This window comes from Oreochromis niloticus, linkage group LG3, assembly GCF_001858045.2.
Source record: "Oreochromis niloticus isolate F11D_XX linkage group LG3, O_niloticus_UMD_NMBU, whole genome shotgun sequence".
Taxonomy (NCBI): domain Eukaryota; kingdom Metazoa; phylum Chordata; class Actinopteri; order Cichliformes; family Cichlidae; genus Oreochromis; species Oreochromis niloticus.
In genome coordinates this window covers 8,141,969-8,201,625 of record NC_031967.2, presented here as the reverse complement: position 1 = coordinate 8,201,625, position 59,657 = coordinate 8,141,969, and the positions used below count along the sequence as shown (strand labels likewise).

The following is a 59,657-nucleotide window of genomic DNA, read 5'->3' as shown; positions in this document are numbered from 1 at the left end:
TCACCTCTCTCACTATTCTCCTGGTCAGCACAGGTGTCACTTTTGGCTTCCGACAACGTCCTCTGAGATTTTCCACAGTGCGGAACATCTTGTATTTTTAATAATACTTTGCACTGTAGCCACTGGAACTTGAAAACATTTGGATATGGCCTTGTAGCCCATTCTCACTTGTGAGCAGCCACAATGCACAGCTGCAGGTCCCACTGAGTTCCTTTGTCTTAGCCATGAATGTCCACAGACCACCTGCAGAGAGCTGTTTTTCACCTGTTGAGTTGATCAAAACAGCTATTTCCAATAATCAGGGTAATTAGATGCTTTAGAACACTTTGACTATTGGAATGGTATGGAACTTTGGATTTTCCCAGAGATACTTTTTGCTCAAATGTAAATAAAAGCTGAGAAATTTTTTTTCCACAATGATCGTCTTGTACATCATCTTATTATCTTTTGTGAGATGCCTGTGTCATTTCCAGTCAAAAATAACTTGCTAGTTGAATAAAAGTAACTTTAAGTCAAAATTTGCCAGGGGTATGAATAATTATGGCTTAACTGTAGCTAAGCCGGTGTTTCTCTGGATCATTCCTCCTGTGCGTTTGCGCAAAGCAGTAGTAAATGCTGGCAACTGTGACGGATTGATCAGCAAGCGAGTAGATCATAAGACAGCTACAGCGCGACCATCTCTGTTTAACTCCAGCATTGCGGAGAGAGTGCTTGAGTTATCTTCACCAGTGAGAGTATAGCGCCTCTGGTCCTGGGGGTTTGATTGCTGCCTTCACATCTCCGTGGCAAACTGCCCGACCTTAATCGGAAGAGTGAAACGCCTTTTCTGCCGCTGTTGTGAGGGCTCCTCCTTGGTGGAGCCTGCTGCCTTGTCTTGTCGTGAAACTGTTTTTATTAACTAGGCTTACCTTTTCTGGTTCGCCTGGTTTTGTTTTATTTTATTCTGGATTGTTGCTTGTACCCACGCCTCTGTGATCGGGCTGGAGCGATCCTCTGCCCGAGTGTCGTGCTGGGAATCTTAACTGCCTCAGTTGCCGATCTCAGCCTGTGGGAAGCCAGACCGGCTTGTGATCGAGGCCTGGACAGTTATCACCAGCAGGAGTTGTAGTTGACTCGTGGGGCTAAGCCTTCCAGTGTGTGTGTGTGTGTGTGTGTGTGTGTGTGTGTGTTAGGTTGGTTTAGCTATAGGCCTTGATGTGTTTGTAATTGTAGAGGTAGGGGAATTTATTGACAGTGGGGGTCTGCCTGTCAGGAAAGCAATAGGAAGAATAGTATGGACAAAATAGGGTAAAACAGACAGATGTCATGAGCATACAATATTGAAGTAAAATGTTGGTTACATGAATGTTTTTTTCTCATTACTGATCATGTGCCATGATCAACAGATCAACATCAACTTTGCACATGCTTATGTAGCATATATACATACACAGACACACACACCACACACACACAACACACACACACACACACACAACACACACACACACACACAACCACTCTGGCCATGAGTTGTTGTTTTTACCATATAAGGGAATCCCCAGGGTTTTATAGCATGTTTTGAAGCTCATGGGGACCTCCCCATAGTGTAAGGCTGAATGTATGTATGTGTAGTGTCAGAGACAAACGACCACAGGTCCAAGTGCGTCAAAACAATGATTTTATTAAACCACGTGTGGAGGAATTACACCGTCACAATCCTCAGCATAAAATCCCCCAGAAAGCATACTGAAAATGTTTTTATACGTCAGGGTATTATAACGCCCCCTCATGCGTCAAAGCAGATACATAACATGCATAAGTTACAAAACCACAACTCAGGGGTGGCTGTGGCTCAGGTGGTAGAGCAGATCAGCTACTGATTGGAAGGTTGGTGGTTCGATCCTTGGCTTCCCCAGTCTGCATGCCAATATCGCTTATCTCTGGAACATCAGAAGCACATCCTACACAAATTGTCACTTATGCAGGCACAAATGCAGTTGCGAGCAAAATATGTCTGAACTCTTACCTAGAAATGAGTCTATATACTATGTGTGTGTGTGTAGTAAACTGTGTGTCTTGACCTCAGTGCACTCTGTCTCACCTCTCACCTTGCCAACTAAACTTATAACCTCTTACCAGACAGAAGGCCAACTCTAATATGTGTAATAACATAATTGAACCTATATGTGTAATGTATTGAATAAACACTTTAATCAAATGCCACTACTCAAAAAGCTTAATAAAAAGGATATAAACGAATAAAAGGATATGAATGAATAACATGATTTTTTTTTTAAAATGATATAATCCCAACACTCCTTCTCTTTGGCCTTCGAAGAAGGCCAACATCCTTTCTATTGTCTCACTCCTCGGTCCATTCAGCCACCTCTATCAACGGCATCATAGACCCTGGACCATTTGGCCCCGAATCCATAGCCCTCTCTATCAGTTTCCCCAGCACTCGTCTGGCACAAGGAATGAGACAACAACTGTAACCAATATTCCTAGGAAAGTAACAGAGAAAACATGGCAGACATAAACACACCCTTCCATTGCCCAAACACAGATGTCATCCAATTCTCCAGCACATTATGGACTCCCGAATGTTCATTCATAGTTTTGGATAAAGTTCTCAAACCCTCCAGAGCTCTGGTTACAGAGCCATCTGGAGCAGTGTTGTTGGGAATGAAGTACAACACATATCACCAAACATGGCACATACACCTCCTTTCTCGGCCAACAACATATCCAGGGCCATTCGATTTTGCACTCCCACTAGCGATGTCGGTCCCAGTTGCTCCTCAATCCTTCCATGGCAGCCCTGGTCAGGTTAGAGAGCCTCAGCAAATTATAATGGACATAATTAATGTGATCAACAATTTTATTTGGAGTTATCCATATTAACACACTTTCAAATCCTCCAGCTATTTGGTCAACTATGCCCAAACCGGAAGGGCAAAACTCCCCCCCACCATACTATTCCGGTTGGACTAGTCCACCACAGTTATGGCAGGTCTGCACAAACAAATACTGCTTGGTGATCATTTAACCAATGATCTACATCCTCCCCATTTAGCTGGTAGCACCTAACAAAACTAATTCACTCACAAGTTTCTAAACAGTGCTTCTGAACACAACTTTAACTTAACAATGTTTATGCTTGGAGTAACCCCACACCTTAACATAACAGCAATTATCAAAAATGCAAATAGCCAGCAAGCATCATATTTCAACATACTGACAACAAACTGATTACACATGAGGCATCCTAGTGTTTTCCATTTACATGTATCTTGGGTTGGGTCTGCAGATGCGACCTGCACGTGTAGTGTATGGTGTCTGGTTCACAATGTTCTGGCCGGGCACCTGCACAGCAGGTTGGGGCTGAGGAGAGGATGTGTTTTGTGAATCTTCGTTTGAGCGTGTGTGTGATTGCGGTGTGAGTGTGGAACTGTCCATTGTAGAATGGTTAGTGTCCTGGCACTCAGGGTCATAGTCATGGAGTGGTGGCGGCGGCGGTTCTGCCACTGGGAGGATGTGCGGCGATTCCTCCTGTAGGTTCTTCCATTGACCTGAATGATGTAGGATCGTGGCTCCTTGCTCTTCCTTTCACAATTCCCAGCTTGTCGTAGCCTTTCTCTGTCTGCACGTGGACCACTTGTCCTTCTTGCAACGACTGTAGCATGCGACTGGACTTATCATACTGACGCTTCAGTCTGAGTCTTTTGTCACGAAGTCGGTCACAGATCTGTCCTGTGTTTTTTGCGATGGGCGCCAACAGCTTGCTGCACACGGAATGCCCACGCGTGTCTGACGAGACATGAGGCGTTCAGCAGGGAGCCTAGTTGTGTGAATGTGTGGGAATGTTTCTAAGGTTTAGGAGGTCAAGAAACACATCGGTTCCATCTCTGTGTGATTTTCCATGAGCAGTTTTGCACTGCGCACCGCTCTCTCTGCAAGACCATTTGACTGTGGAAACTCTGGGCTGCTGGTTAAATGGGTGAAGTCCCATTGCTTTGCGAAATTGATAAACTGTTGACTAGTGTATTGTCTGCCATTGTCAGTGAGGAGCGTGTGCGGTGTGCCATGAACTGAAAAGTGTCTCTTTAGCTTGGAGATGACCTGCTGTGGTCAAGTCACGGAGAAGGTCAATCTCGATCCATCCTGAATAGGAATCTACAAGAACCTGGTATTGTTTTCCATGCCAGGTTGTCAGGAGTTTATTTTTAATAAGACATTCTTCAGGCTGAATAAAGACACTCAGACAGTTAGAATATAATAACAGCGACGTGCACGGGTGAGAACTCTGGCGAGACACACCCTGACTGCAGCCGACAGTTCTTTATTTATAGGTTACATCGCGTATGCAAACACATCACATTTTCTTTAAGCAAGTTCCTCTAAACCAACGGTTGTGTGTGGGTGTGTGTGAGTCAGATGTGTGTATGGCTGTGCACTTTTGAACTCTTGTGGTTTAGGTGTTGCATTTGTTTTCTGCTTAGATAGTTTGTGTTGCAGGGTTCACTGTCAGTTCACATGGCAGTGAAATGGGGAAGTACAGCAAATTTTGTGAAATATATAAACACTTTACAATATGCTTGAAAATTAAAGATAACTAAACAACAAATAAAACACATAAAACATAAAATCTTACAACACAGGTAAAAATGTCAGCGGCCACCGTTGACCATGGGAGGTCTGGAACAGGGTGCAGTTGTAGTGGTTCTCTCTGCTTATGTGTCTTAGTGCTGTTACACACAGTGCAAGAGAGCAGCTCTTCTGTGATGTCTTTTGACATTGCTGGCCAAAAGATGACACTCCTAGCTCTGCGCTTGGTTGCTTCGGTACCTGGATGACCTTTGTGTACGATGTTAATGTACTCTTTGTGCAGTGACTGGGGAATGACAGTTTTGTGGCTTTTCATGATGATCCCATCCTCCATACTGAGTTCATCTCTATATGGAAAAAACAGAGCTAGAGCAGGCTGTACTTGGCTCTCTCTGCTGGGCCATCCTCGCTGGATGACTGTGCTGAGCGCTCGTAGCAGATCATCTTGTGCTGTGTGCTGTCTTAGCTCCTCCAGGTGAGCAGTGGAGATGTAGCTCACTGTCATCACTTGTCGGGGAAAATTCCCAAATAGAAGGCTGCCAAGTAAAACAGAGACACAGTGAGACAATATAATCAATCACATGTACATGGGTGAACGTCTCGAGAGAGAGTCACCCAGTACACTTCTTTATTGCAGGTTATATAGGCATGTAGGTTACACAACAGGGCGGAGGCAGTCTCCGCCTGTTCTCAGAATATAGATTGCTTAACTGACAAATGAATATATCTTGCTAAACATTCTGTCCGTACTATACTAAACGTCTGCTTAAGTGGCACTTTCCGTTCCTCTTTACACAGGAACTTGTCTTCACAGGCATTTGATAAGCATAGGCAAGGCTTCATGTTTATCAGGGTGAATCGTCATTCAGAGTTTACACAATCACAAGCAAAGCATATTTGAATAATAAACAAAATCTTTTCACATCACTTCATAATCAGTGTGTTCAACCGGGCAGTGTGACAGCGGGGCGAGCGGGGCTCTTGAAAGGGTGTCGGCTAGAAACATGTGTTTCCCCTTTTTGTAGACCAGACTCATGTCATAACTCTGTAGTCGCAGTAACATCCTCTGGAGCCGGGCAGGGGCGGCATGGATGGGCTTTTTCATTATGGTCACCAGGGGCTGGTGGTCGGTTTCAATGATTGTTGCTTTGCCATAGACAAAATCTTTGAACTTCGTGCACGCAAACACCACGGCGAGGAGCTCCTTCTCTATCTGAGCATATCGCGTCTCTGTGTCAGTGAGAGCACGCGAGGCGAAGGCTACTGGTCTGCCATTTTGCAAACATGTGGCACCTAGTCCATAGCATGATGCATCACATGTCAGTGTGACTGGCTCCTTGACGTTGTAATACGCCAATACGTGCGAGCTGGAGAGGCATGATTTGAGGTGGTCGAAAGCCTCCTGGTGCTGTGGGAACCAGCACCACACAGTCTCCTTGTGGGTTAGTGTCCTTAGGGTGCGGCAATCTCACTAAGGTTCGGTATGTGTTTCCCAAGGTAATTAACCATACCGAGGAAGCGCTGTAGCAACGTGACATCCGTAGGCACCGGCATTGCTCCTATTGCTGTGGTTTTGGAGGGGTCTGCTTTTAGACCGTCCTTTGTGAAGATGTGGCCCACATATGACACTTGATCTAGGCGAAATTTGCACTTGTCAGGGTTTAACCTGAGTTTGATCTCTCGAGCACGTGTCAGCACTTTCTTCAGGTTGGCATCATGTTCGGCCACTCCGTGTCCTCCAATGATGATGTCATCCATGATGACAGAGCACAGGTAACCGGCAAACAGCTGTTCCATGGAGCGCTGAAACACCTCACTTGCAGAGTTGATGCCAAAGGGCATCCGTAGAAACCTGTATCGCCCAAATGGGGTGCTGAATGTGGTCAGCATTGAGGATTTCTCGTCAAGCCGTATTTGCCAGGAGTTTTTCGCATCTAGCACTAAGAACACTGTCGCTCCTGACATCTGTAATGCCACTTCCTCAACGCTGCGCATTGGGTGATGGGGTCTTTTCAGTGCTGTGTTGAGATCTTTTGGATTTATGCACAGTCTGATCTCATGCTTGTCTTACTTGTGTGCTGCCAGCATTGAGGACACCCAGTCAGTAGGCTCGGTGACTGGTGTTACAACCCCGATGTGTTGCATGCGTTCAAGTTCAGCTTTGACTCTTTCTTGCATCGCGACGGGGATGCGGTGAGCTGGACGGACCACAGGCTGTACATCAGGGTCTAGCATCATTGAGTATGTGACTGGAAATTCCCCCAGTTCGTCACTCAACAGGTCATGGTATTGTGTGAATATGTGCTTTCTGTGCTGATCTGGTGGACCTCAGGGCTCATTTTCACAATGCCCATTGGAGGATGGAGCGATGGTTCCACGGAGCGCTTATTTACACGATGCTGGTCATAAACTATGGAACTCCAAAGTGTTCAAAATTAAATAAATAAATAGGACATGATGAAATAAATAACTATGTGAATAAATAAGACACAGATATGTAATGTGAGAATGATATTGTGAAATAATAGAACACATTTTGAAAAGAAAGGTTATTATTGATAAATATGTTACATTCTTCTATATAAATTTACTTATTATTGTGAAATATTATTTCATAGTCATTATTTTTCACAATAACAGAGCTTATTCCTGAGCCATTTTATTTATTTCCAGCCCTTTTTAATCCAAAATGTCCTTTTTTCACAGTCAGTCTTTATTTCAAAATCCCGTTTTTCCCAATGGCCTATTTATTAATTAAGTGTGCCTATGCCAAGAGGCACACTTATTACTATTCCTTGGATTTATTCTTCTTCTTCTTATTATTATTATTCTCAATCAAATATTAATATTTTAGTGCAAATTTTCCCGCGCTTATCTGCCGCACAGTTTTGAGACAAGGGTTACATATGTTATATCATTTTGTGCGGCTGGATCTCGGCCCATTTCTAGGCCCAAGATTCATCTTTTGGCCCCATAGAAACAGACTTCATTTGTGGTGTGTTGGCTCTCTCTAGTGGTATACCAGGAATAGTGCATCTTGTTCACATTGAACAAGATGCAACCAGAGCAGCCTGGCTCTACAAGTCCGAGTTACTTTCAAAGTATGAGACAAGAAAGGCAGTAGTCCTGCAAATGGACTTGCGAGAAAATATTGTGGATCAACAGAGTTCACTTATCTCCCTCTACAAAGCCCAAGGGTATTGTGGGCGGGCCCTGTCAGATGCAAACTGCAAGGTATTGTTTCTGTATTGGGAAAACAATAGAAATCCAGTGATTGACTAATCCAAAACTTCAAGTTTTTGGTTTTTTTTCTTCTTCCTTTTAGGGGATGTTGCTGTTGGAGAAGGGGTGAAGAGATTCTTCTTCTCAAAGGCAGTTTCTCTAGTACAGTCTGGTTTTCATTTGAATTTTGGTATGTATGTATGAAACTAGACTGGGCACATGTATAGTGGATTAAATAATTTAAATAATGTAATCATGTAAAGAAAATGTGTTTGTTATGTAAATGAGTTAATTGTGTTAAAATTACTGCCTGGATTTCTCATACGCATCATAACCTAGCTGTACTCTTTTCAGGGAACACAGATCTTACAAGACTGTTTGATGGTGAGCCAGAACACTTGACTCCATCCACTTCTCAGACTTTGCTTGAAAGTGATATGTTTTTGGTGGCAGGTAAGAAAGTTATGTACAGAAATAAGAGGAAGAGTAATTTAAAATAATACATATGCAGCACTAAAGGCAACAGCATTACTTCTGTTACATTATCCTAACTGTAACCATAAAGATGAAAAATAGATTGAATACAGTTACAAAACTGTTTGTTTGTACCCCCATGCAATGTTAGGCTAAGTGAATTTATTATGTTTGATCTTAGGAAGAATAATGGGACATTCATTCATTCATGGTGGACCGTGTGTGTCTGGTATAAGTCCTGCAATCATCCATGTCCTTTTTGGTGGCTCACCTGAAACAGCTACAGTTCAGATTGAGGATTGCCCTGATATTGATATCCGCAGCACTATTTAGCTGGTTTGCATTTTTGTACCATTATTTTAAAGAATTACCATCTCACTAAATATTGAATTTAGAGACATGATTGAATAGCCATCAGTACCTACTTTTTTTCCTCTGTCCTAGCTTGATGGCACTGCTGAATTAACAGAACTGGAACGAAGAAATGTTCTCGAGCTAGCCCTGACTTGGGACCTGCCAGGTGTCACACAAACCAATAGAAAGTGGCTGTATGAACGTCTGCTATTCCACGCTGTGAGTACTGACTTACTCTCCCCAATAAATGTACATTTTAAATAGAAAAGCACATCAAACCTTCGGATGTGAATAAGTACATTTTTCATATACATTAAAAAAAAATCTCTTTGGAGGCCATTTGAAATGCTTTTACCAGTACAGTGGATGTTCTTTAAGTATTTAACATTTAAAGTGTGTCACTTTACGGACTCCAACTTCAGTTTTGGTTTGGTCTCACCGTTGTAGGTCATAACACGAACAAGCCGTCAAGTCAAGCAGCTGAGGAAAGGGCTTAAGGAGACCATGGTATGGCAGCTTCTGACAGAAAGATTAGACATCATTCCTCTTTTCTTACCAAGGGAATCAGAGACTGATCCCTGTTGTGAGGTATGGTCAGGTCACATCTTTTAACATCTGAATAGTAAAGGTATTTGGTTAATTTATGAAGGATGCACATTAATTGTTTACACAAAACATCAATATACTATTTTGTATGCTTGGGCTAGTTCAGGGGTCGGCAACCCGGAGCTCCGGAGCCGCATGCGGCTCTTTAGTCCTTATACTGCGGCTCCGCGTGGTTTGGGCAAATAAATTAGAAGTATTTAGCTGAAGTGTATTTTATTTATGTTAGTTCTTTTTAACTCGTAGTTCTAAATTGGAAGATTATTGTGATATTGAAATATAAAAATAAAATTATATTCTATTATTTTTTCATCGCTCAAATAAGAGTCACACTCACGGAAGCCGGTATACCCGCCGAAACGCCGTGCATTTATCGAGACTTTCAACCCCAGATAGGCCAATTATGGATTTTCGGATCCACATTATGTCAGCAGCTGTTCTCCACCGTGAACTATGTTAAAGACGAACACCGTGAGTAAACTGACTTCCTATAGCCCCGATTTGCGGACTCTGTGCGCAGAGGTTCAGGAGCAGAAGTCCCATTGTAAACAAATCACGGCAGACCCAACGATGTTTCCATGAACATGCTTTTGAGCATCTCTTTATTGAGCACTTTTCACACACGGTTGCTGTACGCATACAGCCGGCTGTAGCTTTTCAGCTCACAGCCCGACATACACCACCAACAACACAACAGCACAGATAGCGCAGACGTAAAGGCAGCGGGGCGTGATTGCGGGTGTCGCTCAGGTGCGTCCGCCTCCCCTGCAGCGGCGCTGCAAACCACGCCCCGCCGCACGCATTAACCAGGTAAAATACATATTTAGGCAGAATTTTGCAAATATCTATTTTTCATTTTTCAGCAGCATAGTGCTTTTTTCCAATTATTTTTTAAGAGTCAGGTCAAGGCTCCAACAGCCCAAAGGCGATATAAGAGTGGCGGCTGACAACAGTTTTTGTTTGCTACATGGATCATTTTAGTTCAGGTTGGTGTCTTTCCTTTTTTTATATTTCTTTAAGAGTTCAAAATGTGTTGATTACGTAAATATAATTTAATTTTCTCTGTAGCACTTCATGGATTTCATAAGCAGCACACCTTAGTTGTTCACACAAAGCACAAAGATAAAAAACAATATATACAGTGTTATCTTCATTTTAGATGTCAAAAAGTATTTGCGGCTCCCAGTGTTTTCTTTTGCGTGGAAACCGGGTCCAAGTGGCTCTTTGGGTGTAAAAGGTTGCAGACCCCTGGGCTAGTTGAACAGCTGGGTTACATTTAATAAAAATACACCTGATGTTGCTGACGCTCTTGAGACTACGAGTAAAGACATAAAATGACAAATTAAGCTTATTTTATCTTGTAGCATTTAAGAGAAACATTTATCCAAGGTAAACTGTTTTATGCAGTCTATTCTAGAAAGGATAGTGTGGCCTGCCACAGAAGATGAAGATGAGGAGAAAGAGGAATGCTCTCTTGAGGATAAATGCAGAGTGACAGGCTACCTTCGGTCCTTCATTGAAAATGGTAAGTCTGCTGCTATAGGTATTTTGCTATTGGTTTTCTCTGATTATACTTTGGTAAATTACATACAGTCCAGTGATCTCGGGTCATTAACAAAGTACACTATAGCAGAGGTTCCCAAAGTGTGGGGCCCGCCCCCTAGGGGGGGCGCAGAGCCATTGCAGGGGGGGCGCGGTATGAAAAGGGGAAAAAAAAAAAGAAGAGCGCTTGGACACTGTGGACAGGTTTTTGACGGGGCTCCCACATAAACGCAAAGCAGGAGATGAAGCATCGCCAAATATGTTTCCAAACCAACTTCCTTCCAAGCCAAAGACAGGAAAATATGGTGAAGCATATCTTCCCTTTGGCTTCACCTGCACAAGTGCCAAGGTAGCTCTCCCCTGCAAAATTAGTTTCCCTGCGTCGGGAGCACGCGCTGGGCTCTCCAAATCACGGACAAACAGTATCCCACATTCTTGATTTTTAGTTCACAAACACTTCTTGTAATAACTAACTACTCCTGACATTTTGGACATGTTAGCTCTTTCTGCAGTAAAGTTACAGTGGGATACAAATAATATCAGGCTGATCCTGCCGTAATTTGTTCCCCCGGTTCAAATCACGGACAAACAGTATCCCACAGCTGTTTATCTGTTTAAACCCATTTTGCACAGAGAGACATTTTTTGAAAAATGTATTGATAGCAATGTTGAATATCATTACACAGGAAAAAAAACAACTACACATAAAATAATTACACCGTGACGCCTCTGCCTTTCTAAATGGAGGGACAGTAACTGCGTGTGTGTATGTAAGCGTGTAAAACCTGAAGATAGTCAGATTAACAGTATTTTGTCTCTATCTGCCATTCTGCAATTCATCTCATGTAAACAATAACGTGGCTCACAGAGTGACGTGAAAAGAGGCACATACCTTTGACGTTGCGTGACTAACTCTGTATTCCTCGTCCACACGTAAACGCAAAAAAGGAGTTTTAAATAATCTCCATTTTCGGTGAATCGCAACGCCGTTTACGTGTTGACGAAAAGCCCAAACGCATAGAAACAGCTGAGTTTTCAAAAATACCGGTGTAGGTGTGGACGTAGTGTAAAAGAGTTAGTAGTATATTTTATTACTACCTGTAATTTATTGCCGTTTACTTGTATTTGCTTAATTGTTTAGTAAATGTTTGAGGTGTGAAATAAACCGCAATGGAGTTTGTAAACAAAATATGGGTTTGGAGGATGTGTTTGTGCGGGGGTGGGGGGTTAGGTGGTGGGGGGGCGCGAACATTTTTCTTGTAAAAAAAGGGGGCCTGGCAAAAAAAGTTTGGGAACCACTGCACTATAGTATAATTTTGTTTTTTTATTTGCTCCATACTGCCTCCATGCAATACATAAAAACAGAGTGGTGGCATTTTCAGTTGCACTATAATTGTATGTAGACTACTTTTAGCTTTGTTAACATAAAAATATCTAGAACGGCTGCAACAGCAATTTGAGTGGGGCAAAAATGTCTTGTGCTCTGTATGTAAGTGTTCATCTTTTATGGTATTTCTCCATAAAAGATTCAAAATAATGAATATAGGCTGTCATTATAGCTCAAAACAATGTTCCGTTGTAGCGTCTTGTGCACAACGAAAAGCCCTCTTCAAGTTTTGGACAGGATGGGAAGTCTTGCCAAGAGAAATGACCATGGAAGTGGTCAACAGCAGTCTTCCAAAGTCTTCCACCTGTTTTGAAGTACTACGTCTTCCTGCACACTACTGTCCTATGAGTCATTTCTGATGGACATTGAAGTGTGTCTCAAATCTACTGACTCAGGTTTTGGTCTGGTTTAGGATTGATTTCATAACCACATGGTAAAATTAGACCATTTTTTCTTTCTTGCATTACATTACTGTCCTCAGTGTTCAAAGAAACTGACAATCTAATGAGTTCTAGTTCCTTTAATACACTTGACACTGAAAAAATACACAGTACAGGTGAGCATTTATGGCTTTTTTTTTTTAAATATAAACCTGCAAAGAGTTCAGAAAACAAAATCAGTTGTTCACTGTACATTATAAATTACACAGTATGTTTAGTTTATTCTCGCTACTGGAAAAATGATTTGCTTTAAGATGTTATACTACTGTACTGTGTGCATTGTATTAAATCTGCTGAGAGTTGACATGTACTGTACATCCAAGAAATGAATATCATTAAAGTGACAGCTGTGTAAAACAAATCCTGTTTTATAGCCACTCACTGTTTTGTTTTGTTGAAAATGAAATTGGTTATGCTGTTTTGAGTCAGTATTAGCTACAAAGCCATAGATGTAGAAACTTAAAAAAGGGGTGTGAACATATTGCACCTGCTTACTTTGAAGAGTTAAGGTGTGGTATCAAACATAAGTTTGAGTGACTGAACAGTTTCATAGTAGGTATCCAAAGCTTGACTGAGTGAAACTTTGTTGTTTGGTAGCACAGCAAGCTCTCGTTCATTCAGTGCGCGTGGGAGCTAAATCTCAGGAATGGTGATCTTATTTGATGGGCGGTGATTATGTGGTCCTGTCCAGTCCACACCATAATCCTCATCAACCTGAAAGAGCAGGCACATCTTAAATCTAAACTGAAGTGGTGCTTCCTGCAGCTGTTCCTAGATGGACTTATTGAGTCTGTCAGGGCCTATGTGAGTTTCTTAGGCATTGGCTACCAACTAATTATTCATTCACCCATTCTAAGTCAGGATTGGTTCTCTTCAGGTATAACAAATTTAACTTTGTTTAAAGTATTGCCATCTATACCTGACAGATGGGATAAAAGGAGAGAATGGCTTGGGAGACATTTCCACTTACAGGAAAAATATTTGGTACACCAACTTGCACAGTAGAAATAAACTCATCACTACAGATAGCAGAGTTTTACATACAAAAACAAATACGGATTAAATAGTCATGTACCTGTGACAAATCTTGTCTCTCCTTTCTGTGCAGCAACCAGAGTTGCAGAGGTGCATGGTTGTTTGCTGTTCTGAGTCCGTGCTGATTCCATGCTTCCTGGAATGACTGAAGATGATGTTGAATGTGATGCAAAAAGCATCTGTGCAGTGCAAACAAGTCAATTTCTTCACAAGGGTTGAGCAGTCCTTGAATCTCCAGCTGGGTGAAGATTATGTAGAAAAGGTCAAGGACGTTTTCATATACATCCCTCCACAGGCGCTCAATGCTGTAAGACACAGTGAGGGAAATTGTTCATTTATGGTTTTTCAGGTATTCCTACGTCAACAGCCTTCTAAGTCAATTATTAGTGTAGTGTTAATGTGCTGTGAAACCAGTCAATTATGCTCAGAAACCATTTGTTTTATTACAATTGCATGTGTGAAAAAAATGTAAGACAGGCCATCAATTTACTTGTCCTTACCGCTGGTTGTGAACACTTCTGCCTGTAATGTGAGAGTTCCTGTTCTCCCCCATTGTCTGCACCATGAAATGTGCAACCTTCACATTCTGCTGACAGACCAGTCTCTCAAAGCACTTCATCACTACAGGTGTAAGTGCAACAGGCCTGTAATCATTTGGGCTGACCACAGCTGTCTTCTTGGCGATGGGGATGATGGTGGAGGTTTTGAGGCAGGGCGGGACGGTGTTTAATGACAAGGAAAGGTTGAAGATTTTAGTGAAGACTCCGGTCAGTTCGTCAGCACATGCTCTGAGAACCTTTCAAAGTATTCCATCAGGACCTGCCGCCTTCCTGGGATTCACTGACCTTAGAACACACCTCACTTGATGCTTCCTAAGTGTTAGTGTGCCGGTGCTGGGGGCGGGTGGAAGTGGTGTGACAGCTGAGGGCCTGGTCGTCTCAAAGCGGGCGAAGAAACGATTTAGATCCTCAGCCAGCGAGGCATCAATCCTAGATGTCGCCTGGTTATTGCTTCTGTAGTTGGTAATGTGATTGATCCCCTGCCACATTTTTCTGGGGTCGTTGTCAGCAAAGTGATCTTCAATCTTTCTCCTATAGGCAGCCTTAGCTTTCCTGATGCCTCTACTCAGGTCTGCCCTGGCCGCCTTATACGCAGCCCTGTCCCCTGACTTGAAGGCAGTGTTAATCAGCAGTTGTGGCCTATAACAGCGTAACTAAAGGATGGGACAGGGTCAGCTGATCCAGCTGTAGCTATAAGGCTGATCAAAAAGGAAAGTTATGAGTTTGATGTAAAAAGAGAGCGTTTCTGGTTAAACAGGACAGGGACAGGAAAGCTGAAGGCTCAGCCTCCCATTAGACTCATTAGACCTCACCAGAGTGAACAACTTTCTCTGCAGCAACACAACTCATAACTTTTATTCACACCGTGTCCTGATACTTCTGTTTCATCTGCTATAAACAATAACCATACACTATTATTGCAATCTAGACTACAGCTCAAAAGTTTGTAGAGAAGTGGAAATGTCTTATTTTCTGACAACAGTAAAAATCTTTTTGATGTTTTACTAAATTATTCAGAAGCGTAAAGAAATATAAATAATTAATGGTAACATTTATCATAAATCACAAATGAGATTTAGTGGAATATCTACTAAGTGTTGTTGAGACAACGTCGATCTCTCCGATTCTTTTTGTCTTGGTAGAGATCAGAGATGTTTCCAAATTTCACACAATCCTTTTATTCCTTTTCCTTACAGATGCATCTAGAGATCAGCACACTGCATCCTGTGCAGTCCTACTCTAAAGGCTGATCTGAAGAGTTTCACACAACAGTTACAGTTATTGTCACGGTTCTAGGTCTTTCTGACCCAGCTTTTTGAATTCTTGCGTTTTTATAGTATGGTTTATGTTTTCAGTCCTTTGTTGTACTGTCTTTGTTATTTCCCTAGGTTTCAATTATGGTTATCAAAAGCTTAGTTCTTAAGTTTTGTCATATGGCTTCCATGTGTGTTCTATGTTGCCTACTGTGCCTTTCTGTACCATGTTTCAGGTTCTTATGTTCTGTCTCCCTAGTTTCTGTTAAGTTTACATGTCTAGAGTTCAGTCAGTGTGTTTCCTGTTTTACTTTGAAGGTCTGTGTCTCATGTCAGTGTTTGTAGTTTTGCTTCCCTTGTCTCGTCCAGCCTGATTCCTCCCAGCTGTGCTCTCCTTCTGTGTCTCATTCCCTCGTTATCCCTCTGTGTATTTAAGTCCTATGTTTCTCTTTGTCAGTGTCGTAGTCTCTCTCATGGCTGTGTTTTCCTGTGTGTCAGTTTATCTATGTCCCAGTTTAGTTTTGTTATGGTTTTCATGCCATTCTGAAATAAAGCAGCTTTTTGAGTTTAATTCCTGCGTCGTGAGTTTTGTGTTTGGGTCCTTCTCCTGCCTGCACACAGCCGAAACATGACAGAAGACCAGACAATGGACCCAGCAGCTCACAATCCCTCCGCTGAGCTCCAGGAGGACATGATCTACACGGTAGAATTTCTCTGCCAGGAGTGGTTTGCGCTGCCATTTAAGGAATACCAGGAGGAGCTAGCTCTCCGTTTACAACGGATGATCTCTGGACTCCCCTGGTTATTTGGCATGCTCCACCCTTTAATCCAGGACTTCCTTGTTTCTACTGTGCATGTCCGCCCTGAGCAGCCACTCCTGTGTGAAGAGCCGGAGGATTTTCAGCCGAGTCCGCTGGAGGATTCGCAGGCCGACTCGTCTCCTCCCTCTTCCAGGAGAAAGCGGCGTTACGCCGCTTTCGCTCCACAGCAGCTGAGCAGACAACTTTCGTGAGTGAAAATGACTGTTTGCCACATTCTCCGCAATCTGGTACCAGACCTTCTGCCATTTCATCCACAGTTAGTCATGCTGCTCCTATGAACACTTTAGTTTTTCAACCAGCTCCTCTGAACCTTCATAATCCTGATCTGAGACTCTTTGTGATGCTCCGCCAGTACCTCACTGTATTTTTTCTGTGCCTCAGATGGAAAGTGTGACTAGCAACAGAGTGCCATCTGCTATATTAAAACTGGCTAGGAAGCTTGGACTCAGTACCTCAGAACTATTGAATCAAGTTGAGTTTTGTGTTTCAGAACCATTTAACCTTGACCCAGTTCACCATGTTTTAGAGTCAGACCAAGTTAACTCAGTTCTAGCCGCATCTCATCAGACTGTTAATATAGCTTTACCCCAGTACGGTGCTGCTCACCAGCCCATTTACACAGAAACTGTCAATGAAAATGCTCCTGAGCTCCACTCTCTGCCTCCTGTCCCTGCACCCAGGGCAGCTCGGGCCCAGCTTTCCCCTGCACTTGTACCAGTCCCTCAGGTGAGGGAGGCTGAGGTCCAGCTGGTCCCTGTTCTGGTTTTCAGGCCGGCTGAGGCTCTGCCAGTCCCTGCACCCGTACCAGCTCCTCGGGTGGGGACAGCAGCTGCCCAGCTGTCACCGGTACCTGTCCCGGCTCCCAGGGTGAGGCCAGCCAGGACACAGCCTACCTCCGCACCCGTACCTACTCCTCAGGTGGGAGCGACTCGTGTCCGCCGGGTGTCTGCACCCATTCCTGTGTCCGCTGGAGGCTCAGGCGAGCCTATCCAGCCCCTGTCCTTGTGTTCTGGAGTCTCAGAGTTAAGTCAGCAACCACCACCACAATCATTACAACCTTTCATATTTTCCATAGCTCAGTCTGTTGCTCAGTCATTTGTTCCGGCTTCAGTTTTGTCTCCAGGTCAGGCTTCAGTTTTGTCACCCATACAGTGGCTTGCAAAAGTATTCGGCCCCCTTGAACTTTTCCACATTTTGTCACATTACAGCCACAAACATGAATCAATTTTATTGGAATTCCACGTGAAAGACCAATACAAAGTGGTGTACATGTGAGAAGTGGAATGGAAATCATACATGATTCCAAACATTTTTTACAAATAAATAACTGAAAAGTGGGGTGTGCGTAATTATTCATCCCCCTGAGTCAATACTTTGTAGAACCACCTTTTGTTGCAATTACAGCTGCCAGTCTTTTAGGGTATGTCTCTACCAGCTTTGCACATCTAGAGACTGAAATCCTTGCCCATTCTTCTTTGTAAAACAGCTCCACAACTGCCTCAGAGGTTGTCTCAGAGAATATTGGGAGCAACAACACCATGAAGTCCAAAGAACACACCAGACAGGTCAGGGATAAAGTTATTGAGAAATTTAAAGCAGGCTTAGGCTACAAAAAGATTTCCCAAGCCTTGAACATCCCACGGAGCACTGTTCAAGCCATCATTCAGAAATGGAAGGAATATGGCACAACTGTAAACCTACCAAGACAAGGCCGTCCACCTAAACTCACAGGCCGAACAAGGAGAGCGCTGATCAGAAATGCAGTCAAGAGGCCCATGGTGACTCTGGACGAGCTGCAGAGATCTACAGCTCAGGTGGGGGAATCTGTCCATATGACAACTTTTAGTCGTGCACTGCACAAAGTTGGCCTTTATGGAAGAGTAGCAAGAAGAAAGCCATTGTTAACAGAAAACCATAAGAAGTCCCATTTGCAGTTTACCACAAGCCATGTGGGGGACACAGCAAACATGTGGAAGAAGGTGCTCTGGTCAGATGAGACCAAAATAGAACTTTTTGGCCAAAATGCAAAACGCTATGTGTGGCAGAAAACTAACACTGCACATCACTCTGAACACACCATCCCCACTGTCAAATATGGTGGTGGCAGCATCATGCTCTGGGGGTGCTTCTCTTCAGCAGGGACAGGGAAGCTGGTCAGAGTTGATGGGAAGATGGATGGAGCCAAATACAGGGCAATCTTGGAAGAAAACCTCTTGGAGTCTGCAAAAGACTTGAGACTGCGGCGGAGGTTCACCTTCCAGCAGGACAACCACCCTAAACATAAAGCCAGGGCAACAATGGAACGGTTTAAAACAAAACATATCCATGTGTTAGAATGGCCCAGTCAAAGTCCAGATCTAAATCCAATCGAGAATCTGTGGCAAGATCTGAAAACTGCTCCTCACAAACGCTGTCCATCTAATCTGACTGAGCTGGAGCTGTTTTGCAAAGAAGAATGGGCAAGGATTTCAGTCTCTAGATGTGCAAAGCTGGTAGAGACATACCCTAAAAGACTGGCAGCTGTAATTGCAGCAAAAGGTGGTTCTACAAAGTATTGACTCAGGGGGACGAATAATTACGCACACCCCACTTTTCAGTTATTTATTTGTAAAAAATGTTTGGAATCATGTATGATTTCCATTCCACTTCTCACATGTACACCACTTTGTGTTGGTCTTTCACGTGGAATTCCAATAAAACTGATTCATGTTTGTGGCTGTAATGTGACAAAATGTGGAAAAGTTCAAGGGGGCCGAATACTTTTGCAAGCCACTGTACCTCTTTCATTAGCCCTATCATCTGCACAACCAACTGCTCAACAGTCTGCTCAGCACTCCGCGGCTCCCACGCCTGTCCCTGCTGTAGGGCCAGGAGAGCCCCTCCAGGGAAATGCCTCGTCAGCTGGAGGGCCCGAGGAGCCCGTCCAGCCTCATGCCACGTCAGCTGGAGGGGCCGAGGAGCCCGTCCAGCCTCATGCCACGTCAGCTGGGGGTTCAGAAGAACCGCACCAGCCTCATGCCACGTCCGCTGGAAGGCCCGGAGCACCCATACAGCACCTCTCTGTGTCTGCTGATGGCTCGGAGTCCGTTCAGCCACCACCAGCAACTCCCGTGCCGTCGCCTGGTCCAGCGTCTGCTTCAGCTTCTGCCTCGCCTGGTCCGGCCTCTGCTTCAGCTTCTGTCTCGCCTGGTCCAGCCTCTGCTTCAGCTTCTGCCAAGCCACCGCCTGGTGCGGCCTCTGCTTCAGCTTCTGCCAAGCCACCGCCTGGTGCGGCCTCTGCTTCTGCCAAGCCACCGCCTGGTGCGGCCTCTGCTTCTGCCAAGCCACCGCCTGGTGCGGCCTCTGCTTCTGCCAAGCCACCGCCTGGTGCGGCCTCTGCTTCTGCCAAGCCACTGCCTCGTCCACATCCGGTTCAGCCTGCTAAATGTCGTCCATGCCTGGTTTGGTGTCAGCGGCCACCTTCCAGGCCGCTGACTGGACGTCATCGCCGCCGTGGGCGACCCCCGGACCTGCTTCGTCTACATCATGAGAGGGGGTATTTTACTGTTATTTCATCATTGCATCAGAATCATATAATAAGCATTGCATTAAAGCATTTATTGAAGCTATTGACATTACATTAACGTTTGTATTACAGTGATTGTTATAACCTCATGTTAATCTTCTATTTACAGGTGTTAGTATAATCATATAATCTTTCATTGCAGGTGTAACCATGATCATCTTTATACATATTGCTGCTTGATGCTTATTATGGAGTTGTGCTCAAGTCAGTAAGGGTTAAAAGCTACAGTCAGCGGGATGTCTGGCTGATCTATTGAGTGAAGTGACGTAGAGCGTAGAAGGCCGCACACGCTTACAAAACACATATACCATGTTATTCATCATGATCCTTTATTCATTTATATTCTTTTATTAAGCTTTGAATAGTGGCATTTGATTAGAACATTTATTCAACATATTACATGTATGGTTTCAGTTAGGTTATTGCACACATGAAGAGTTGGCCTCTGTCCTTATAGACAGAGTGAATGCTGAGGTCGAGGCGCACACACACAAGCAGTAGTTACTCATGTGTAGGTGAGAGTTCAAATATTTAAATAACAATCTGCAAAGCCTTGTAGCTGTTTGATTATGCTTGCAGGACAGACTCCTTAAACTGGTGTGTTTAAATCTCTTTACCTCTGTTGTGAACTTCACACAAAGTTTGTGATAACAAAATCAAACTGACGAGGAACTCGTCTGGAAAACACACTCACGAGAAAAAATAAAAACAGACTGCTCAAAGCAAAAGCAGAGCCCTCACAGCTGGTAGTACAAAAACACAGTGACAACGTGTATATAAAGGTCATAAAATGAATTTTGAGAGAGGCTAAAAAACTATTGAACAACAGCGATGTTAGTCTGATCCAAATTTTGAATGTACATGTGTTGAAAGTGTAGGTCTTGTTGAATTATTAAACATACTTTCTTTAATTTTCCGAGCCACAAAAACCAAAACTTTTAATTTTCATCCGCTTGAGTCTCATCCTCGGATAGCTCTACTTATCATTGCTGAGTCAGTTGTCTGTTTGTGCTACTTTTTTCAAGGAGCAGTGGATTATTGGTAAGGGTGACTTTATGTGTTTAGTTACTTAAGTGGAAGTACTGTGGAAAGTTTCACCTTACATACATAGGGCTGACAGTACAGGTTCTGAGGTAACTGTTTACAAAATGTTATAATCTATCCAAAGGTTCTTTGCAATTTTACATTGATAAACATTATCCTTAACATATTTGGCCCAGCATAAAGTACTATGGCCATCACACTTTCATTTAGAATTGTTTAAATAACTCGTGTCTTAAGTCATCCCATCACACAGAAAATTTAAAAAAAAACCCACATGGTTCACTTTTATATCACAAAATGTTAGAAATATAAGTCGTTCATAACAACCTGAAAGGCTGGGAGTTTAAAATGCAAACCGCTGGAGGCAGCAGTAGAAGACTATAATGTCACAGAGCACATGGTGTCTATTATTGTGTAGACATGTATAAATAAGAGCTTAATAAAGATGCTTAATTTCTTAAGAAATAAACATGTGGAGTGATCTTTATCAAAAGTAGAAGTTACATCTGTGGCTAAACCCCTGTACCCAAAAACTTTAAAAATCTACTGTGTGTGAGGCTGTGTAAGTAAAGCTTGCCCTTCACACCCGCGTGTAACAAACCATTTGTTGGGGGTTGTGGATTTGACACCTCAGCATTGTGAAAGTGGGGAAACACGTTTGTGGCTGAGCATAAGATTTCTGCTTACAACTTAGAATCTCAGTTCTAAATGAAATTCAAATTTTTTTTGTTTTTTAAGTGTGGCTAATGTATTATTTGACTTCTAAGGCACACACACACACACACACACACGAACAACAACAACACAGAGAAGAAGAAGAGGGGGTAGTTTTACTATGCATCATAAAAACGCAATCATGCATCGTCCAACTGTATCTTTCTGTTCTGGCTTTAGAATCATTGGTTGTTTACTGATCCGTACTTTAGGAGTCGTACTGTTGTGATACTGGGGAGAAAAAGGTAAGGTCTGATAGACGAAAGCATTACACACAAAACTTCAAAAACCTAGAGAGTGAGTGAGACTGCTAGCTGTGTCGTTCAGCAATAAACTTATTTACAAATGTGTTAGTAAAGAGTGACGTGTACTTCTGTCACATTAAGCAATGGTTTAACAAATTTCACTGCAAACTATAAAGGAATCTGAATTTTAATAGAACATAGTAGTGATGGATTAAGTGCAGGAAACACTAGTATAAGGTGTCTATGGAACAAATCTCCTTCAGCGTTCAAAATGACCAAAGTGAGGACTACAAGCGTTTCTCTCAGTTGGTTGTGTTTAGGGAAAAAAGCAGCTAAATACACTGAGACTGCTCCACATTGTTAGCAAGTTAACTCTGGATATCTGTGGGTTTGTCAAACTTGGAGTGAACAAAAGCAGAAAAACAGTAAAAGATGCAGACGATGAAAGTCTGGTTTATTTCAGGAACACAATGAAACATTTTACAGGCCACAGAGCAAAGTAGCATACATGATGAATAGATACACATAACACGACCTGTGAGAAGTAAAACTTATCGTCTTACCACATGTTATATTCTGTAAACTTAAAATAAACCACAGAAATTAGAGTTTAGTGTTTTAAAGTCATCTATTAAAAACATGAGTCAACGTTACTGAAGTGACACTTTAAAAATGCTGCATATCACATTGTTTATGATGATAAAACATGTTCTCTCATTAGTAGATGTCTGCGCTGTCACTTGTCATGAAAATGTTCAGAGCCAGGGTTCAGCTTCCTCTTCAATTACCATTGATCATTAATAGGGCCCGCAAAAGATTTGTTACATTATCCCCATAAACATGTTTTTTTTATAGAAATCATTGTGACACAAAATATTTAGATTCTTGTTTCACAATGTGCATGAACTCAAAATCTTTAGAGTTTCATATTTATAAAGTATCGCAAAGAATACATTTATACCAATGTATGAGCTACACTTCTTGTAAAAAATGATTGGAAATGTGTTTGAAAAAACTCCTGCTGTGACCTTCCTTCTGTGAGGGCACGCATACTCTCTCTCTCACACTCTCACACACACACACACACACACACACACACAGAGAGAGAGAGGGGGAGATCATTAATACAAAGGATTGGAGTCGGTTTTGGATTTTCACTTGTTGTTGGCTTTAATATGCACAGTCACATAAAATTCATTCCAATTTTGTGCCTTTGCTTCAATTAGGATGTTTCTTTAAATCTACAACACCTTCCTTTTCAAAAAGTTTACTGACATAGTAAAGTAGCTAGGGAACTCGGTAAGTATGAGCAACAATAGCTTAAGGACACTATGTCCAATAAAGAGGAATTCATCATCTGCAGTTCGTCAAAAAGTGCCATATTAAAAACAATTCAGCAGACCCTCAGAGTGCGGATACAAACTGTTTTCAGCTGTAGAGGTAGAGGTACAGCTTATGCACTTATCAAACATACAGTTTAGAGGCTTGCATTAGAGTGCTTTGGTGCTTGGACATCTTTTATTTAGCATGGTTGTACCATTGTGAATGTAGCTATATAAATAAATACGCTCAAGAGTCTATCGTATGTTTGTCATGCAACTAAAAATTCGAAAATATATTTTTAAATCAGTAACTTTGCAAATTTAGAGGATTTGTTTTTGGACAACATATGTGTCACATTTTAAACAGGGTTTGTATAATCAGCACTGACATACAGACATTTATGCGCTGGGTATAACAGACATGCTTACCGTGTGAAAGGCCCAGCGATGTCTTGGAGCAGAGAAACACGATGTATTATTGCTTTTCTCTATTGTATAAGCAAAGTCAACCGCAAATGACTAAGATGTTGGTGTTGACATGTCTTTTTATTTCATTCACACAGACAATGAATACTGAACAACATACATTAAACCAGGTGTCTCCCAGCCCAGTAGTTACCAATCATGCGAAGCATGGCTGGTTTAACACGATGGGCATAACGACTTGCTTCTAGCAGCTGTGCAATATTGTCGTTAATTGCACATACTATATGTTGTGATGATCTCAGTTCAGTCATGGTGTGTTCTGCAATCCTGCTGAATTGTGTTTTAGTCCCGTCGTTTGTGTATGTGCGTACAAACAGGCGTATGGCGGGGATGAATCGGAATGTCTTGAGCCTCAGCATCACATCGTCGTAGTAGATGTCAAAGTAATACTCGGGCAGTTCGAGCAAACAGCTGTGTTGCACCTGACTGGGTTGAGCTGTTCGACATCCGTAGCATGTTTCCTGTAGAAAGGCGTTTAATGCCAACATCACCAGGTGATGGGTTGCAAGCTTGATGTCAATAATGGTTTCCTCACACAGACCTGATCCTGTAGGATCCTGCAGCATCTGTGGAGAAGGGGGTGGAGTTGGTGGGGTCTGGATTAGCAGCGCAGGCGGTGGGGAGTCTGGCGAGTCTGAGAGGTCCCACGCTTGCATGTCTTGCTCTGAAAATGGGAACAATAAAAAGATTTCATATTTTGTTGCATAGTGTGTCTTGCTCTGAAAATGGGAACAATAAAAAGATTTCATATTTTGTTGCATGCAACCACACAATTAAGATACTTAGGTAATATTCATTTGGTCTTTTGTCTTATGTTTACGTTATGCTCTAAAGCTTCTGTGATCATAAGTTAACTAATTTGTTATTTTGAGTTTACCTGTAATGCATGACAGCACTAAGCTATAGTCCAAATGGTGGCATAGACCCTGCTTTGCATTGTTTGTTGTTTTATATAGGTATGTTATATTGATAATATTTCTGCTCTTTCTGAGTTACCTGACCTCCTGGTTTGGCTGAAAGAGGAGGCTGTGGGTGGAGCTGGTTTAAATGCAGAAGCCAATAAAGTGGACTGGACCATCAATTGTGATCATGCAGGGGGAATGGGGTTATTCTTGAATGATGGTTAGCTGTTATCTCTTTAGTTTTCACCTTTGGTGTATATAATGGTTTATTCATTTGCTATATAACCGGAGCTGTTTCTCATTTGGGCAGGTCAGTTTCTTGAGTTATGTTTTTGTTAAGTGACTTTTGAGTAAAGTTCTGTTAAGTTAACCTCTTTTGAGTAAAGTTCTGTTAAGTTAACCTCTTTTATGGGCCCACTTGGTTCTTAAAAAAGCTTATTTTTGTTATTTTGAATTTTTGTAATCCTCTTGTCCTTTTTGGGGTATAATAAAACCCATTTTTTTGAAGATTACATTTGTGCCTGTGTGTTCCTGGCCGCTTGGATCCTGACACATAGATACACACACACACACACACGCACACATATTTATGCCACTGTATAAAACAAACCATATCCTTAAACCATGTAGTGCGGCTCTTCTATGCTCAGAGGGTAAGGATTTAACCTCCAGTTTTCAACCCCTCGGGCACCAACAAGACTTTCCCTGTCATCACATACCCTGAGAATAATAAAGTCATCGGGTCTATGGTTAAAACGATCAGCCTCGCCCTGTAAAGCTCAGGGCCTGTTGGACTGTTCCACTGGGAAACATACAGCATCTCTGGGATGTCTACATTGTCTAAGACAGCGCAAACATGACTTGTGACTCCCCCCAAACACTCCCTCACCACAATCTACGCGAAGTATAACTGCTCCGCTGTTATATTTAACGGTATACACATACCTATTACTGCCTTGCTATTCTAACTTAAATTTAGACCCATCTATGACGTTTTCACAGCGTTGCTTTTTACGATGAGGGCATCGGGTACATACACCTGTACATGTACCTAGAGCTTCTGTGGCTTGGCCGATGTTCTGGCTGTTCGTCATGGTTGATGCCGACGTCATCCTGCACTCCTTAGTTAGAGGTGTCTGTGTTCCTTAGGTCACTCTGTTGATGTTCCAAATGATGAAAGAGTCTTTATATGTATAAGGGTTAGACCAGACCACTAGGTGGTGTCATTACCCCCCCCCGGGGTTGGCCATGGTTTCAGTTGTCCTCTGAGATGCAGAGATAAAGGTGTGGGGGGTGTAAACAAAAGGTGAAACCTGTTTGGAGGATCGGATGGTCAGTAGAAAGTGTAATGGATAGATAAAAGGTGAAAAACCTTTGGTGGCTCCGCTGGACCTGGTTTCAGTTGACCTCTGACATGATAAGATAAAGGACACTGTTTGTAATGGAAACTATGGAAGTACAGTTGAGATGCTCTTGATAAGGATGACCTCTTCTGCTGACTGTAGGGGGTCTAACTGTAAGCCCCCTCTGTCTAACTGTTGCAGAATTAAGAATCTGAAGTTTTAGATGTATCAGAGCAGGAATACCTGCTGTTTGTGGTATTCTGTTTGAAACTATCACCCCCTGTGTGTTTCAGAGCACTAAAGAAAAAGTAAAATGTGTGATGTGTGTTTGTGACTAGTAGATAATTATAGGACTATCTGCATTAAAGGAACATTGGGAGTTGTTACAGTGATAGTGTGGCTATGTGTGAATATGTGTTTTTTAGAAGGTGGAAAAACTGGTGGGATGCGGGGGGGGCAAAAAAGCTGTAGGTATATTACTACTGAAGAGATTCAACTGTGTACAAAGGAAGCAGTTACCACTGTGTGAGTAATAAGAAAACAACATGTGCACCAATCCTGTACCTGGTGCAGCAGGTAGGTACCATGGCAGGGCAGGCCTCCACTGTGATCCACGATTGCTGGGATGCACCTGTGCATGGAGGAAGGAGGTGACACAATATCCCAACTTATAATATTCTCCGTGGAGATAATTTTTATGGTCCCTTTAAAGCTTGTGCGTGAATATAACACTCCAGGTGGATACTCACTCTCCAGTGGGCTCCAGCTCGCTGATCTCAAACCAGACCAGCAGGTCGTACTTGCTGACACACTGACCCAGGTTGGATTTGGTGATGGTGTTCATTCAACTTGGTGGCTGGAACTGGCGCACACACGCACACACACACACCACACACACACACACACACACGCTCAATGTTATCAAGCTGGAATTTGTCTGAATTTAAGAGAAGATGAATAAAAGTGAGGAGTATTTACTTTGGGTGACTAAATGGAGGATCGATAGGTGATGTGAAAACACTTCTGACCCTTTATACTGAGCCAGTAGCTCACACACTTCTATTAAATCTGTCTAAAGAGCCAGTAATCACAGGATAGATACTGGAAGCATACTGAAATGTTAGGAGGAAGTAAATCACAGATTACACCACCAGTGGCTGCACCCTGCTGTCTCACACATCAGGATCACGGTCCTGTTGAAATGGGCTAATCGCTAAAGCTCACAGTTGCATTCGTCTATACTCAATATGATCGAAAGGAATGTTATTACACTTGAAAACTGCTCTATTCACGTCTTCTTTGGTGTGAATGATATGTCATTGAAACTGAAGTTGTCTCCTCAGGACAGTTTCTAAGCAACAGGAGGACATGGTGACCGAACCAACCGCACCTGCAGCAAGGTGCAGCACTCATAACCACAGCAGAGCTTTACCGTGCTACCACCTGCAGCCACAGAGCACTATAAGAGCACAGCACTACTGTAATCACTACAGCACCAGCATCAAATGTCTGGCTCATTAGCTACAACAGAGCCCACTGTACCAACCATGATGCTTGGGGACAGTTAGCACAGGGTCACTGGCCACTGGGAGGAAGGGGAAGTGAGAGAGCTGGTCAGCCTCGTCCTCCAGACTGGCCAGAGCAGAGGACGCCAGGAAGTTGCCGTGCTCGGACAGCGTGTCGAGCACTTTGCCGTTCACATAGCCGCTCATGAGGTAGCGGATCAACTCTATCTTAAAAGGTATGGTCTGGATGTGCGATATTGATGAACGGTGAGAGAGATTGAAGGGGAAAAGAAGAGGAAGGAGGACAGTTGGGTAAGAGGATTATATAAATTGTGAGGGAATGACTGAATAAGAGACAAAAAAAAAATCCAAAGGAGGCGAGAAATGACAAGGGAAAAAAAGTGGAAGGACACACGAGGCATGCTTATGTAACAAAAGCCAACATCCTCTCAACTGAAAATGGAGCAGGTATTATTGTCTGCAATGAAGGGTCTGCATAGTCTATGTTGGGTGTTTACTCTTCGTATACGGCAAAGATGGCCTTCCAAAAGATGTCCTTCTTACCCAGGCCGAGCGTTGCGTCCTTCAAATGCCTCTCTTTTTTGGCGCAGATACACGGCAATTGGGCGATTAATATGCAGGCAGATTTCATCCCTACGTTGAAAAGAATTAGTGCAATTCAGGGCACGTACATTTGGCTGGAGGGGACTCAGTGATAATCATTTGAGGTGAAGGAAGGGGTCATCGCATGTTTTGCTGGCCACTAAAGAGTAACTCGCATGACTTTTGCAGCTCTTTAGCAATTTGCAGCTTGTAAATGGGAAGCCAACATCCTCTCAATTGAAAATGGAGCAGGTATTATTTCTGCAATGAAGGGTCTGCATAGTCGATGTTGGATGTTTACTCTTCGTATACGGCGAAGATGGCCTTCCAAAAGATGTCCTTCTTACCCAGGCCGAGCACTGAATGCTCCACCCCAAGGATTGGAGCAGGCACTGTAGAAAATTGCCGTGACTCATCCAGACCTTGACAATACCAGACACAAATACACTTTAGAATGCCCTAATGTGACCATGACATATGATAATGTATATTCCTGCAGATCAATTAAAAGGTAAATGTCAAAAATTGGTACTTAAAGTGGTACAATGCAAAAGCATCTCTGTAAGCAAGTCCTTGTATGTGGTTTGTTAGAAATGAAGGTATATCTATTTGTAATCTTATACATAAGCTCATTCAGCCATCCTGTGCCTGCATCTGCGCCAGCTGAGGGTTCAGGAGAGCCCGGCCAGCATCATGCCACGTCAGCTGGGGCTTCTGGAGAGCCCGGCCAGCACGTCTTCGCATCAGCTGACGGCTCTGGTGAGTCCATTCAGCAACCTCATGCTTCACCACCATTGCCAGCAGTGCCACCAACTGCTCCACCTCCTGTGGCTGCCACGCCGCCATCTGATCCAGCTCTAGCGCCTGCGGCTGTCATGCTGACATCTGGTTCAGCTCCTTCACATGTGGATGTCACACCGGCATCTGGTTTTGCCTGTCCACGTCCAGCATGGCCTGCTCTTCCATATTCACATCTGGACAACCTCGCCGTCATGGGCGGCCTCCTGAACCGTTTCCACGCCACTGCCCGCAGACCTGCTCAGTCGCCGCCACTTTCTGCGTCAAGGTTTAACCCAACATCTCATCATTGAACCCAATTTCTCAATACAAGACCCTGTTGTTGTGTCATATCCAACATGATTTTGGTGTTTTGGGGTCATAACAACCACCATGTCTTTACTGCACTTGCAATGCTGGGTCATTCTATCCATATCCTAAATACTTACGCATTTCCTAAAGAACTACTCATGTGCTTCTTACAATCACTGGAATGATTTCCAAAAAGAACTTGCCAAATCAGTGTTTTTAATCAGTGTTTATTTGCGCTTTAAAAGAAACACAATTAAACAGTTCACATATCTGAAATTTCTTTGTTTTATTTGAACATTTAGTACACAGCTATCAGCAAGTACTTTGATTTATTCATTTAAAAACAGAATGAACTTTGTTTATCCTCATGGATTTGTCAAGTGCAGTGGTGGCCAAAAGGAAAACTACATTTTTATTTCTCTGCAGTTGTCATTGTTCTTCACTAGATCACATAAGTATGTAAAAATCATTTAAGTAAAACTGAAATGGCGACTGAATGAAAAAAATAAATAGGCTTTGTGCCACTCCCTAAACTTTTGGCCATGCCTATGCTAATCCTCTTTTGTTACTCATTCTTCAATCTTTAAACATTGTTTGTAACAGACCAGTAAACCAGAAAGAACAGCAGTAAAAACATATTTGCTCTCAAGGATGTGGCAGTTGGATGTCTTGGATGACTCAAAAAGTGAAAAGTAGAACAGGAAACATTTTTTCCTCAAAAGCGGTATGAACTATTTGCTTGTCCTCAGGGTTGTGGAAGTTGCATTTCTTGGTCATCCACTGTGACTGAGTCATCCTCTTTTGGCTATAACACAAAAGTGAAAATTGTTTTTGAATATTTAGGACATAAGGTCATTTTTAAATATAACACAACATGTTCACATGTAAATCAGTGGGTCCTCAATGTATCTCTGAAAGTAAGCAGGATCTGCTCATTAAAGTTCAGTGAAATGTATCAAGATCCACAAATCTTCAAAATTAAGTGTTCATTATGTAATTTGGTATGACAACAGCACAGAAGAGTTTCTATTCCCCAATACCCTGACAATTGAGATTTCTTTCTGGCATCTTTTTCCCTTTAAACCAGTGAAATCCATGTGTCTTGCCTTGGAAGGGAAACAAAAAAACAAAACCAAAAACAAACCATATGATAAAGCCACTGATCATTAATACTCTTCTCAGCTGAATGCCTTGTTTCAGGATTACTATAATACAGAATAACAGATTGCTTTCACTTGATTTTCATGGATTATAGATTCTGGCTACTGCAGGAAAAATGAGGAGTGCTAATGGCCCTCAAGGCCTTGATTCAGAACAAGTATAACCCAAACACTACATGGACTGTACTGAACCTCATTGTTTTCAGGGGCCTTCTCATCAGGATTGCTGATGTCAGTTACTGACACATCCTTCTTCATGGGCTTTTGCTTGAAAAAAATAAAGAATTTGCATTCTGGTTTTTGTTTTTAGATACCTATATAAAATGGATTGTGTTCTGTATTATTGGGATTTACATGGTGCACTGTTACTGTATCTTTTAATATATAAATGTAATGTACACTAAGTTCGCTAATATTTGCCACAGTGAATGAACTGATTGCCTTTGTCCTAATACATGAACTGTGCATCTATGTTTTGATAAACTCCTATAACATCTTTTTGAAAAAATATACAACTTAATTAGACAGCCAGTTCGTTAATACTCACTGGTGCTTCACCACATTCCATAGCACCATGGTTCGTTGCACCACATCTCATGGTTGTAATGTTATGACTTTTTTAATGGGAAGAGCCACATCTAAAGATAAAAAGGTTGTTTCGTTTTTGATTTAATTTTTTTAGTTTAAGTGACCCATAGGTAGAAATGTCACTTACTTTTTCACCAAAATGCGAAATGGCTCAGGTTTTCAGCACTGGTACATTCCAAGTGTCCAGGTTACCACATCATGAATTGTAAACAAAACTCAGTGTTTCACATGACACTCACTTGATGTATTTTCGTTACTCATAAGATCCTTCTCCTCAGTGAACATGAAGTTATTCGCTTTCTCCTTATACATGAACCCTGCATCCATGTTTTCATACACTGCCATAAGATCCTTTTGAAATATACATAACTTAATTAGACAATTATGAGTTAAAGTTAAACAGACCATATGTTGTACAATGGTAAGCATTCAGTTATGAATTGGTGCTATATATTAACATTTCTCACCTTTGCGCTATGGGTGCTTTTCAAAGATCCAGGCCCCAGGTTATGACTCTTAATTGATAGCCATGTATGAGGAGGGAGTTCATCCATCAATATTTCATTGCCAAATACTCCTTCATTCTTTTTTCTGCGGTAGCAGATAATGACAGCGATGACAAGGATGATCATCACAATTACACTGGTAACAATTGCCGCTGTAGTTCCATTGTTGATGGTCTGTTGTGTTGTATGACGTAAGGGTGAGCTGAGTGTAACCTCACACTCTTCCATACCAACAAGGCTTACAACCACACACCTGTAGGTTCCAGTGTCACTCTCTGTGATCTTGCGTAAATACAAGTCACCAGCTGTAGTGTCAACAAAGGCAGTTTGAGGCAACATCTTGTTTCCGCTTGCCTTAGACCAGTTGTAATTCAGAGGTGGAGTACCTTGTGAGGATCTACATCTCATCCTAAGACTGTTTCCTTCCACTTCTTCACCATCTATGTAGCATACTGGTGTACTTGGCCTCTCCATTACGAACAGGTTAAAGTTTTTCATCCCAAACTCAGGCAACCTTTTCACCTTGCATTGGTAAGTTCCCATATCTGTCAGCTTCAGGTCAAGGATTCTCATTGAGGCATCACCATCTTGGGGATCAGGAGAGGCAAAGTGGACCCTATTCTTTAACGGCTCATATAGATTACTGTATAACACACCTCCAGTATACCAGATAATGATCTCGTCATCCTGCTGTCTATCTGAAGGCACAATGTTCCACTCTATTTCCGTATATCCCAAGTTCTCAGATTCAAGGACAAACTTGCAGTTAAGGGTCACACTGGAATCTCTAGCCACATAATAGTTTTTTATGTGTGAGGTTATTTCTAGAGCACAGACAGAGTCTTTGATAAGGGGGTCAAATATTCCCATGAAGATCAAAATCCATAGCACAAACTTTGTGTTGAAATATCTTGATCTCAATGGCATAGATGAGATGCAGCAGTTCTTTTGTTGAAAGATCATTCTGTGGTTCACTGCCTGAATTGAACTGTAAAGGAAAGGATGAGTAAATTGCTATTATTATTTATTATTATTGTTGTCATTGATTATGTTTGAGGAGTTTTTCACTCAAAACAAGTTTGTTTGGTTTTTATTTCAAATGAGATACTTCTATGGCATAACAAAATAAAAATTTCACATGGAAATACTGTACTGTTAAAATTAGCATCTTTCATGTGTCATTTTAAATTACATGATTTACTTATGGCAAATAGAAAAGGGACCATTCTACAGAGACCTAAAGACAGTAGCATGGTTTCTACAATAATGGAGTTGTGTTGTAAAAATACACCATTTGAGTTTTTACTGTAAAGGGTCTTATACGGTCAAAGTGGATTTTTGCTTACAATTGAACACAAAATGGATAACTTTGTTTTCACGACTTTCAGCTGTAGTTCCTTCTATTTCCTAACTCTAGCTCACAAATTTCACTCTAAATAACAGTTTAAAAAAAAAAAAAAACAAAGAAAAAAAAAAGGCTTTAAAACCTAGCACCAAAACAGCACTGTAGCAAATAATCACAGACTAAAATGAAGCATTCAAATAGGACTTAAACAGAAATCATCACAAATAACATCTAGTTTTAACTCTTACCTCGAAGTGAGCTGCCAGTGTGATGAAATTTGAAGACTGGAGGTGATGGCCAGAAAAAAAATTTTGCCGCCCTTGACAGCAGCTAATCAGAAGAGACTATGTCATATGCTAGAGCACAAGCTGGGGGATGGGTGTTGTGAGAGAATCATGGAAGATGAACTCAAGGCACCAGCTCTGACACTCCACACCAGTTGGTGGCGGTAATGTACTATTTTGCTACTTGCTAACCAGCAATAAATAATATAAATAAAAAGAAATTGACCCTGTGCACGAGAAAATGCTAACTTCCTGGTTTGAGACCGGATGCAGGGTTGTACATTTCCGGTAGCTTTACTTTGCGGTCAATCACTACTGCGAAGATATACTCCAAAATCATGTCCAAAACTCGAAAACGGAAAGATCGCGTTAAGTTACAAAGAGCAGAAGGTGGGAACACTCACCACTGTTGTGTCATAAAAAAATCTAATGATCAATTTTGACGTTTAAAGAGTTTAGATCGATCAGTTGTTTACGTCACTCAACACAAGCAGAACTGCATTACTGCAGCAGAAGACACATCGTCCACATTCAGAAGCACATCTCTTTATAGTGACTGTTCTTGTGATTTAAACAGGCAAATGTTCAGCATTCAAACTACAGGTGAACAATAGTCAAACCAGATGTTTCCCAGTTATGTCGATATCAGCTGGTCAAGTACACACCTACACAGCATGTTAACAAACCGTGAAAAAAAGCCACACAAAAAAATGAACGATTGCTGGTAAGGGTTTCTATACATTAGTATTTACGAAGGGTATGTTGTGACTTACCTTCAAAATTACAGTGGTCCCTCGCTATAATGCTGTTCACCTTTCACCTCGTTGTTTCGCGGATTTTTTAGTGCAAGTTTTCATGCTTATTTTTACGTCACATTGTGTCCTGCGTCCTGATCGCTGCAGACTATCTCCTCCGTGACGTCTCTCCTGTACAGTACAGAATCACTGCATCGATCGCTAGCAGTGTGACTCTGAAGTGCAGTACTGTATGTCCACGATGTCCACGCGTCAAAAAATAAAATTGGCTACTTGATTTCACCTATTGTGAAAAGATTTTGTTTATTATTCAAATATGCTTTGCTTGTGATTGTGTAAACTCTGAATGACAATTCACCCTGATAAAACATGAAACCTTGCCTATGCTTATCAAATGCCTGTGAAGACAAGTTCCTGTGCAAAGAGCAACGGAAAATGCCACTTAAGCAGACGTTTAGTATAGTACGGACAGAATGTTTAGTAAGATATGCATTTGTCAGTTAAGCAATCTATACTCTGAGAACAGGCGGAGACTGCCTCCGTCTGCTGTGTAACCTACATGCCTATATAAACTGCAATAAAGAAGAGTACTGTGTGACTCTCATTAGAGACGTTCACCCCATGTACATGTGATTGATTATATTGTCTCACTGTGTCTCTGTTTTACTTTGGCAGCCTTCTATTTGGGAGATTTTCCCTTAACATTTCTTGGTCCTTCGAAACCGGATGAGACGGCCTATTTAAAGCAGCTCTCACAGAAGGCGCCTCACCAGGTCCCGTCGGTGCGAGAAGCCCACGTTGAAGTCTGCCGGCAGCTCACGCACTAGGTGTGTGATAAAACCCAAGAGCGTGAATTCGGGTCTTGATCAACGTTTTACAAGCGGTCCGCACCGTCGGGGGCTGATCAGGTGCATCTCAAGAAACCAGCGCCAAGGTAAGACAGACTACTTTGAGATAATAAAGGTTTGCGCAAAAACGAAAACGAAACTTAAAAGAAATAGACTCGTCCAAGAGAGACTGGAAGCATTAAGCTCGTCTTGAGGACTGGTAGTCAGCTCGCCCGCAGAGGGTTGGAAGCACTAAAATAAAGATTGAGCTCGTCATAAGTGACTGGTAGCTCCCCGAAAGGGTAAAATAGGCCTAGCTCGCCCACAGTGGCTGGAAGCAGTACGCTCGCCTTAAGAGGCTGGTAGCGTGAACGCGCGTTAAAACTGTCTGTCTTTTATTGTCTTTTTTGGTGGAATAAGTTGATTTCTACAGCACAATAAGGAGGCTGAACTATTCCACTGATTTGTTTACTGTCGGTTGCTGAAGTACTGGTGAATCGAGAGGAAGGTCGTGTTTTATCACGTAAAGGTGACACCGCTTTCAAGAATAGCTTGAAAGTAGAAGGGCGTGTCAGCCACCTCTCTCTGTTCTCGTGCCAGTGAAAGCGCCGCAGGTGTGTGTGTGTATTACTAAGCGCTAAATACATAAAGAAAGAAATAAAATAAGTAGAAATAAACATATAAAACAAATAAGAAAATGGGAAATAAAACAACAAAACTCACTGCTGACGAGCAGTGGCTAGAAAAGAAATGTCCAGGCGCCGGACAAATTAGTGCATATAGATGGAGAAATCCAAAGAAAACCTAAATGTCCCACGTGGGAGGGAAAATGCATTAACTAAATTATAAGAAACCCTCCAAGCAGAAATAAATACTGAAAAGGAAGCTAAAAAGAAATCAAAGCATACACAAGAGTTGTAATATTTTAAAGCATGGAAAGAGGAATGAAGTGGAATAAACAAAAGGTTAAATTAAGGTTAACTTAAATTAAAGCAATGAAACAAAATTGGGAAGACAACCAAGCTGAATGAATAGGATGCGTGAAACCAGATAATTCACACAAAAAATATCAAATAAAAAAGAGAGATGCATAAGGCATATTAAGGCTGTGTCATTGTTCAGCCAAGGAAAATGTCTCCAGCTTGGGAAGGTGTGAAGCTGCAGGTTCACACAGGCCTTTGATGGATACATAATAAAATATAAACTAATATACTATTGTATATTAGTAGTAAAGTAGTGTATTGTGATATACTATTGCTGTTATAAAAAAGGAAAAACAATACAACGATAACATTAATAATGACATACTATTAATAGGAAGAGGCACCTCAGTCAGTTATGATGCGAGGTGGAAGATTGTTAAAAGTAGTCTGATTCAAGCTTAAGGTTTGCTCAAACTCAGTACAATGATATAGGAGATGAAGAAAATAAGGAAATAACTACACTAATCAGGTGCATAGAGACACTTGACCTGCTTGTAAACCTGTCATCTTAGATGAGACTTTGTAAAGATGAAGAGCAAACCTATACTAACAACTAATAAGCCAAACCCTGTATACAACAGCTAAAGCTACCGGTTTGAGAAGCTGAATAAAATGAATTAAATATGTGGACACTACCAAGCTGATGAGCAAGTTACACATTTTTATTTGTTTTTTAGAGCAGAAGCTGCATATTAAAGGTCACACATGCAGCTGTCTGTGAGCTCAGTTTTTTCCTCACACTTCTGCTCTGTTTCTGGTAGCAGCTTTTTCTTTTCTTTCTGTGTCTTGACTCATGTGTGTAAAGCCTTCATGCCATCGGCAATTTGTTTTTTGTCTTTGTTTTTTGTTTTGTTGGTTTGAAAAATGAATAAATCTGTGATCATACTTGTGGATCACAGTGGCACAGAATGATTAGGCATATGATTTACTAATGCAGATGTAATAACTTTATCCTAAAATTCAAGGAGAACAAACAAGAACAACATCTTCAGTTATGTCTTGTTGTTGTTCTCTGTGTAGTGTGCTGAGTTTTGTTTTTTGTTTCTTTTGTTTTTTGAAATGTTGCTTGAGTGATGAGTACTGTAACTTCTGAAGTAGCTCTCACCATGTGTCCTTGATGATGATAAGTCCAGAGCCAGCTGAGAGCTGGGTTATCTGTTTTGTTTTATGTGACAAGGCTGAGAGATTAAAACTTTTTTTTTTTTTTTTTTTTCAAAACAAGAAACTAAGAGGTTTTGTGTTTCTCAGCCAAGAACAACTACAATTTCATTTTCTGTTTTGAGACAGGATAATAATAATAATAAAACAAAGAGTGATGTTTTGTTTAAGTGTTGAAGCAGGCTAATACTGCAACATATCGTCTAGTGCATGATCTGCGAGCAATATATGAAATCATCTTATTTATCTTTAAATAAACTCCAATTATGGAGACCTGAAGTCACATGCTTAGGGCACACCCTCAGGTGAAGGCAGAAAGCTACTAAACAAAGAAAAAAAGCTATACAAAATGCGCCACAGCCACAAAACTAAGTATTCACATTCTTTCTGACTCTTTGTGAGCCTGAGTTATGACCTTGGCTCCCTGTTTTTCTGCTTCCACCAAGGGTGGGGTGACGCTCCCGTGGCATGTGCTCTGTTCTCTTTACTATCACAAAAAAAAAAAAGAGAGAGGCCCCTACTCTCTGAATACAATATTCTCTTCATAACTCGGCAGTATGAAATGTCGTGAAACAGTGTAACTCACTCACAGTAAATCAGCAGTGAATCAGCAGTATAGGATAATACTTCCAAAATCTCTACACGAAACAGCAGCCTTAGTGACACATGGAGTTACTCTCCATGCGTCAACAGGAGGGATAGGAGATATAATCTCCAAAACACTTTTACACTCTAAATTTCGAAACTTCAGCAAAAGAATTTGTCAGAACATGCATGATTTGTCAAAAACACAATGTACAAGGGAATCTTAGACCAAAGAGAGGTCATTTTCCCACACCACCTCATCCTTTCCACACAATCCACATGGATTTTATTGAACTAAATGAATGCCAAGGCTCAAAATACGCTCTAGTGATCATAGACGTATTCTCAAAATGGCCAGAAATCTATCCAGTAAAGAAAGCAGATGCCATTTCAGTAGCAAAATGCTTATGTAACCATTTTATTCCAACATATGGCATCCCCACTCTGATAAGATCAGATAATGGGACACACTTTGTCAATGAGGTAATCAGCAAAGTCTCTGAAGCACTAGGATTCAGCATCAAATATCACTGTGCTTATCATCCTCAAAGTGCCGGCCTAGCAGAAAAGACAAACGGCACAATAAAACAGAGGCTTAGAAAATGTATGGAAGAAACAGGAAGGCCGTGGCCAGAGTGCATGGGCCTAGTAAAAATGTGGATGAGATTAACACAAGGTTCACAAAAACTTACACCTTTTGAAATCATTCATGGCAGGCCATTTCCACTGCCAATCACAAGTGAACCTTTAGATAAATCAATCAGAGAAACTACACTAGCAGAATGGATGTCGAAGCTACTAGAAAACAAAGATATTGTTTTGAACAATAAACTGCCTTCTGAATCTTCTCCAGTATCTTGCAGGTTGAAGCCAGGTGATTGGGTCCTGATTCGAGTTCTCCATAGAAAAAATTGGAGCTCGCCCCGTTGGGAAGGCCCATACCAAGTGCTTATCACCACACCAACTGCCTGTAAGATAGCAGAAAGACCATCTTGGATTCACCAAAGCCACTGCAAGAAAGTGAGTGACAGCCCAGACCCCTAGGCGCCGGCACCCCTACCCTCAGGTGATCTGACTGGTGAAGGGAGGGCTGATCGGGTATATCCCGCCCTCTGCTTCTTGCCAGTAGTCTACTCACCTGAGGACCTAGGTGTGTTTGGTCGCCATGAAGACTCCTGTTGTCCTCGTGGCTGTCCTCCTACTCTCAGCAGGACTCCTCATGTTTCTAGAGGATGGTACAGAAAACGAACAGCACCATCTACGGACGAGATGGACGCATGACAATTCACACCTCCGTGACATGACACAAGACCACATTCACCCATGGATGAATAACGCATGGTACCGCTACGTACATGACAGAACTAAGGGAGAGCCTAACAACACTGCATGTTACGTCTGCTCCCACATGCCATGCACTTCAACACATCCCACTTTTTATGGAAACTACATGAATAAAACACAAGCCAAGTGCGCTGCCAGCTTCGCGGGCATTGGCTATCAACACAAGAAAATCATCACTGATGAGACAAGCTCTATCATCTATTCGCTTAACTTTCTTAGTATCTTTCAGGGACCACCCCGATACGAGGTAATCATCGTCGAAAACGCTGGACTCGACAACGGAACGTGTGACCAGCTCTTCTGGACCAACTTCAACGTGACGAATCGGAGCACGTCCATTCACTTCCCAGTGTTCTTGGACCAAACCCCAGGGAAGAACCACTCCATGTGCTACCGACAAAACAAAGGCAACAGACCCCTAGGCGACACCACCAACTGTAACCAAACCGCAACCAACGGAGAGGGCGCACCTGTAAACACGTCTGCGCCCAGCAACGGCACCTACTGGGTGCAGGGAATGGCCTGGCTGTGTGGACAACGTACCTACTTCATACTACCACCCAGATGGACGGGCACCTGTGCCCCAATCTTCATTTCAGACCACACCTTCAGGATGTCAGCTGTAAATATCTACTACTACAAGATGACGACGAGACATCTCCACAGTACAACCACATGACCCCATCTATGGCAGTGATGTGCCAGAGGAATTTAAGCTTTGGACCACCGGACAAAAGGTCCTCCACTCACTGTTTCCATGGGTGGGCACCGGAAAGAACATTTTAAGGATTGAAACTTTGGATTACCGCTTTGGACTGTTCCTGAATGCCTCATGCAAAATCAACAACCAACAAAATGAAGAGATTGATGCCCTGCGCATAACTGTGATGCAACACCGAGTCGCACTGGACATGATTCTGGCTGAAAAAGGAGGACGTACATTCCAGATAATGTTCACTCTTCCAACATGACCGACGCCTTACGCACGCTGAAACAACTCAGGGACGCTCAGCAACAGGACTATGTCACGAACACTGAAGATTGGCTTACCTGGCTGTTGAGTGGTTCCTGGAAATCTCTTTTAATAAAAAGACTGGTTTTTGTAGGAGTTCTTCTACTCCTACTCTGTTGTTTTACTTCTTGTATTTTGCCATGTGCACAATCAATGATTAATAAAGTTGTTGCAGTCCATGTGCAGGCATACCTGACACTGCCCATGGACGAAGATGATGATAATCCACCTGACACTGAAATGCTGTGATACACCAATGTATGACGTGCTGATTAAAAATGCGCTGCAAGAAATCATGCACAGATAATAAACCAATGGTGTTTTAACTAGTGTGAAAGTTAAACAACAGGAGGGAAATGTGAAAAGATTTTGTTTATTATTCAAATATGCTTTGCTTGTGATTGTGTAAACTCTGAATGACGATTCACCCTGATAAAACATGAAACCTTGCCTATGCTTATCAAATGCCTGTGAAGACAAGTTCCTGTGCAAAGAGCAACGGAAAATGCCACTTAAGCAGACGTTTAGTATAGTACGGACAGAATGTTTAGTAAGATATGCATTTGTCAGTTAAGCAATCTATACTCTGAGAACAGGCGGAGACTGCCTCCGTCTGCTGTGTAACCTACATGCCTATATAAACTGCAATAAAGAAGAGTACTGGTGTGACTCTCATTAGAGACGTTCACCCCATGTACATGTGATTGATTATATTGTCTCACTGTGTCTCTGTTTTACTTTGGCAGCCTTCTATTTGGGAGATTTTCCCTTAACACCTATCGCTTGTTATTTTTAGAACATAACACCCGCGATAAACGAGGGACAGCTGAGAAATAACATTTGAATCCCTTTTCTCTTTTGCTCTCAGGCGCGGGGGAAAATATCGACAAGTCGATGAACATCATTTACAGATATATTGGGTAAATGCCCAAGACATCTATAGAAATGTAAATCGCCGCTTGATTCATTCCTTTGCTTAACTTGTTTTGGACCGTAAACAAGGCATGAATAGGACACCGGAAACAAAGCTCCCCACAGGAGTTTCCGCACTGAAAGTAGCATATGCTAACATGCACATAGTCAATAGGTAGCAGCTTTCACGTATGAAGCCTGACTTTCAAAAGTTAGATGAATTAAGGTCTATACAGGCACATTGTATCAACTCTTATAATGGCATAGGAAGTATATAATAATCAGGCGGGCTGCTGCTGCTTCAGACTTGAACTGGTGTCTCTGTGTGCTCAGTCTCCTTTTCCAGAAGTAATTGGAGAGTCTACTACTATGAGGGCAGTGGCAGCCATTACAGCTGAGCATGCATCTGTTTACAGAATTCGTACCAAAGTAACAGGCTGGTGCCGGAGACTACTTTTGGGATTTAAATATATATTCTTAGTGCTTATTTGCTGATTATATTGTTTCTCTCTTATACATAAGTATAAGAGAGGGACAGCTTTGAGTGTAAACTAGGTCGCAGGCTGACAGGGAACTGCATGCTTTTGCAGAGCATATGAGGTGCAGACAGAAAGTGAAACTAAGCATGTTAGGAGTTCGGTTTTGGTTATGTGGTGTTTTTGTCTGTATGTGTTTTTGGTGCCTCCCTTTTTGTATAGGTAGGCGGGGCAGTGAGTCACTGAACCTGGCACACCTGTTACTCATCAGATGCTTTCTTCAGAAGTGTTCTTTAGGAGCTATCTGACAGAAGATTAGTGTCGGAGTATTGGCGTTTTTGGAGAGTTGAAATTTTGCCCCTGCCTGTTGGAGCCCTTAGATTACTTTTGGTGACTGTAAGGAGTTTTGTTTCCTCCCTAGGATTTTGCCTCGACTGGAGGTTTGGGGCTTTAAACAGTGCCAAGCAGAGATGGGCAGTAACGCGTTACAAGTAACGCGTTACTGTAATCTGATTACTTTTTTCAAGTAACGAGTAATGTAAGGGATTACTATTGCAAAAACGGTAATTAGATTACCGTTACTTTCACGTAGGAACGCTGCGTTACTAAAACCGTGATTTTTTGCAAGAACGTCTCATGACAGTGACGTAAGCGAGTGCGACGTTCGTGACAACAGCTGTGTGCAGATCATAATATATCGAGTGCGGGACAGAGTGTAGCATGCAGCGTTTAAAGCGTGGAAGTTGTAGGAATGTTTAGCTTATTTTAGAGTTTAGGAATGTGTTAGCTAGGATAGAACTATTGTAGAGGCACTGACACTGCCCTGGATGTAATAAACGCCTGACGGTGTCATAAAGTTAGGAGTAGATTTTAGGAGACCCTCCCCCCAGTTGAACTGTGAATGTAAGACCGAGAAGAGTTAATGCTGAGTGGAAATTCACCAGTAGATACCTGAGTGGGGGTCTCATTATTGTAACTGGATAACTGTGGTCTGGAAGGGAGATGGACTTTTATGACCCCCCAGGAAGTCACGTATACAGAGACACACAAACAGTGCTTTAACTGTTACGCACCCACACCCACACCCACATACACACAAGTATGCGCACATGTAGGCATTCACGTGCTCGTACACACACAAACATGTAAACATAGTGCTTAGTTTTATGGCACCTCGTAGAGGGATTAGAAGGGGGGTCACTCATACAAAACTGCATGTAACAGACAAAGGAGTTGAGATCTGCAGAGAAAGTCCGGGGTTCTGTACATCTCCCTTCTAGAAGGTATAATCAATAAGTGTGTATGAATAAAGGTATTGTTAACTTGACTACTGAGTCCCGGTGTTCTTTCTGAAAGTCTGACGAATCTACGAACCGGGGTGGAACTGCTTTTCGTAACAGTTTTGGTGCCGAAACCCGGGATTCGCTCGAGGCCCAGAGAGGACGAATTGGCAGAGCTGAGATCGTGAAAACGAGGCGAAGAGAGAGCCGGCTCAATTATTTACAAGGTAAGCACCACCTGTTTATTTTCGAAGTGTGCATATTGAATAAAGTCTAAATTATCTGTTCGCCAAGTTGAGCGTATCTCAGTGTAATTTCACTCAGTAGTTAAAAGAAACGGTGTTTGATCCGTCTTAGTTAGTAATTAATAGAATCAGTGTTTCATCCGTGGCGGTGTGTGATCCGTCTTAGTTATTAGGAACAAAGTGGCGGTGTTGTGATCCGTCCTCCGTGCGTTAAAGCAGGAAACTTGTGTTACTATTAGTTAGAAAGCGGGGCTGAAAGGCCTCGTCACTGGTGAGGGCCGTGTGTGTCACGGGCTTGGTAGCCCCACCTAGTCTCGGACGCGGGGCTAGGACCTGTGAGGGCAGGAGATCCAGGGTGGTCACCTGGGGATTCGTGGCTCCTTAAATAACTAAGTCGGGGAGAGGTCCCTGTCACAGTCTGAAGTATGCATAAAACCAGGATCGGTTGCTTTCGCCGGTTAGATTCCGAGCTGAGTTGAACCAGTGCCTGATGCAGAAGGAGGGCTGTGTAGTGTGTTTGAAAGCGCAGTTCTGTGTCTCGTCTGAAGTACGGGTGTCAATTAAAGTAACAAAAAGAATTTGGGTTTAAAAGTGTGTGTTTGTGGTGTGCAGAAATCGCGGCAGGAGGCCGTGTCGCGAATTATTGCAAACTGTGAAGTCAATTGGGGGGTTGAATTTGGTTTTATTTTTTCTGGGGAAGAGAAACTGCGGTATCCAGTCCGTGGCGCAGTTTGAATAATTCGTGAGGCAAATGTGGCGCGATCTGACGATTGTGAGCCTAATTGTCCTAGTTTTGTGAGGTGTGAGCGGACGGCACCCGCTCTTGGTGCTGACTGGGGCGTTCTCCTGGATCAGCAGAGGAGGAAGTGTCCCGCAGTGAGTTGTGAAGGGGACTGCGAGAAGTAGGAGGTGTGCGATAGCCAGCCTCAGGGGGCGGACTCATCTGTGGGACGGAGGAGGAGTACCAAGGAGGAGCTCGGAGGGTTCCGAGGAAAACTACAGCGACATCTGGTGGTAAGTAAAGGGAATTTCAGGTGAGTTAAAATAATGACTGATCAACAGGAGATTATTAGAGAAGGAGTGAGGAGTCCAACGGAGGGAGAAATGCAATGGAAAACTGTTGAGAAGCAAAAAGAGAAATTAGGGGAAGCATTGAAGATCACCATGACAGGACATCTAACAGGTAAGAATGGTAAAATACTGGAAATGGGGAAGGAAATAATGAGTGTATGTGATCAAGCTGGAATAAAAGCTGATATGCGATGCTCTCTTGCAAAAGTTTTGTTGGAAGCGGCCAAGGCATCTGAGGAGAAGGAGGAGAAACTCAGGAAAGAGTTGGATGGAGCAAATATCTTGGAGAAGAGGGGAGTTAAGGACCGAATAAAAGAGGAGGAGGAGAGACGAGCCAGGCTGGCTGTATGGGGAATCAGCTGCCAAGGATTGGAGCACTGGATGAGGGAACCTGTGGAAGAGGAAGGTAAGTTGAGACCTGATTGTCTTCCACACCCACAGCCCACGGCTCCTCTTTTTTCAGCATGTCCTCCTCCATATTTCGGTAATTATCCTATGTTGAGCATTAAGGATGGCAGCATGGAGAATGAAGATGGTGTGGTGCTGCGACTAACTGGAGGGCAGGCTGAGTGTGAGTATGAGGAGCAGCACCGCCCAAAGCCGCAGCAACAAATGATAACAATAGAACCTGAAAAGACAGAGCCACCTGCTGCTCAGGTCCAGACCCATGTGGATCATAAAGAGGAGGAGGACGAGGAAGGAGAAGAAGAACGGTCCAGTGCAGCAGGAGCAACAGCTAGGTCTCCTCCGGAATTATTAGCCGGAGAGGCAGAGAGATTGGTGGAGATGCTTCGCAAGCGACTCGAAGAAGAAGAACTGACTGAAAAATTTAAAAAGCAAAAAGGAGTAGCTGAAGGGAAAGCAGTCCCGCCCTCGGATGTGAGAAAAAAGGTGCATCTTAAGGTGCACATACCTAAGGTAAGAGGTGTTGACTCTTGGGATGGATGGATACAGGGCACTCTGGAAGAGGATATAGATGAATGTAGTGTGCTTCAGAGTGCAGGAGGGGATGAAGATGACTCAAGAAGACGCCACGCGTTTGGATCTAGAAAAGAGCGAGAGGAGATGGAGGAGCAATGGCTTCAAAGTGGAGGAATGCGTGGAGAACATCCAATGTTGAGAAGAAGTCAAATGACAGCGGCAGAAAACCCCCAGAAGGGGGTCATGGGACATTCCAATTATGCATTAGAAATGCCCCTAGTGGTCACAGCAGGGGGTGAGAGACGATATAAACCATATGGAGTAGGGGATGTTACAGCCCTAGTGCAGATGCTCCCACCCATCATTGATGGAGGGGCGGGTTGGCTGAGACAACTTGATAAAGTGACATCAGGCACACAGCTCGCCCTGGGGGATTTTCGAGCCATAGCTGGCCGGTGTATGACAGTTACTGCGCTGGAGGAAATCCAGGTACTGGCAGCTGTCATCACTAGACCGGACTCCACGTCCTTTTTCAGAGTGCAGGAGCAGATTGGAAATGCTGTGCGTCAACAATATCCAACCCCAAATGCGGCTGCCATTACAAAGTTGGAATGGAAGCCTGATCAAAACCCTAGAGATTATGTAGAGCAGGTGAAAGAAGTGGATGCAGAACACAGGTTACAATCCTTCTGCACGTGGTCTTCACCAGGTGTGGTTTAGAAAGGCAGTATTAGAAGGGATACCAGAAAAGGTAAGAGAAAAGATTTTGGATGTCCCTGATTTAGAAGGGGCAGACGCACATCGCTGGGAGAGACATTTGGTGCATTATTTGGATAAATACAAGCAAGGTGAAGATAAGAAAAAAGGGGAGGTGGAGGAGCTTCAGGAACAATTGCTTAAGCTGAACTTGGGAGAAGCGAGACAGAAGGTAAGTGAAAAGAAAAAAGAGAACAAATTAACTGATTCATCAAAGGTGATGGTAGCTCAAGGCTGCCCACCTGATTCTAATAGACCTGAATTTAATCCAAATGTTTATCCAGTGAATCCCTGGACACATTATGATGGTTTGCAGAGTCCACCCATGGCCAGCTGGGGAGGTAATGTGTGGCCCGGTAGGGGTAGGGCTAGAGGTCGTGGTGGCCCGGTGGGTGTGAGGGGCACCTTGGGCTATGGAAGGGGTGTGCCTGGAGCGGGTCGTGGGTTTAGAGGTGTCTGTTGGATGTGTTATCAGCCTGGGCACCTGGTGAGAGACTGTCCACAGCAGCCACAAATTCAACAGCAAATGGGTCCGCCTCAAGCAGGAAGGGGTGGTCCATTTCATCAGGCTCCAAACCCACACATGATCCCTGGACCAAGACCTCAAATGCCGACCTGGGAGGCTGGCTGGAACAGCCAGGACTGGCAGCAGTGACACACCCACAGGGAGGCCGAGGAGAGGGGGGAAAGGCAGACCCCTTACTCTCACTGACGGTGAATGGACTGACTCTGCCGTTCCTTGTTGATACGGGAGCTACTTATTCAACCATCCAAGAAGTTCCTGATAACACTAAATTATCTGGGGACGAGGTCAGCGTGGTCGGCTTCTCTGGGGTTTCAATGACATTGCCAGTGACTGTTCCTTTAAAGACTGAAATTGGAAAGCAAGCAGTGGCTCATCCATATGTCATTTCAGCGCAGGTGCCTGTGAACTTGATGGGGCGAGACCTGCTCATCAAACTGGGAGCTGTGATCATGTGTGGGCCTGATGGTTTAACAGTGACTCTGAAGGATGGCACACAGCTTCCGTGTGTGGCCACAGGTACGAGAGGACAGTGGCTGCTGTCTGAGGACATTGATCGTACAGCAGAAATCTACTGGGCTCGGCTGACGACCTCTAACGGCATCCTGGCACACTTCCAACTCTGGCGGCCCTGGATCATGGCCCTCGACGTGTATGCTCCACCCATTGACCCATACCACGTGACACTCTTTTATGATCGCGAAAACACTGAGTGGTATGAAGATCTGTTCCATGAATTCCTGGAGGGGAAGGCATGGCAGGTCTCTACCAGAGATATTTATGTTGGACCGCAGGGGGTAGCAGCCCTGGTCCATTTGTCGGAGGAACAAAAGAGCTGGTTCCGAATGAGTGATGAATCTGTGCCTCATGTGTCTCTAGCGGTTCATTCTGGACATCAAGCGAAGGACTTGGGTCCCATGATGCGAGTAGCTTCACGAGCAATTGATTGGCAACTCACACAGACTCCTGATGTTTCCTTCTCCCCAAGTACTAAAACATAGAATTTCAACATCACACACAGATGACACTATGTTGGAACATCGTCACATTCGTAGGACACATGGCAGGGAACTGACAGATCATCCAGAGGCCGTTAAAGGCCTCTCACAGTTGCCTCACACACTGTGGTCACAGGGGCCTACGGATGTTGGCTTAACCACCTGTTCGCCTGTGACCTTTGAACTTAAATCTGACATTCCAATATGGCGTCCGCAGTACCGACATTCACCACAGGCAGAGGAAGGCATTGCAGAGACTATTGAAGGGCTGTTAAAGGTGGGGGTGTTGGAGCCTTCCACGTCTCAATGGAACACGCCTATTTTGCCAGTGGAAAAGCATGGCACAGGTAAATATCGTATGGCTCATGATTTGCGGGCCATTAATGCTATTTTGAAAACTAAAACTGTGCCAGTTCCTAATCCATTTACTGCATTGACAAATCTCTCCCCAGATCAGCGTTGGTTTACATGCATTGACCTGGCAAATGCCTTCTTTTGTTTACCTTTGCACCACTCTCTGCGTGATGTGTTTTCTTTCTCTTACAGGGGTCAACAGTTAAGGTATACTCGGTTGCCACAGGGATTTGCTCTGTCACCGGGGATTTTTAACCAGGTGTTGAAGCAGATGTTGGAACCATGTGTGATGCCGGCTGGCTGCACTCTGGTTCAATATGTTGATGACCTCCTGATTGCCGCTCCCACGGCAGACGCTTGCTTTCAGGCCACCATGACCGTGCTCAGGAGACTGGCAGAGGCGGGCTTTAAAGTGAGTAAAGACAAATTACAGTTGGTGAGACCACAGGTGACTTTTTTAGGGAGAGAGGTGAAACAGCATATGGTGGGGATGATGGCTGCTCATAGAAGTGCCATTCTCTCCCACCCACGGCCGGAGACTGTGAAAGAGATGCTTTCTTTTTTAGGTCTCACAGGCTACAGCCGGCAGTACATTCCAGACTATGTGGGCCGCACTAAGCCTTTGCGTGATTTGGTGAAGCAGCATGGAATGAGAGACCTGACTGCTAAGTTGAACTGGACTACTGAAGCTGAACAATGCTTTATTTCTCTGAAACAGGATCTTTCTCGAGCAGTAGATTTAGCTGTGCCAGATTACAACAGGGACTTCTTCTTAGATGTTTCTGAAACAAAAGGGGTGGTGAATGGCGTTTTGTTTCAGAAAAAAGGGGGAGGTAGACAGGTTTTGATGTACATCAGTGTATGCTTAGACAACATGGAGAAAAGGCACCCTACATGCACTCAGCATGTAGCTGGAGTGGCAAAGGCCATCCAGAAAGTAGCACATATAGTTAGAGGACACCCACTGAGAGTGTTAACAACACACAGTGTGGTGGCTTATGTTAACTCACAGGCCTTCACCATGACCCCACTTAGACAACAGCAAAGTGCTGGAGGCCCCAAATTTGACTTTTACACATGAAGGGATAAACATGGCAGACCAAATGGGGTCAGGGGAACCGCACGACTGCGCTCAGGCGGTCTGGAAAGAAGAGAAGACAAGACCAGATCTCAAAGCGGAAGCCATGGAAGGAGCAGAGGATCTCTTCACAGATGGCTGCTGCTTTAGGGACGAGAAGGAGGGGCTCAAGGCAGGCTATGCAGTGGTAAGTAAGAGGGGGAGCAGCTGGAGGTGATCAAAGCAGCAAAGTTGGAAGGGCAGCAGTCAGCGCAGAGAGCAGAGGTGATTGCACTGATTGAAGCCCTTAAATATGCTCAAGGAAAGAAGATAAACATTTACACTGATTCAGCCTATGCCTTTGGAGCCGCACATGTGGAGCTGGGTCAGTGGAAGAGAGCTGGATTCCTCACTACCAATCAACAACCAATCAAACATGAGAAGGAGATGAAGGCACTGGAAGAGGCGCTGGAAGGACCCCTGGAGGTGGCAATAATAAAGTGCAAGGGGCACGACGATTCGGCCACCTGGGTTGCTCGAGGTAATCGAGCAGCAGATGAAGCAGCCAAAAAGGTGGTTGGTTACACGGGGATCAGACAAATGGTAAGTATGGGAATAGATTGGGAAGAAAATCCAGGGCTGGAACGCGAAGAGATCGTAAAAGAACAGGAGAAGGCCTCTCCAGAAGAAAAGTCACTCTGGAAGGAGAGAGGAGCCATAAAGGTAAGCAACATCTGGAGGGGGCCAGATGGAAGACCAGTGTTGACGGCAGATATGGCAGAGAAAAAGATCAGAGAAGCTCATGGCTTTGGGCATGTGGGTGTGGCCCAGATGGAGAGGAATCTCTGTCATTGGTGGCACCCATTCCTGAAGGACATGTTGAGGGAGCATGTGCGAACCTGCCTTATCTGTGGCCAACACAATCCTAAACCCACAGTGAAACCAGAGATGGGTAAGTTTCCCCTGGTCCAGAGGCCGGGGCAGGAAATAGTGATTGATTACACAGACATGGTGACACCAGCGAGGGGCTTAGATACCTGCTGGTATGTGTGGATAGTTTGACAGGGTGGCCAGAGGCGTGGCCAGCCCGGAGAGAAGATAGTACAACAGTCATTAAGTGTTTGATAAATCATTACATTCCCTGGCATGGATTCCCAGAGAGAATTAGATCAGATAATGGGACACATTTTAAGAATAAACATTTGCAGGAAGTGGAATCCATGCTAGGGTTGCAACACAGGTTTGGGACCGTTTATCATCCACAGTCTCAAGGTAAGGTTGAGCGAATAAATCAAAACTTAAAAAATAAATTGGCTAAGATCTGTGCACAGACCAAAATGGATTGGGTTGAGGCGTTACCAATAGCCCTCATGAGCATTAGATGCTCAGTAAATCAGTCTACCGGGTTCACTCCTTATGAGCTGTTCACCGGGAGACAATTTCCTGGACCCACTGCAGGGATGCCAGCCTTTAGACAAGAAATGCCTACATTTGAACATTTAAAGCAGTTTAAAGCACTAAAAGCTCTTGTCTTAAGTTTTACATCACAGGTGACTGCGGGCCAAGGACAGGAGCAGACGGTGCCAGAGGCGAAGTGGGTGTGGCTGAAAGTTTACAAACGGAAGTGGAACGAGCCCAGGTGGACAGGTCCATTTGAGGTGGGGACCAGGACCTCACACGCAGTTCAGCTGAAGGGGAAAGGTGAAACCTGGTACCACTGGAGCCAGTGTGCTGTAGCGGAAGAGCCTAAGCGGTCGGAGAGGCTTTGGCAAAAGAAAAGAGGGGGAACTCTGGCTGAGACCCCCCACATGGATCCCAGCCCAGGGACAGAATAAATCCCTGATCCATGCAACGACTGAAGGGTAGTCTACCCCGGAAGTTGAAGAAAGAAGAGCAACAGAGAATCGCCCGACTCAGAAGATAAAGGTGGTTTCATAAAAACAAGTGGAAAGTGAAACTATATTGAATCAAGAGAGATAAGATTAAAAAAAAAACAACAACAACAAAATAAAATAAAACAAAACTAAGATGGGATTGTGGGGAAATTGGAAAGAAATGGTAGTGTTAGGAGTGATGGCTGTTGTTATTGTAACTGTGATTTTTTTCCTAAGTGAATTGCCCATAGACAGACTTGAATCCACTCCGGCGACTCCACCATCACAGGCCACGGTGAAGCGAACCAAACGCAGTGAAACAGGTAAATCAGATGAGTGTTTGGATTATTATGGCGGTATAGAGTTGGACTACGTTAAAGGGTCCACTACCTCGTATACATTTGATCTTTGTGCTGTCATTAAATGTAAAGGTTTAAACAGTTCATGGCGGGGATATGATGTCTGGGTAGGTTACAATCCAATGGTAGATATAGAGTGTAATAATCAGAAGCTTGGCTATCCCTATCACACTTATTGGAAGGGCCCGTGTGACTACTGGTCTACCATAGTGGAGTATTCTGGCACGTGGCGCCCGTACAAGGACACCACGTGGCAGAAGCTTGGGTTTCAGCGGGACTTCTCAGCTGGGCAGAACCCGTTGACCCTCTCACTGAATCGTTGGTATGACACTGTGTGGCCCGCCCGATCTGTGGTGTATTTATTTATAGGTGCAGATGTCTCAGGGAAGGATCCATACGGTTTGGTTAAAATTAATTTCAGAGATTTGGCACACGGTGTGGCTGAAATAACTGTATCAACACCTCCCCCACCATTGCCACTTTCTGAATCGGGCCCACAGATAATTGAGGTAGATTATACAAGACTGAAACCTAAACAGCTCATTTCAATGGCCACTGGCTACCGTGACAGTAATTTATGGTTAGACTGGCTTATTCAAAATGCTAGGGAACAGAATGTTTCAGATTGTGTGGCGTGTGCAGCTGCCCGCCCACATCTTTTCACAGAACCGGCTCCTTTACATCCCGAAGACCAGTGGGGATTTGAGTGCATGCTCAGACTCACTAGAGAAGCGGTTTCTGAAGGTAATTGTACTACATTGGCAAGTTTGTTTCCACCAATAGGTAATGATACTGTACTTGGTCCCTTCACGCCAAGAAGAGCCAACTACACGTGTTTTAACTTTACTGTATCTTTCCCTGACAGACATGAGCATGAGGCTGGGGAGATTAACGCTGATTGGTGCACTGTGACGTACCTGGCCAGAGGAAAGGTATCAAGAGACACCGGCACCGAAATAGGCCTGTGGGCACGTGCTGGTTTGTATTATTATTGTGGTGGGTATAGATTGTATGTTAGAATTCCTAGTGGGACTTCAGGTCTCTGTGCCATGGTACGTTTAGGTGCACCTCTTGTTTTAGTAGGTGAAAAGGGGGTGCGGCTGGCTAAGCCCGGCACCGCTCAATTGACAGCCAGGCGGAGACGTCATGTGTTGGCCAAGCGGTCACCAGGATCGTTTGACCTTACAATAGGATCACCAACGTATATAGATGCTATTGGAGTGCCTAGGGGTGTGCCTAATGAATTTAAGTTAGCGGACCAAATTGCTGGAGGATTTGAAAATCTTCCCATAATTTCTGCATTCTTTCCAGTAACTCCTATAAGATAAGATAAGATAAGATGGCCTTTATTAGTCCCACAGGTGGGAAATTTGTTTTGTTACAGCAAAAGTGCAAAGTTATGTAGCAGAAATTAGAAAACACTGGAATGCAATAAAATACAATAAAATAAAATAAAATACTATATACAATAGAATAAAATAGAATAGAATAATATATACAATAGAATAAAATAGAAATACAAATACTATATACAACTGAGTAGGAAAATACAAAAACACAACTTCGTCAGAAGAAGAATTGCACGTATAGCAGTCTTATTGCACATGTGTGGGTTTGTGTGTTTGATCAGCTGCAAAAGTCTTTATTGTAGAGTCTGACAGCAGTGGGGAGGAAAGACCTGCGAAATCTCTCCGTCCCACACCGTGGGTGCCGCAGTCTCCCACTGAAGGAGCTGCTCAGTGCTGTCACAGTCTCATGCATGGGGTGGGAGATGTTGTCCAACAGTGATGACAGCTTAGCCACCATTCTCCTGTCACTCACCACCTCCACTGGGTCCAGAGGGCATCCTAGAACAGAGCTGGCCCTTCGGATCAGCCTGTTCAGTCTCTTCCTGTCCCCAGCAGAGATGTTGCCGCCCCAGCAGACCACACCATAAAAGATGGCTGAGGCCACCACAGAGTCATAGAAGGTCTTCAGGAGTGGGCCCTCCACTCCAAACGACCTGAGTCTCCGAAGCAGGTACAGCCTGCTCTGCCCTTTCCTGTAGAGGGCGTCTGAGTTATGAGTCCAGTCCAGTTTGTTGTTCAGATGAACACCAAGGTACCTGTAGCTGTCCACAGCCTCGATGTCCATATCTTGGATGTTCAGTGGTTGCAGTGGAGGATGCTTGTGCCTGCGGAAGTCTACCACCAGCTCCTTGGTTTTACTGGCATTGATCTGGAGGTAGTTCAGCTGGCACCAGTCCACAAAGTCTTGAGTCAGTCCTCTGTACTCCATGTCGTCCCCATCAGTGATGAGGCCGACTATTGCAGAGTCATCAGAGAACTTCTGCAGGAAGCACTGGGTGGAGTTGTGGGAGAAGTCTGCAGTGTAGATGGTGAAGAGGAACGGAGCCAGAACCGTTCCCTGTGGGGCCCCCGTACTGCAGACGACCCTGTCCGACACACAGCCCTGAGTCCTCACATACTGTGGTCGGTCGGTGAGGTAGTCCTAGCAAGAATGTGGATCGTATTAATTATGTGCATTATAATGTCCTGAGACTGGCGAACCTTACTAGGGACGCGGTTGAAGGGCTTGCTGAGCAGTTGGGTCCAACATCTTTAATGGCAGTACAAAATCGGATGGTGTTAGATATGTTGTTGGGAGAAAAAGGGGGCGTTTGCGCGATGTTTGGGGATATGTGTTGCACCTTCATTCCAAATAACACAGCTCCCGATGGCTCTGTGACCCGAGCGCTGGAAGGCCTGAGGACGTTGTCCATCACAATGCATGAGCATTCAGGAGTGGATAACCCGCTGGAAGCGTGGATGACATCTGTCTTTGGGCAATGGAAAGGTTTCATTATGTCAATTATGGTTTCTTTGTCTGTTTTTACTGCAATATTAGCGACATGTGGGTGTTGTTGTGTGCCTTGTATCAGAGCCTTGCTCGTAAGACTTATCAATCGTGCTGTGGGAGAATTTGATACAAAAGCAGACACCATGATGCCACTTTTGGGAAATGGGGAGTCACAGTGTGAAAACATTATGGTGAAAGACTTAGTGTAGTTTTATCTGCCTTAGGGCAGATAAAAAGGGGGATTTGTAGGAATGTTTAGCTTATTTTAGAGTTTAGGAATGTGTTAGATAGGATAGAACTATTGTAGAGACACTGACACTGCCCTGGATGTAATAAAGGCCTGACTGTGTCATAAACTTAGGAGTAGAGTTTAGGAGACCCTCCCCCGGTTGAACTGTGAATGTAAGACCAAGAAGAGTTAATGCTGAGTGGAAATTCCCCAGAGAAGATCTCTGCGGGGGTCTCAATGTTTGTGACTTGATAACTGTGGTCTGGAACGGAGATGGGGTTTTATGACCTCCGGGGAGTCACTATATAGAGACACACACACCTACAGTGCCTTAATTCTTACGCACCCACACCCACATGCACACTCACTCACGTGCACACACATACACACAGGTATGCGCACATAGTCACTCACGAGCACTCATATAGACACGCGGGAGCGCGCACATGTAGGCATTCACGTGCTCGCACACACAAACATGTAAACATAGTGCTTAGTTTTATGGCACCTTGTAGAGGGAGTAGAAGGGGGGTCATTTACACAAAACTGCATGTAACAGACAAAGGAGTTGAGATCTGCAGAGAAAGTCCGGGGTTCTGTACATCTCCCTTCTAGAAGGTATAATCAATAAGTGTGTATGAATAAAGGTATTGTTACTTGACTACTGAGTCCCGGTGTTCTTTCTGGAAGTCTGACGAATATACGAACCGGGGTGAAACTGCTTTTCGTAACACTTACTAGTAATACTTTAACATAACAGATATACTGTGATTTAGCAGACATAGTATGTTTTTGCACATATACTACGATTTTGCTCAAATACTATGAAATTGCAGTAATACTATGATTTTGATGGAATACCATGATTAGGTAGAAATACTATGCCTTAGTAGTAATACTATGACATAACAGATATACTGTGATTTAACAGACAATATGTTTTTGCACGAATACTACGATTTCGCTCAAATACTATGAAATTGCAGTAATACTATGATTTTGAAGGAATACTATGATTTGGTAGAAATACTATGCATTAGTACTAATACTATAACATAACAGATATACTGTGATTTTGCAGACATAGTATGTTTTTGCAGAAATACTACAATTTGGCAAGAAATACTATGTTTGGACACAAATACTATGATTTGGCACATATACTATAATCAGCAGATATACTATAACATAACAGAAATTCTACGACTTAGTAGTAATACTATAACATAACAGAAATTTTAATTGGGCACAAATAACATGATCTGGCACAAATACCATGATTTGGCAAAAAAATACCATGATCTGGCACAAATACAATGATATGGCAGAAATACTATGATTGGGTACAAATACTATGATTTGGCACAAGTACTATGACTTAGTACAAATACTATGATTTGGCACAAATACTATGATTTAGCAGAAATACTATGTTTTAACATAAATAATGTCTTTTGACAGAAATTTCTGCTAAAAGGTACTATTTCTGCTTTTTAGCAGAAATACTGCAATTTTGCATAAATACTATGATTTGGGATAAATACTATGATTTGGCAGATATACTATATTCAGTACATATACTATAACATAACAGAAATACCTCCACCTACTAGTAATACTATAACATATCAGAAATGTCATGATTTGACACAAAAACCATGATTTGGCACAAATACCATGATTTGGCAAAAATACTATGATTACCCAGAATTACTATGATTGAGCAGAAGAACTAAGATGTAGTAGAAGTACTTTGATTTAGCAGAAATACTATTATGGAGGAGTAATACTTTAACATGGGAGAAATATTGATACACACACACATACACAGAGCCTAAAGGGAACAGTGGCTGTTAAGAGTCTGGGCTTGGTATATCTAGGTCAGTTAAATTGGCTGCACCTGCTGTAATCAGCCCTTACACACACAGACACAGAGAGAAGTATGAGTCTTCTTCAGTGTATTTCTCACATTAAGGACTCCCCTTGAACAAATGGCCATAATTTCCTAACCGTAGGGGCTAGAACACTCATTCTGACACCGTTTTGTTCAGAAGAGATGGGGGAATCTGCAGGTCTTCATAATTCAGAGATAAAATATAAATTATTGAAGATATATGACTTGTAATACACTGTAACTGAGTAGAGGCAAAGCAAAACTGCCTTGACTTGCCCTCAAACAACATTTTGTAACTCTAAATCTATATGGAGCATCAAAATCATTTTTTCACCGTAAGAAACAGCAGGCTTTGGTGAACAGTCATGGAAATTTTCAGGTCTCTGTTGAAATCCATCAAAAAGATATGACAAGAGAAAAAAGTGCCTCATTTCCAGAGTTTGAAATCTGAAGAGATCTGAGCAAGGCACGAATTTCCTACCCTCAAACAAATGTAACTCATCTCAAAACGGTAATAGGTGAGAAAAAAATTCTTGAATTGTGAGAATCAGCAGACTCTGAAGGTATATTGGCACAAGCCTCATGTCTCAACTTTGTTTCATTAAGGAGATATGACGATTTAAAAATGAGAGTCATTAGAGAAATCCAGCGCTGATTTTGAACAAGCTGTCTATTGACTGTCTATGGAGAGTTTTAAGACTTTGTGTTGTTCTGAGGAGATTTGCAAAAAATCTGTAACTGCCACAACAATGATAGTGACATTTTCTGAAAGCCAGCAAAAATACCTACGTTTTGATGTATAATTTGTGGGGGTTGAGTGGAAATTGAGCGAGTAGCAAGAAGCTGTTCAGACATGAAGAGAAAATTCAGAAAGGACCAGCCCTCACTCTGAGTTAATTGCATAGCAACCATAACAACGCATGTATTTTCTGAAAAATCACAATTTTGCAACTGAAAACTTAAAGAGAGATAAGATTTAAACGGTAGAAGGTCTGAAAAAGCTGAATCAGACAGGAATAGCCCAATAATCTGAGAACATTTTAAAGTTTGAATGGAGTTTCTAGGTGAAAGTATGAGGAAGTAGTTAAGTTTCAAAAACAAGAAAGTTTTAGCAGAATTTCCGAAGATTTCCATTCATTTCAATGGGACAAATTAAAGGAAAAAAGTGTAATATTTTAAAAAGTATAATAGTAATAAACACCAAAAGTCATAGCACACATTAGCAGAAATAGCAGAACAGTTTAGAGTTTGAACGGAGAAAATCGGCTGAAAACTGATAGAGTAGTTAAACGGCAAAAAACGTACGGAAGTCCCAAGAATAATAAAGAACTAGAAAAATTTGCATTTCCTGCGAAAATGCTGTGTGGATGCCGGAACGCTGAAGCTGTCTGCTGAAAATGACTGAAAAAGATGAAAAGCTGCAAAAATTGTATGGCAGTAAAGAAACTGAAAAATTATGCTGAAAACAAGTGAAGAAGCAGAATCTTTTGCTGAAAAGAGGTGAAAAGGCAAAATTCTGCTTAAAAGGGGTACAGAAGTTCAAATTTGTACTGAAAAGAGGTGAAAAGGTTCATTCTGTAATGAGCAGAAGATACTGAGATTTGTACTGATAAGAGGTGAAACGCTGAAAATTCTGCTTAAAATAGGTGAATCAGCAGAATTTCTACTGAAAAGAGGTAAAGAAGTAGAACGTTGCACTGAAAACAGGTAAATCAACAGAATTTCTGCTAAAAAATAATTTCTGTTGAAAACACCTAAAAAAGCTGGGATTTGTGCTGAAAAGGGGTGAAAAAACTCACAATTCTGCTGAAACGGGGTGAAGAAGGGGTGTTGGGCTGTTGAGAAGAGTTAAATAAGTTGAACTGATATAAATACTATGTTTTAGCACAAATACTGCTATAAATACTACGATTTTGCACATATACTATATTCAGCACATATACTTTAACATATGATTTAGAAGAAATACTATGACTCCATACAAATACGATGCTTTGGCACAAATACTATGATTTGCTATAAATACTATGATTTGGCACATATACTATGATTTGCTATAAATACTATGATTTGGCACATATACTATATTCAGCAGATATACTATAACATAACAGATATACTGTGATTATGCAGACATTCTGTTTTTACACAAATACTATAATATGGCAGAAATACTATGATTCGGCACAAGTACTATGATTTAGTACAAATACTATGATTGGGCAGAAATACTATGTTTCAGTACAAATACTATGATTTGGCAGGAATAGTATGATTTAGCAGAAATAGTATGATTGGGTACAAATACTACGAAATACTACAAATACCTGAAAACAGGTGAAGAAGCACAAATTTTTGCTGAAAAGTGGTGAAAAGAAATTTTGCCATGAGCAGGATTTGAACTTGGCCTTCCTGGTCTCACTGAGCCAAACTCATTCTCTCAAAGAAGAGGTGGATAGACTGACAATTCTGCTGAAATCAGCAGAAGCTGCTGAGAACTGTGCTGATAAGAGGCGAAAAGGATGAAAATTTTGCAGAAAAGAGGTGAATCAGCAGAATTTCTGCAGAAAAGAGGCAAAGAAGCAGAATGTTGCGCTGAAAAGAGATGAATCAGCAGAGTTTCTGCTGAAAAGAGTTTTTTTTCTGAAAACAGCCCAAAAAAGCTGGAATTTGTGCTGAAAAGGGGTGAAAAAAATGAAAATTTTGCTGAAAAGGGGTGAAGAAGCTAAAGTATACCAAATCAAAGTATTTGTGCCAAAACATAGTATTTCTGCCATATTGTGGTATTTGTGCCACAAAAGTTACCACATTACAACATGAATACGGATTAAAGATGAAAGAAACTGGCAACAAATTCCTCCACTACAAACCAGTCTGATACCACTTCTTTGCAGTGTTCACGTTTACTAAGGCACTACCCAAAAGGCGCCACAAGAGGGCACTCCAACACAAGAGATGACCTATGTACACTGATGCACTTAGTAACAGTCAGCCTCCTACTTAGCCACTACGTAATACAGCGATATTACAGTGTACAAATTCACATAAATTTGTAGGGGGAACAAACAAAGCAGGAACAAGCCTAAAACAATAAAATAACTGGGCTGCCATAGCTATTGCTAACTAGCACATATGCTAAAGGTAACTAAAACCAATACACACAAGTAGCAGGGTAAACATCTTAAGCATGGAACATTAACTCACGTTTATGTGACACACACCATCCCCAACAAATACAGGATGGGCTATTTGCTCCCCTTCCCAGCAGCTCTCTCCTCAATCGTTAGCCCAGGAACGAAGGAAGACCATCTAGCTCAGAAGTCCCATGAATTCCCTCACTGCTCAGAGGCTGCTGGGTAATGTAGCTCACAATAACACAGGTTTTTCTACAAGCACAAATACTATAACATAGCAGAAGTACTGTGATTTTGTTGAAATACTATGCTTTAGGACAAATAGTATGATTTGGCAGAAATACTATGTTTTAGGACATATACTATGATTTGGCTCAAATACTATGATATAGCAGCAATACTATGTTTTGGCACAAATACTATAATTGAGTGCAAGTACTTTAAGATAACAGAAATACTATGATTTAGCAGAAATACAATGTTTTTGCAGGAACACTGTAATTTCACTCAAATACTCTGAAATAGCCGTAATACTATGATTTGGCAGAACATAACAGAAATTCTACGACTTAGTAGTAATACTATAACATAACAGAAATATTAACTGGGCACAAATACTATAATTTTGCACAAGTACCATGTTTTGGCAAAATCCCATAATTTGGCACAAATACTATGATTTGGCAGACACTATGATTTAGCAGAGATGATATGATTTGGCAGAAATACTATAATTGAGTACTTTAAGATGAGAGAAATACTATGATTTAGCAGAAATACTATGTTTCAGTACAAATACTATGACAAAGCAGAAATACTACAACTTAGAAGTAACACTATAACAAAAGGGATTCCTCAAAATACTATGAAATTGCAGTAATTCTATGATTTGGCAGAAATACTGTACTTTGTACAAATACAATGCTTTGGTACAAATACTATATTTTGATTTGAATACTATGATTTGGCACGAGTAGTATGATTTAGTACAAATACTACGAATTGGCAGAAATACTGTGACTTAGTAGTAATACTATAACATAACAGATATACTGTGATGTTGAAGACATAGCATGTTTTTGCACATATG

At 42.6% G+C, this 59,657-nt stretch overlaps 4 protein-coding genes and 1 long non-coding RNA gene across 10 annotated transcripts; 3 read left to right on the top strand and 2 right to left on the bottom strand.

Moving 5' to 3' along the window:
- Positions 1-8,403: 8,403 nt before the first annotated feature.
- LOC112842881 (uncharacterized) lies at positions 8,404-9,152 on the top strand. Its single transcript, XR_003214920.1, has 3 exons — positions 8,404-8,622; positions 8,731-8,859; positions 9,088-9,152. It is a non-coding gene; the product is annotated as an uncharacterized LOC112842881 (long non-coding RNA).
- A 14,548-nt stretch (positions 9,153-23,700) lies between these two features.
- Positions 23,701-26,941, bottom strand: LOC112841628 (uncharacterized). Of its 4 annotated transcripts, XM_025900335.1 has the most exons (5): positions 26,652-26,941; positions 26,467-26,533; positions 25,932-25,968; positions 25,611-25,714; positions 23,701-24,321 (listed from the first exon to the last, which is right to left on the bottom strand). In XM_025900335.1, exons 4-5 carry the CDS (start codon positions 25,669-25,671, stop codon positions 23,759-23,761), a joined length of 624 nt encoding a protein of 207 aa, XP_025756120.1. In that variant the 5' UTR covers positions 25,672-25,714; positions 25,932-25,968; positions 26,467-26,533; positions 26,652-26,941; the 3' UTR covers positions 23,701-23,758. The 4 variants fall into 4 exon arrangements, with proteins under 4 accessions (XP_025756120.1, XP_025756110.1, XP_025756115.1 ...); XM_025900325.1 differs by having other exon boundaries at positions 25,611-25,968; XM_025900330.1 differs by lacking the exon at positions 25,932-25,968.
- A 2,324-nt stretch (positions 26,942-29,265) lies between these two features.
- Positions 29,266-33,031, bottom strand: LOC102080507 (coxsackievirus and adenovirus receptor homolog). The gene is made up of 4 exons (XM_019349494.2): positions 32,947-33,031; positions 31,315-32,341; positions 31,087-31,198; positions 29,266-29,904 (listed from the first exon to the last, which is right to left on the bottom strand). The coding sequence occupies exons 2-4, from the start codon at positions 32,314-32,316 to the stop codon at positions 29,891-29,893; spliced, it is 1,128 nt and encodes a 375-aa protein (XP_019205039.1). The 5' UTR covers positions 32,317-32,341; positions 32,947-33,031; the 3' UTR covers positions 29,266-29,890.
- Positions 33,032-40,607: 7,576 nt separating this feature from the next.
- LOC112842822 (uncharacterized) lies at positions 40,608-45,963 on the top strand. Of its 3 annotated transcripts, none has more exons than XM_025900246.1 (2): positions 40,608-41,430; positions 42,391-45,963. In XM_025900246.1, exon 2 carries the CDS (start codon positions 43,607-43,609, stop codon positions 45,269-45,271), a length of 1,665 nt encoding a protein of 554 aa, XP_025756031.1. In that variant the 5' UTR covers positions 40,608-41,430; positions 42,391-43,606; the 3' UTR covers positions 45,272-45,963. The 3 variants fall into 3 exon arrangements, with proteins under 3 accessions (XP_025756031.1, XP_025756032.1, XP_025756033.1); XM_025900247.1 differs by lacking the exon at positions 40,608-41,430 and having other exon boundaries at positions 41,951-43,742; positions 43,839-45,963; XM_025900248.1 differs by lacking the exon at positions 40,608-41,430 and having other exon boundaries at positions 41,951-44,036; positions 44,134-45,963.
- Positions 45,721-47,388, top strand: LOC112842656 (uncharacterized). Its single transcript, XM_025899683.1, has 3 exons — positions 45,721-45,794; positions 45,853-47,175; positions 47,375-47,388. Exons 1-2 carry the CDS (start codon positions 45,721-45,723, stop codon positions 46,829-46,831), a joined length of 1,053 nt encoding a protein of 350 aa, XP_025755468.1. The 3' UTR covers positions 46,832-47,175; positions 47,375-47,388.
- Positions 47,389-59,657: the final 12,269 nt, after the last annotated feature.

Excerpts from the sequence above, each read along its gene's own strand:
- LOC112841628 (XM_025900325.1), bottom strand. The coding sequence starts at position 25,671 with ATGACGTCGGCATCAACCATGACGAACAGCCAGAACATCGGCCAAGCC. Across the intron at positions 24,322-25,610 it reads CCAAGCCACAGAAGCTCTAG|AGCAAGACATGCAAGCGTGG; the intron begins GTACATGTACAG and ends TCCCATTTTCAG.
- LOC102080507 (XM_019349494.2), bottom strand. The coding sequence starts at position 32,316 with ATGATCTTTCAACAAAAGAACTGCTGCATCTCATCTATGCCATTGAGA. Across the intron at positions 31,199-31,314 it reads AAAGCACCCATAGCGCAAAG|GATCTTATGGCAGTGTATGA; the intron begins GTGAGAAATGTT and ends ATATTTCAAAAG.
- LOC112842822 (XM_025900246.1), top strand. The coding sequence starts at position 43,607 with ATGACTGATCAACAGGAGATTATTAGAGAAGGAGTGAGGAGTCCAACG.
- LOC112842656 (XM_025899683.1), top strand. The coding sequence starts at position 45,721 with ATGGAAGGGGTGTGCCTGGAGCGGGTCGTGGGTTTAGAGGTGTCTGTT. Across the intron at positions 45,795-45,852 it reads GTTATCAGCCTGGGCACCTG|GAAGGGGTGGTCCATTTCAT; the intron begins GTGAGAGACTGT and ends CGCCTCAAGCAG.